Raw genomic sequence first — 72,089 nt, 5'->3', positions numbered from 1 at the left:
TTGACACGTCCCAGAAAACAGATATCCGTTCGAGTACAATATGACCCCCCAAAAAATAAAGCCTAAAAGGGACTTTTGCAACAAAAGACTCGAAAAATTCCATAACACAGGAAGAAAATTTGTGAGTATAGTTATAGCAAGAAACAAGATTCAGAAGACGACTTCCTAAAGAAAATGACACTTTAGACGCAGACAATACTTTAAGCACAATGAGTCTGCAATCAAAAAGCTTAGTTATGGACGATAAGAAGATAGCTCAACCTAACAGACGCAAATGCCAAAAGTATACCTAAATATTAACACATCTTACTCAACAAGGTTTTTATGAGTAATTTCTTCAACCTTTGTGATTAATTAGCACAAGTATGAGCCACAAGCTCATCAAGAGATTTGTGTTTATGGTCAAGTCTCTTTTTCCTCCTGAATCTAGAGAATGACTCTTTTTTATGTGAGAAATTATCATAAAAATTACTGTCATCAAAATACGAGACATAGTTTGAGTTCTTACCAGAATAATTTTGGTTAGAGGGGGAGGACAACCTGTTGACGAATTCTTTATTCCCTTCAATTATCTTTTTCAGATTATTTCTCATTTCATCAATTTTTCTTATTTCTTCGGAACTTCCTTTCTCAACAGGAGCAGCGTTATTTCCAGAGACCACGACCCGATCTTCCTTTAGACAATGTTTATTAAGACGTCTGTTTTATTCTTGAGTGTTCGAGGAACTCATTGAACTGACTTTCCTGGTAACATACATATGGTAGGTACAAAAACCAATTGTTTTAGTCATACGAATGTCAGTTATACCTTTAGGAATTAAATCTAAGGTGTGTTGAAGTTGAACCAAGGAGTTTTTCTTCAACCTAGAGGTTCCCTTTCGTTTAACAGAACTCTTTGTCTCACAGACAAGAATACTTTCTGATCATCAGAATGATTAGATAGTACAGTCTTAATATCATCATTAGAAGATTTCTTCCCTTCATTTGATGTGCAATATCCTTGAGTGTTGGTGACTTCAGGCACATCCGTTTTACTAGAAGGGACTTCAGATTTTCCTTCTGAGCATGAACCATCTTTAGTTGTGTCAGAAGTACTTTACATATTAGATTGCTTTGAGCATCCTTGAATAGAGAGCTTGCTCAAGCGATGGTCAATTTCCAAGGCATCTCTTCTGAGGCTAGCTTCAAGAGACGTACATGAAGAATGAACTTCAGAATTACCTATGGGTTTGTAATCTCTTATTAAACCAAGTAGAACATTGACATGATGCTTCAACCGATTGAATCTATCATCTTGGATTCTAACAAGATTTAGAATCAATTCACTCTCTTCAGCTGAATCTCGTTCATTAATGGAGAGGCTCTCATTTGAAGGGTAATCGGGAATACACATGTCAGTGTTAGTCTATCTCGTTAGTACAGAAGGTTCATCTATATTCGAGATTGTAGAACCCTTCTCTTTAATAGAATTAGACGAGATAGAACTTTTATTTCTGGTGACGCATTTATCAGAGATAATAATATTGTCCATAGAGTCAGATCGCTACAAACACAGACTTGTAAGATCTTAAACGTGTTTGCCTGCTCTGATACCAATTGAAAAAGCGGGGGTCTAACAACACCACCCAATATTTCTCTTAGAAATCTGTATGGACTAACTCCAATATGATTTGCGAGAGAATCAACCAGACAGTCAGACTCGATCTAGATTAAAGTATATCAAGGACTTAATATCTCTCTCTTGTTTTGATTTACTCGAGCTAATATAAATCAGCGAGTCTTTAATCAAACACAAGGAATAACTTGGATGGTACCAAAGACCAATATCCAAGGATCAATCAATGACAATCAACAACCAAAGGTTGGATTACTCTAATTAATGATCTAACGCATAACCTGTATTATTTCAATTATAAAGATAAAACAATATAATGCGAAAATTGAAATAACATAGACACCAAATTTTTTGTTAACGAGGAAACCGCAAATGCATAAAAACCCCGGGACCTAGTCCACATTGAACACACACTGTATTAAGCCGCTACAAACACTAGCCTACTCCAAGCTAACTTCGGACTGGACTGTAGTTGAACCCCAATCAATCTCCCACTGATCCAAGGTACAGTTATGAACCTATGCCTCTGATCCCAGCAGGATACTGCACACTTGATTCCCTTAGATGATCTCACCCACAACTAAGAGTTTCTACGATCAAAAATCGTAGGCTTTGACAATAAACAAATCTGTCTCACATAGACAAATCTATCAAAGGATCAATTTATCTCCCACAGATAAACCTTAAAGGTTTTGTTCCGTCTTTTTATAATAATCAAGGTGAACAGGAACCAATTGATAATCCGGTCTTATATTTCCGAAGAACAACCTAGAGTTATCAATCACCTTACAACAATCTTAATCGTATGGTAACGAAACAAGATGTTTCGGAATCACAAACAATGAGACGAAGATGTTTGTGATTACTTTTTATATCTTGCCTATCAGAGATATCAATCTCAAGCCAATCAATCTGATTGTACTCGTACAATAAAAGATGTTAGATCAGATCACACAACTACGATAAACGTAGTACATGTCTGGCTTCACAATCCTAATGAAGTCTTTAAGTCGTTAACCTGGTTTAGAAGAAGAAAACCAAAGGTTAAAGGAGAATCGACTCTAGCACGCAAACTAGTATCACACATAAGGTGTGGGGATTAGTTTTGCACAACACTAGATGTCTCCTTTATATAGTCTTTCAAATTAGGGTTTGCAATCAATGTTAGCTTAGTAACAAAGCATTTTCATGAAAGGTTAGCCGAAACTAGCCAGATGAACGATAAGCTTAACCATTTTCATATAACACTTTAAGACTTTAATATTGAGTTACAACCATAGGTTATAATGTGATTAAATATGTCTGGATAATGTTTTTAGAGATTCATATGCCGATTATCTCGTAGAAATAATTTTGATACATATGAAAATATTCGACAGGGTAAGTACGTGTACCCGGTATGTGTACTGTATTCCTGTTCATGAGCATTTTTGTCATAGTACGTGTATCGGGTTTGTATACACTTAAGACAAAAACGGGTCCAGGAGTCAACATATCTTTTCCGGTTGGCATACTGGGTATGCTTACCATCCTAGTTCAGGAATCAACAAATCTTTTCCGGTTTTCATACTAGGTATGCGTACCATCCTGGTTCACGAGTCAACAAACTTTTTAAGGTGTGCATACCGTGTATGCGTACCAAAAGTCGTTGTCGAACTATAGCTACACTGGTACGTGTACTGGGTACATGTACTGCGGCTCCAGACCTATAACATATTTTCCAGTATGTGAAATGGTATGCATACTATCCTGTATCCATATTTACAGTAGTTCTATATCTCTCTAAATACTTCATCATCTAAGATTTATATTTAATGATGCATTCCCCTTAATGCAACTTCAACCAATACCTCATCCCTGAATATGTCTCATTGACATTTGTCATATGTCAAGTCCACCTGCTTCCGCCATAACGATTTGCGGATGATTCATCATAATGGTGAAATTCAAGTTCTCAGCCAATGCACAATTTGTGAAATGCATCATACTGATGCGATTTATCTCTTGGTCAACATCTTACTGGTGTGATCCGTCATATTGGTGTAATTTCATTTCTTGGACAATATGCTCTGCACGCGCTATACAAGTTTGAGATGAATCTTCATCCATTCAAATGGTGCATCTTTGAGCATGAACCATGTGAAAAGTGTGGATGTTACGTTGTTATACCCTTTGTGGAATCTCATCCCCGAAGTTCAAAATAAAAAAATATTTTGGAAAAATTGTGTCAGTATGGGATTGTGAGCATATGTCTTATACCTCATAAATCAATCAAGGATTCTTTTGTTTGTCATGAACAACAATTAGGACCTTATGAGCATACGTCTCATACCGTATACGCAGGAATCACCAGAGTGCCCACAACACTATCGATAATATTTATTTGGATCCATAAGCATATGTCCCATACCACAAACTCTGAAAAGAGAAAAGCATATCTCAACACGGTATCTTATGTGCACGTTTCATACCATAACACTTAGGAACCCCCAAAGTTTGTGATTTAGAAAGAGTCATCGAATAATGACAAGTAATTCTTATCGTAGTACTATGAGGACAAACTCTAATATTTGATGCAAGCTACTAATCCAAACGGTCTTCCAGATTTCCACTGAGGTAGTGGGAGCTAGCCGGTACAAAAATACACATTGATCCAAACGGGGGGAGGGGTGATCAGTCTTAATGCCTGCCATCATTCCAAATGGTCTTCCAGGATAGGCCTGTAAAACTAAAAATACTCGGCAAAGTATAACCTTGTTTGCAAAGTACTTGACACAGTAGTTATTGTTAGATTATTCTCGGTCGAACTCGCAAGCGTTGCTATCTCAAGCTTGTTTGTCAAGTTTAGTTGTCAAAACTACAAGTCTTGATTTCTAGTCTACTTATAGCTAAGCCTCAGATTAGGATAGAAAGTGTAGTTGAGCATTAGACTTCACTATGTTCATCGATTGAAGACGAAAAACTACCAAGGGGATCTTGTGGAACTTCATCAACAAAAGGTGTGTGGAGACTTGAACTCATCTATCACTCAAAAGTCTATCTGAAAAAGCGGGGGTGTAACAACCACACACAATATTTCGATTAGAAATCTGTATGGACTAACTCCATGATATACTTTTAAGAGAATCAACTAGACAGTTAGACTCAATGTTAATGAAAGCATATCAAAGAGTTATATCTCTCTTTCTTGATTCAATACTTACTCAAACAAATAGAAATCTGCGAGTCTAATTGAATACAAGAGAAATCACTTGAATGGTACCAAATACCAATGTTCAAGTGTCAATCATTTTCAATCAATAACCAAAGGTTGGATTTCCCAATTGATTGATTCAAATGCACAACCTGTGATATTTCAAGTATATAACAAAATATAATACGGAAAAGAAATAACACAGACACCAGAAGTTTTGTTAACGAGGAAACCGCAAATGCTGAAAAACCTCGGGACCTAGTCCAGATTGAACACACATTGTATTAAGCTTCTAAAGACACTAGCCTACTACAAACTAACTTCGGTCTGGACTGTAGTTGAACCCCAATCAATCTCACACTGATCGAAGGTACAGTTATGCTCCTACGTCTCTGATCCTAGCAGGATACTACGTACTTGATTCCCTTAGCTGATCTCACCCACAACTAAGAGTTGCTACGACCCAAAGTCGAAGACTTTAATAAATAAATTTGTATCACATAGAAAAGTCTACGATAATAGATAAATATGTCTCCCACAGAAAACCTACGAGTTTTGTTTCGTCTTTTGATAAATCAAGGTGAACACGAACCAATTGATAAACCAGACTTATATTCCCGAATAACAGCTCAGTATTATCAATCACCTCACAATAATCTTAATCGACGCGACGAAAGAAGATATTGTGGAATCACAAACGATGAGACGAAAATGTTTGTGATTACTTTTATATCTTGTCTATCGGAGATATCAATCTCAAGATACGATTGTACTCAACACGATAGAATCAGCAAGATCAGATCACACAATTACAAGAAAGTAGTATCGGTCTGGCTTCACAATCCCAATGAAGTTTTCAAGTCGTTAACCTACAGGGTCTCGAGAAGAAACCTAAGGTTAAAGGGGAATTGACTCTAGCTAATACAATTAGTATCACACAAGAGGTGTGCGGATTAGGTTTCAAAGTTTCTAGAGTTCTCCCTTATATATTTTTTCAAATCAGGGTTTGCGATCAATATTAGCTTAGTAACAAAACATTCAATATTCACCGTTAGATAAAAAACTGATTAGATTCAAGCTAATATCTTTCAACCGTTAGATCTAAAACTTAGCTTGTTACACACAAATGAAATGCACGATTTTAGGTTTGTGTAACCGTACCCAAACATGTACATTTGTTGGTTCAACAATAGTTAACCAAATGGTTAGCCACATGAGCACTTTCATATCAACCATATTCTTCTTTACCATAACTAGTTCAAATGACTCAAATGAACTAGTTAGAGAGTTGTTCAATTGCTTAGATCTTATAGAAGTATACAAGACACAACGGAAGAAAAAATGATTTGATTCACTCGAATCGATTCATGAACTTTATAGCCATGGTTTTCAAACTTGCATTCCTTAGTTTATATAAGTATAAGTTCACGAATAATCGTTTTTAGAAATAACTAACTTAAGTATGCGGACTGAGTTTGCGGACTTAAGTACCCGAAATAAGTTTGTAAACAATTCACAAACTCCAGCAGATTTTCTCGGAACGAAAACCTCCAACAGTTCGCGGAGTCTGTTCCGGTTTTCCTGATCAGCAAAGTACGCATACTTTAGTTCAAGGAATAAGGACTTATACATATATGTGTTACCACACAATGCTTGTATCCAGCAATCGTTATATAATATAAACTCTCATTTCAATCATTGAAACATTCTTAGAGAACGTTATATAGTTGTTTTTCACAAACATTTTTCGTCAAAGCCATTTTCAAGTGATTGAAACTTAACGTGACTTTCGTCACTAGGTAAAGATGAACTTGGCCAAAGCAAAATCTTACCAACACATATTTCGAGAAATAGATAGGCGAGATAAACTCAGCTAAAAATAACAAATGTGTATAATCAAAGTCTGCATATCAAAACGACTTTTGTCTCAAGATAGGAGATAGAGTAGATAGACTTTTGAGTGATAGATAAGTTCAAGTCTCCATATACCTTTTAGTCGATGAAGTTACACCAGTTCCTTGAGTAGTTCTTCGTCATGTATGATGATCTCCATGGAGTTCTTGAGCTCAACTACACTTTCTATCCTAGTCCGAGACTTAGCTATAGTAGACTAGAAATCAAGACTTATAGTTTTGATCACTAACATTGACAAACATGCTTGAGATAGTAACACATGCGAGTTCGACCGAGCAGTGCTCTAATATTCTCCCCCCTTTTCAATTTTAATGACAAAACTATTAATACATATGGAATAGACAAATAAACTTTTGTAGCTCCTATTCCACATGCCTAATCTTCAACATTACTCGAAATCTTCGTCACTTCCAAGTACTCCAATGATTCCAAAGGTTGTAAGTTTAGTATCATCGTTGTTGAAAATCCGTAGCTATAACAATGAGAAAACAAGAATTCTCAATCATTGTTATACAGTGTCATAGTATTATTATACAACATCAAAGTTAAATTGTATCATAACTTCGACAACAATACTATAGTGACATGTATCACTCCACCTTAGTCAATACTACATCTCACATGGAAACCACTCCCCCTTACATAATGATCCGAAAACCATATGTATTTGTAGTGTGAACTACATATTAATTCTCCCCCTTTTTGTTAACAAAATTGGCAAAGGTACGAAAACAGGATCCTAATGAAATTTCCAAAGAGACATTTCATGACCAAAAGCAAGCACATATCAACTTATTTAGATGCAATCATATAGCCGAGGCTAAATGATTTCATCAAGGAGTTTATAAAGATACAAGATAACTTCTATAATATTCCACAGCCGCACTCCCCACAAAGATTTGGCAATTAAGCACAAGTTCAATTAAGAACTCTCCCCCATAATATGTTATTCCCGAAAGAACAACAAGAGCGACCTTAATTTCAAGAGAAAAGAAGGATATATTTGTACATAAAAAATCACATACGAATATGAATTTAAATCCAAATAATACTCAATTAAATTAACCACAAGAAAACCCATGATTAATCTAATAGGAAATGCTCGACATAAGAAAACTTACGCAGCCGCACAGTATATACATAAAATATGGATCAGTGAAGATCAATACTGCGGAATATACAAGGATTCATTCTATTTTCCATCACTATTTGCACAATGACATATAATAGACATAATCCTTCTAAACAAAATTTCATCCTATCTTCCATCAATATTTGCATAATGACATACAATAGGCTTAAAACTTTTGTAATGTCAAAAGTCCATTCATTCTTTTATCAATACATGCATATCGACATATGAAAGACGTAACTTTTGACAAAGTATGGGACAATCATAGTTCACGGACGCAAACACACATATCCATAACAAATTGAAATATATAAAACCATAAAGATTTTGCAAAAATTAAGGTAGAATCAATCTTATTCACACGGATTTACACCAAGAATATCTACCGAAGGAGTATAAAAATATTTTATTAACAAGGAAGAATATACAAAGTCATTAACGACCATGCACCATAGTTCACATAAGATGGTTGTGAACATTCAAGAATCCCATAGCAATGCATGCTACTGCCCATTATTTAACTTCCTTCTTTGTGATTCACCAACATACTTCTTGTAAAACTACAAAATATCTTAAAAGAGAGGTACTCCAAGAATCCAAGTGCCCAAGTCCAAGAGGAATGGAACAAGTGCAACGAAATGGAGCAAAACACTCAAAAACAAGAGACAGGACAAGGACCATTCTTAACTAATCCAAATTCAGGAATTATCATCTCTATTTAAAGATAATTCAAAGAGGAATAGAATACAAAAATAATGAGGTCATTCCGAGTTCGGACGAAGAAGTTACGGCCAAAACAAGTTTACCGAATATCGACGTTAAGTATGCATACCGGTTTGTAAACAAATTTTCATGACCTGGGAGAGTATGCAAACGGGTATGCGTACTTAAACCCCTGGATTTTGATTTTAAATGATGTAATGCATACTAGGTAAGTTTACCATGAAGTCCAAACATCTCGAACTACTATTTTCAAACCTAAACTTTTAAGAACTTTAAACACAAATCAAGTTAGGTAGAAATGAATAAATAGGAGGGTACATGGATCATTATAAGTACTCTAAGAAAATAAAAACATAAATCTTGCTCAGGTTTATAGACATACCTTTTTATAAGAAACCATCCGAATTCTACAGCCTTACCGAACATAATCTGTGTCCCCCAATTCTCGTGCTTCCCGCACTGTATACATAGCAGGGCATTCCTAGGTGAGGATGCACTTACAACACAATCAAGTTGCGTTAGGGTGAAAAATGTCTTGCTCACCACAAGTGACCTTTAGATTATCACGAAGTAGATCGCTTTTAGAACCTTTCACATCCAATTCCATTTTTCCAAAAAACTTTTTAAGTTCCAACATCATGGATACTTCCTTCTCCATAGACATGGAATTTTCTGGAAGATCATTCCTTTTCACACTCAAAGCATCATTGGATTTCTCTGGTACCCACTTCTGAGTGCGTTTAGGAACAATCGGAACCTTCTTACCTTTACTCTCTTCAAGATTTCACGGAAGAGAATTGGATTGACTATTATTTTGCAAGTTAGTCTTTCTCCAATTGGGAGCATCGGATCTTGTCCTAGTCTTTACGAAGTTATCCTTTTGATAACCATTGCGATTGTGAAAAAGATTCGTATGACGTTTATAGGCAAATCTAGATTTATCACAACACTGATTCCTTTGCCTAAAGGTTGGACAGTTACAACCTGTAGCGTTAAGGGGATTAGTCTTAACATATGATCTTGGTTTCACAACTTCTTGTGATGCCCAAACAAGAACATCATGAAGTTTATCATTCCTTATACGGAAACGACATCTCCTTTCCAGGTGACCTTTATTTCCGCAATAGTGACAAACATAAGGAATGTTCATACCTTGATCCGTGTGCGCTGACTTTTGAGGTTGATATACTTTGTGAAAAAGCGGGGGTCTAACAACCACACCCAATATTTCGCTTACCAATCTGTATGACTCCAATATACTTTCTAGAGAATCAACTAGACAGTTAGACTCAATCAATAGAAAAGTATATCAAAGAGTTTATATCTCTATCTCTCGATTTAAATCTTACTCAAGCAAACTGCGAGTCTCAATTTAAATACAAGAGACTTGGATGGTACCAAAGACCAATATCCAAGTGTCAATAAATTTAAATAAACAACCAAAAGGTCGGATATTCTAATTGATTGAACAACGCATAACCTGTATTGTTTCAATTATATAAACAAATATAATACGGAAAAGAAATAACACAGATACCATAATTTTGTTAACGAGGAAACCGCAAATGCAGAAAACCTCCGGGACCTAGTCCAGATTGAACACACATTGTATTAAGCCGCTACAGACACTAGCCTACTCCAAAATAACTTCAGTCTGGACTGTAGTTGAACCCCAACCAATATTACACTGATCCAAGGTACAGTTATGCTCCTACGTCTGTGATCCCAGCAGGATACTACGTACTTGATTCCCTTAGATGATCTCACCCACAACTAAGAGTTGCTACGACCCAAAGTATAAGACTTTAATAAACAAATCTGTATCACACAGAAAAGTCTATGATAATAGATAAATCCTTCTCCCACGAATATACCTATGAGTTTTCTTCCGTCCTTTGATAAATCAAGGTGAACATGAACCAATTGATAATCCAGACTTATATTCCCGAAGAACAACCTAGTATTATCAATCATCTCACAATAGTCTGAATCGACGTAGCTGTTTGAGAGTGAAAACAGTTTCTGCTGGTTTAGGTAATTTCGTGTGACGTGGGTGAGAAACAAATCTAAACCCTAAACAATATACTACAAGGGAGTACTTTAGATTCGAGAGATCAATCTGTACAAGTCCGGCCTAAACCAAGAAATGGCCGTTCCAGACTTGCTTCGGTCACAAAGTGGAGGAGAAGGGTTGGTTTTGGGGAGGGAAGCGAAGAGAGTGTTGAGACCAAAATAGTTGATTCTGGAAGAGTAGTTGTTTTGTGACTTGTATCAGAAAGTGGGAAGCTAACAGATGAGAAATCTAGCAAACATTTTCTGATTGTTGTATGCTCCTGACCAGAACCTGTTGTTCGGTGGAAATAGGTAATGCCTATTTATACAAGTCGAAGTGAAACGTACTCTGGACTCATTAAGAAATGAAAAACGGGTGAGTAAATGGGAGGAGGTGGTAAGCGGTAACGCTTGGAATTGATGTTCCATAAAAGAAAGCGTTTCACCATTACTCCCTGTATTTACTAACCGCATCATCCTTATGAAACTTTCTAATAACGAGCGTAGTGTACGCCGCACGATGTAAACCGCCAAACCAATACCCAATGAGCATCCCACAGTTTGTGACATGTGTTGATGTCTCGAGTGTTTTCGTGGAAAACATATAACATGTTGTTGTTGTCTGGCAAGTTGAGCTTGGGAGACTTGCCGGCTCGGTGGTGACCTTCAACGGTCGAGATTTTGCATCTTAAGAGGAAGGTAGCCGTTGATTATTGTAACCTTTCGTTTGGTAGCCAGTGGCATGAAAGTAAGATCAGTACGGATTAATATGTCCCAATTTAGGCGCGTCCAAAAGTTAGGGTTTTGGCTTTGTTTAGGCGCGACCAACCTAAGGCCAAAGGTTGCCATGCGTTAGCTGGTAACCTTGGACGGCTAAGATTTGTATCTTAGAGGAAAAAGTGGTCGTTGATTGTTGCAGGCCTTCGTTTTGGTAGCCGCATAGGGAAGGCCGGCATGGTATAGAGCGACAAGGTGGTTGGCATGCCATTGGCGCGGTTTGGCGTGGCCAAAACTAGGATTTTGGGCCAAAGGTTACCATGCGTTGTTTGGCGACCTTGGACGGATAGGATTTGCATCTAGGATGGAAGGGTGGTCGTTGATCGTCACACGCCTTCGTTTTGGTAGCCGCATGGGGAAGGCCGACACGGTATGTCGCGGCAAGGTGGTTGGCATGCCACTGGCACATGTGGCATGGCATGCCTTGGCGCGGTTTGGCGTGGCTAAAACTAGGGTTTTGGGCCAAAGGTTACCATGCGTTGTTTGGCGACTTTGGACGACTAGGATTTGCATCTAGGATGGAAGGGTGGTTGTTGATCGTTGCACGCCTTCGTTTTGGTAGCCGCATAGGGAAGGCCGGCATGGTGTGGCGCGCAAGGTGGTTGGCATGCCATTGGCACATGTGGCATGGCATGCCTTGGCGCGGTTTGGCGTGGCTAAAACTAGGGTTTTGGGCCAAAGGTTACCATGCGTTGTTTGGCGACCTTGGACGGCTAGGATTTGCATCTAGGATGGAAGGGTGGCCGTTGATCGTCGCACGCCTTCGTTTTGGTAGCCGCATAGGGAAGGACGGCATGGTGGGGCCAAGGCCAATGGCGCAGATGGCTTGGCATAGTGAGGCCAAGAGTTTGGTACGGACGGCTTGGCATGGTGCGACCAAGGAAAGGTGAGGTTGGCTTGGCATGGCATGGTGGGGCCAAGGGTTTGGCATTCCATTTGCGCATGGTGCGGCTAGCATGGTTGGGGCCAAGGCAAGGCGCGGTTGGATTGGAATGATGGGGCCAAGGGTTTGGCATGTCATTGGCGCATGGTGCGGCTAGCATGGTTGGGGACAAGACAAGGCGCGGTTGGCTTGGCATGGTGGGGCCAAGGGTTTGGCATGCCATTGGCGCATGGTGCGGCTAGCATGGTTGGTGCCAAGGCAAGGCGCGGTTGGCTTGGCATGATGGGGCCATGGGTTTGGCATGCCATTGGCGCATGGTGCGTCTATCATGGTTGGGTCCAAGGCAAGGCGCGGTTGGCTTGGCATGGTGGGGCCAAGGGTTTGGCATGCCATTGGCGCATGGTGCGGCTAGCATGGTTGGCGTGCCTTGGCGCGGTAGACGTGGCTGGCATGGTTTGCCATTGGCACAGTGGTGCGGCTGGCATGGTTGGCATGCCTTGGCGCGGATATGTGGCTGGCATGGTTTGCCATTGGCATAGTGGTGCGGCTGGCATGGTTGGCATGCCTTGGCACGGAGATGTGGCTGGCATGGTTGGCATGCCTTGGCGCGGAGATGTGGCTGGCATGGTTGGCATGCCTTGGCGCTGTAGCATGAGAATTAGGGTTTGGTATGTACGTAGATGATGTCGGTCAATACTAAGGGTTCTGTCGTGGAACATGACACATGTATATAAAAAAAGGTACCCTGGTACGCTAGTGGTTGTAGTGACGTCATGTCAGATGTAAGGTTTTACGATTTTAACCCTAAGCTAAAAACCACCATCAACATTAAGTCCCCTGCTTAGCTCGGAACAGGAGCATTGTTGCGAGGTAAGCATAAGATGGTGACAGGCCAGGACAAAATCGAAATTGAAGGTCATGAAAATATGGTAAGGAAGATCTGACTAACCTTTTTCGAGAGGTCGGGAGAATTCGTGATTCTTGTGTTGGTGTCCTTGCGTAAATTCTACTCGTGGTGTTGCTTGCTAGACCTTGAAATGGTAGAGGCGGTTGCTGGTTGAGATGAAGACTGTCGGCTTGGCTTGGTCACGCGTCATCTTGGCTGGGCTAGGGAACGCGGAGGTGCTGGATTAGCGAGTTGTCGGTGTTGGTGCGGCTTGAGCGGATCCGATGGTGCTGGTCGGCTTAGAATGGGAGCCGCAGGCATTGGTTGGCTTGGAATGGGAGCCGAAGGCGTTGGTTGGCTTGGAATGGGAGCCGCAGGCATTGGTCGGATTGGAATGGGAGCCACGGGCGTTGGTCATCTTGGAATGGGAGCCGCAGGCGTTGGTCGGCTTGGAATGGGAGCCGTCAGCATTGGTCGTCTTGAAATGGAGCTGCTTGCGTTGCTCGGCTTGAAGTGGAGCTAGCTTGAGTTCCTTGGAAGGATGACGTCTGGCTTCAATTCCTTGGAAGGATGATGACCGGTTTCAGTTTCATGGGATGATGGCAACTTTGTCTGAATTAGGGTTTGGCATGCCAAAACCCTAATTAGCGCCCTTTACTAGAATCGCTGTAGAATTCTCGTACGAACTCGGATTTTGACGGTCCGACCCTCCATTCTGAACGATTTTTTTTTCCTATCTCCCCTCGCGGGAATATTTAGGTTTTGATTTCGTTCGGGAGGTGAAAACAGCTTGATAGTAAAATTCAGGAAGAATTGCGGGCCCGTGGAATGATGGCAGCTTGCTTTAGTTCTGTGTGAAGATGATGACTTGCTTTGGGAAGATAACAACTTGCTTCAGTTCCCTGGGAAGGTGACGACTGGCTTCGGGAAGATAACAACTTGCTTCAGTTCCCTGAGAAGGTGACGACAGGCTTCGGGAAGGTAACAACTTGCTTCAGTTCCCTGGGAAGGTGACGACTGGCTTCAGGAAGATAACAACTTGCTTCAGTTCCCTGGGAAGGTGACGACTGGCTTCGGGAAGGTAACAACTTGCTTCAGTTTTTAGCATGCTGCAACCCTAATTAGCGCCCCTTACTAGAATCGTTGTAGAATTCTCGTACGGACTCGGATTTTGATGGTCCGCCCCTCCATTCTGAACGGAAATGAATTTCCTATCTTCCTACTCGGGAATATTTAGGTTTTGAGCTCGTTCGGGAGGTGAAAACAGCTCGACAGTAAAATTCGGGAAGAACTCAGGAGGGATGTTGCGGGCCCGAGGTGGCAGTCGCGCCCAGTCATCTGTTTCATGGAGCAAGAAGGAATATTTATTTTGTTCAAACTCTAGAAACTCCATCCACATGAAAAGACATATTAACCTTCTTCTGTTTTCTGTTTCTCGTCCAGATCTGTTCTTTTGTCTGCAGTGTCTCTCCAATGGATTCCAAAATTTATCAAAATCCATTGCATTCTTGGGACGGATGGATGTGGTTGCATTTTCGGTCCATCCTTGATTTTAGGTTGTTCAGTGCCTGGACCCTCTGATCGCGATGACAATATGTTGTGGATGCTTGTATTGGTCGAAATCTTCCGGAGACACTGGATGAAATAAATGAGTTGGGAGAAGTTTCGTTGGCGATGTGCTACTATCAAGTATTCAAGGACTTGGTTCCAAGTGGCATCCTTCGAACCATCTTCCGAATCTTGGACTATCGTGTGGAATGGGATGTGGTGAGCAATCCCCAGTTATGCTTCTGTTAGATCCGATGGCTTGGTCGAATATGTGAATTATCTTTGTGGCGTGCATTTGGAGTCTTTGGTGCACATGTACGTCTCCATGTTGAGAAATTCCCGCGACTCGTAAAACTTCGATAGTGATGATGTTGAAATCGGACATAACCTGGTTGAGGGGAGTGAAAGCGTCCATGTTGGTAGTCCCCATGTGTAGCCTACTTTCATTGCACCGCCTTGAATCCACTTCCACATGATTTGATATAAGCTTATCGTACTCTTCTGGATGTGACGCTGGGGTGATCAGAATATCACATGATGAAATATCCTGGATAATGAAGTGGTAGGAATGAGAGAGTTATGTTGTTTGTCATGGCTCCCTATGTTTCTTCAAGAAAATGTTTCATCCGCATCTCTGGGGTTATCTCATGAGTCTTTGATGGTCGTCGGGATGGACTGCGATGAGCAGTCCCCAGTCGCATTTTTCTTCAGTTTCTGAAGTTGTTTTCCTCTGAGCATGCTTGGGATCCTCCACGGCCTTGTAAAGTGTTGAAGGCGTCTTATGGACACATAGGTGATGATTTTATTGCGCTGCACCCTTGAATAGTAGATGACCTTGTGTGGCTATGACCTTTTGGTTGAACGTGTCTTCTAAGCTTTGACAGTGAAGGGATTCCGTGTATATCCTCAGTCCCCATGTATGGTTCACATGTTTCTATCTTGTATGGTCAGTGGGTTGACCATGATAAAGACATCACCATCGTGTGTTCGTACTGGTGATTTTGTTACTTCTTCCACGTGAAACTTAAAATATGGAGGAGTACATGTTACTTTTGTAGTGATTACTGCTGTGGTGAAGCTCTGGCTGGTATCAACAAATGAGCGGCAACAGTTCTTGGTAGCAGATGTAATCAGAAGAGACTACATTTTCGTGGTAACAAAGTAGGTTGGCTGGAATTGTATGCGCATCCATGGAAGTAAAAGGATTGGCTGGACGCGTAAGCGAGCAAACTGTCAATGATCACGAGTTTTGGCGAGATGGATCAAAAGGCGGTCAGTATTATGGAGGTTGGCTGGCTGTGATCATGATCCTTGACATGGGGAGCGTGGTGGTACGATCCTTTGTAGGAAGAAACAACGTTGAAGCAGCTTCGGCTCTTGGAAAGGATGTTAAAACTTAAGGAGCCAAACGTTGAAGCTTCTGCTTCGGATTCTGCAACATCTTATGGAGAGAACGCTGGCCCAGTTGCCTCTTTCCATACATAGCTCAAATAGGAAATCATTTCCTTATTCAAATTCCAAAAGTGTTATGCGTATGAAAGGGGTTGGATCTCCTTTTTATCTCGTATCTTTGTTCTCACGTCATGGTGTTAACGGTAGCAATAAAGTGGGAAAACGTATTCCAGCTATGTACTCCAGCGTTTCTCTTTCAATTTATTTTCTTGTTTTGGGGCAAATCCTAGCCATAGGTATGCCTTCCATGAATCTGTAGAAATATTGTTCTTCTCTTTGAATATCACTGTAGTAGCGTCGGCTGCCTCATGAATAGTGAATGGTAATCGTTATTATGCAAAGTATGTACGTACGGGTTGGTGACTGATTCCACGAGGAACTGGGCGTTAGGGTTTCTCTGGGATCCAAAAGTTTCAGGCCAAGGTGACCGAAGGTCCTTCTTCGGACTTGGTCAAACAACAAGAAGCGGAGGTCGAAAGGCTGTCCAAAGAGTTGGAGCTGAAACAGGCGGTCTTCCAAATGACGAAGGGCGCCTTCTTCGAGAAGATCAAAACACCATTGAATTCCTTTGAATGCACTTCTGTCTTTTGAAATTCTTTTGTTTCATTTTTTTTTTTGAAAGGCAAATGAAACACCTGGCTTTATGGTTTTAATTTTCTGTATTTTTGGGTTGATAGACAAGTGTTACCTATGAGGGTTTTGGATTATTATTCGGGATGAACTGTTTTAGGATGATACCGTTTTTGGTTATGATCGTAAGTGAAACACACATCCCAGGGAAGATATGGAACCGTGAACGTTGCGTGTCGGTAGATGACATGGTATGAAACATAACATGGCTATCGGTTTTATCATTCCAGTGAAAACTTGAAATACTAAACCATGTATTTTGTCTAGGCAAGACTTACTCGGTTTTTTGGATTTGCTAACGAAAAATGAGTCAGGTGCAAGTCCGAGTTTTGTGAGAAGCACCGCAATTGTGGAAAGTCCCCGTCTTCCCTGAGTCACTTGATAATATAGTCGTCAATCCCTAGGCGAATCGTTTGCTTTTAACCTATGGGAAGTCCCCAGTCGCCCCTTGCCGTGTCATGACTGGTAATCGGGTCGTCTGGTAACTGAGTTGTCGATCCCTGAGTGGATCGTATCGAGCCATCTGGTAGCTGAGTCGTCGATCCCTGAGCGGATGATTTGCCTCTACCGTCATGATGTCTGGGTTGACGTATGAGATCGAGGATTGAAAATTGATATTGTGACCGAAAGACCAATCTCCCACTGTGGTCTCCAATTGTTTGAGGGTGAAAACAGTTTTTGCTAGTTTCGGTAATTTCGTATGATGTGGGTGAGAAACAAATCTAAATCCTAAACAATGTACTGCAAGGGAGTACTTTAGATTCGAGAGATCAATCTGTACAAGTCCGGACTAAACCAAGAAATGGCCGTTCCAGACTTGCTTCGGTCACAAAGTGGAGGAGAAGGGTTGGTTCTGGGGAGGGAAGCGAAGAGAGTATTGAGACCAGAATAGTTGATTCTGGAAGAGTAGTTGTTTTGTGACTTGTATCATAAAGTTGGAAGCTAACAGATGGGAAAGCTATCAAACGTTTTCTGATTGTTGTATGCTCCTGAACAGAACCTGTTGTTCGGTGGAAATATGTAATGCCTATTTACACAAGTCGAAGTGAAACGTACTCTGGTCTCATTAAGAAATGGAAAACGGGTGAGTAAATGGGAGGAGGTGGTAACCGGTAACGTTTGGAATTGATGTTCCATAAAAGAAAGCGTTTCACCATTACTCCCTGTATTTACTAACCGCCTCATCCTTATGACACTTTTTAATAACGAGCGTAGTGTACGCCGCACGATGTAAACCGCCAAACTAATACCCAATGAGCATCCCCCAGTTTGTGAAATGTGTTGATGTCTCGAGTGTTTTCGTCGAAAACATGTAGCATGTTGTTGTTGTCTGGCAAGTTGAGCTTGGGAGACTTGCCAGCTTGGTGGTGACCTTCAACGGTCGAGATTTTGCATCTTAAGAGGAAGGTAACCGTTGATTATTGCAACAATTCGTTTAGTAGCTAGTGGCATGAAAGTATGATCAGTATGGATTTAATATGTCTCATCTTAGGCGCGGGCAAAAGTTAGGGTTTTGGCTTTGTTTAGGCGCGACCAAACTAGGGACAAAGGTTTCCATGCGTTAGCTGGTAACCTTGGACGGCTAAGATCTGCATCTTAGATGAAAAAGTGGTCGTTGATTGTTGCAGGCCTTCGTTTTGGTAGCCGCATAGGGAAGGCCGGCATGGTATGGTGTGGCAAGGTGGTTGGCATGCCATTGGCACATGTGGCATGACATGCCTTGGAGCGGTTTGGCGTGGCCAAAACTAGGGTTTTGGACCAAAGGTTACCAGGAGTTGTTTGGAGACCTTGGACGGCTAGGATTTGCATCTAGGATGAAAGGGTGGCCGTTGATCTTCGCACGCCTTCGTTTTGGTAGCCGCATGGGGAAGGCCGGCATGGTATGGCACGGCAAGATGGTTGGCATGCCATTGACACATGTGGCATGGCATGCCTTGGCGCGGTTTGGCGTGGCCAAAACTAGGGTTTTGGGCCAAAGGTTACCATGCGTTGTTTGGCGACCTTGGACGGCTAGGATTTGCATCTAGGATGGAAGCGTGGACGTTGATCGTTGCACGCCTTCGTTTTGGTAGCCGCATAGGGAAGGCCGGCATGGTGTGGCGCGACAAGGTGGTTGGCATGCCATTTGCACATGTGGCATGGCATGCCTTGGTGCGGTTTGGCGTGGCCAAAACTAGGGTTTTGGGCCAAAGGTTACCATGCGTTGTTTGGCGACATTGGACGGCTAGGATTTGCATCCAGGATGGAAGGGTGGCCGTTGATCATCACACGCCTTCGTTTTGGTAGCCACATGGGGAAGGCCGGCATGGTATGTCGCGGCAAGGTGGTTGGCATGCCATTGGCACATATGGCATGACATGCCTTGGAGTGGTTTGGCGTGGCCAAAACTAGGGTTTTGGGCCAAAGGTTACCAGGCGTTGTTTGAAGACCTTGGACGGCTAGGATTTGCATCTAGGATTGAAGGGTGGCCGTTGATCGTCGCATGCCTTCGTCTTGGTAGACGCATAGGGAAGGCCGGCATGGTGGGGCCAAGGCCAATGGCGCAGATGGCTTGGCATAGTGGGGCCAAGGGTTTGGTACGGACGGCTTGGCAAGGTGGGGCCAAGGCAAGGTGAGGTTGGCTTTGCATGGTGGAGCCAAGGGTTTGGCATGCCATTGACGCATGGTGCGGCTAGTATGGTTGGGGCCAAGGAAAGGCGTGGTTGGCTTGGCATGGTGGGGCCAAGGGTTTGGCATGCCATTGGCGCATGGTGCGGCTAGCATGGTTGGGGACAAGGCAAGGTGCGGTTGGCTTGGCATGGTGGGGCCAAGGGTTTGGCATGCCATTGGAGCATGGTGCGGCTAGCATGGTTGGCATGCCTTGGCGCGGTAGACGTGGCTGGAATGGTTTGCAATTGGCACAGTGGTGCGGCTGGCATGGTTGGCATGCTTTGGCGCGGAGATGTGGCTGGCATGGTTTGCCATTGGCACAGTGGTGCGGCTGGCATGGTTGGCATGCCTTAGCGCGGAGATGTGACTGGCATGGTTTGCCATTGGCACAGTGGTGCGGCTGGCATGGTTGGCATGCCTTGGCGCGGTAGCATGAGACTTAAGGTTTGGTATGTACGAAGATGATGTCGGTCACTACTAAGGGTTCTGCCGTGGAACATGACACATGTATATAAAAAAAGGTACCCTGGTAATTCTTACGTAGGTATGTTCAATGATTCAATAAATGCGCTAGTGGTTGTAGTGACGTCATGTCAGATGTAAGGTTTTACGATTTTAACCCTAAGCTAAAAACCACCATCAACAGTAGTGAAAAAAGATATTGTGGAATCACAAACGATGAGACGAAGATGTTTGTGATTACTTTTTATCTTTCCTATCGGAGATAGAAATCTCAAGCCAATTATTACAATTGTACTCGTACGATAGAAACAACAAGATCAGGTCACACAACTACAAGAAAAGTAGTATCGGTCTGGCTTCACAATACCAATGAAGTATTTAAGTCGTTAACCTGGTCTAGAAAAAGAAACCAAAGGTTAAAGGAGAATCGACTCTATCTTAGCACAACTAGTATCACACAGAATGTGTGGGGATTAGGTTTCCCAGTTGCTAGAGTTCTCCCTTATATAGTCTTTCAAATCACTCCCCTTTAGTCAATACTCCATCTCACATGGAAACCACTCCCCCTTACATAATGATCCGAAAACCATATGTATTTGTAGTGTGAACTACATATTAATTGTCCCCCTTTTTGTCAATAAAATTGGCAAAGGTACAAGAACGGGATCCTAATGAAATTTTCGAAAGAGACATTTCATGACCAAAGAAAAGCATATATCATCTTATTTAGATGCAATCATAACTCCGAAGATAAATGCATTCATCATGGAGTCTATTAAGATACAAGATAACCCCTAAAATATTCCACAGCCGCGCTTCCCACAAAGATTTGGCAATTAAGCACAAGTTCAAAAGATCTCTCCCCCATTTTATGTCATTCCTGAAAGAAAAATAAGAGCGACCTTAATTTCAAAAAGAAAAGAAGGATTTCTTTGGACATAAAAAATTATATACAAGTATGAATCCAAAAAACTCAATTAAATTAATCATTAGAGAACCCATGATTTACTTAATTGAAAATGCTCAACACAAGTAAATTTATGGAGACTTAAAAACACTCAATTAGATTAATCACAAGAAAACCCATAATTAATCTAATCTAAATACACAACCAAACTAATCACAAAAGTAATCAATTTAATTGGTCATGCTCGACACAAAGTATCTCATGGAACAACAACCATGCCCAAAACAATGACTCAGACGATAGAGCTCAACATAAGACACCTTATGGAACAACACAGTATGTACACAAATTATGGATCGGAGATCGACCTAATACCGTGGAATAATCAAGGACTCATTCTATTTTCCATCACCATTTTCATAATGACATCCAATAGATATAATCCTTGAACACAAAAGATTTTAACCTATCTTCCATCAAAAATTGACATAATAGGCTTAACTTTTGTATTTATCAAAATTCAATTCATTCTTTCATCAATACATACATATCAACTCACGAACAACTTTACTTTCGACAAAGTATGGACAATCAAGTTCACGGACGTAAACACACATATCCCATAACAATATTGCAATATATAAAACCATAAAGATTAATACTGCAAAAATCATCTTCCAAACAAACTTAGAATTTAAACCAATAAATCTAAAAACATGAAGATGAAAACGTTGGACATAGCTATGTGTAATCACAATAATGGCTATTCCAAACTCTAGTTATTCTTCTAAGTAAAACAAGAAAAATATAAGTTTACTAGGCGAATAAAATTCCCATATTCACTTACTTTTAAAACTCTTCTCATATTCCATATATTCCTAAAGCTCATCTTCGATCAAATCAATCCTTGATTCAAGAGTATCCATTTTTTCTTCAAGTTTCTTGGAAGAAGCTTCGAGATCACTTTTCAGAGAACAAATTTGTTCCAAGACGAGATTCATGGTTAAAGAGAGCTTGTCAAAAAGAGAGACAAAGGAGTTCCCATGTGGGGTGGAATCCCGTTTGTCAGAGCACATCTCATTGTCAGAAGAATCAAAGCGAATCTTCTTAGAGGGAAAAAGAACAATCCAAACATCACTCTCTTTGCTGGAAAGACTTGAAGAGGACATGATTAGAAGAGATAAATGAAATGTTTATACAGAGGAGTAATCTTCATCCTTTAAAGGGAATGGGGATAGGAATGAATTTCCAACAAAGACCCTTGACCAAAACCCTAACAGAATTTGGTTATTCCCAGAAGAAGTCTTATAGGAATAAGCCGTTCATGAGCAAAAACGGTTTTTTAAACAAAAAAACAGAAGTAACCCTAAAGGCACAAACCATTCATCACAAACCTCTTGAAAATATGATTCTTGTCTTAAGAGAGATAGACAGGAATCATTGTAACAATGGTTACATAAAGTGATCGTCCCAATCCAATGCAGAACTGGGAGATTTTTTTACAAGAGGATGAAGTATTTTTTTGTTCCTTGTTTCTGTTTTGTTTTTAGGAAAGAAAAGTTACGCACGTCATTCTTTCCACTTTTTAGCATAGTTTTAAACACCTTGATTGTTGATTTTTGCAAACTACGCAGTGCTTTGGAAATCCTTTTTGAAAACAATGAGGGTTTCCTAGAAACTTTATTTTTCCTCCTTTGCAAGCATTTAGTAGAGGAGAACTACTTTCGATCTCTAGTTCTAATATCTTTAAGATGATCCTGATCATCACACAAGGTGACCAACAAGCTTGGCAAGTTCTTGTGATTGTCCATATCATCCTTTTTGTCAGAGTGACTTGAGAATGATACATGGTCAGGAGACGTTTGCTGATTATGTTTGACATACTCAATCAAGGAGGTCTGACATATTTCATAAGAATCACAATTTCGTTTGACGACCTCCAGTCTTGAAGAAATTCGTTGACGTTCCAGATCTTCAATCCTTTTAAACAGAGTTTCCTTTTCCAATTGAAACACTTCATGAGAGGTATGATTATTCACCACGGAATAGTCAGGACTATTAGGAGGGAAAATGTGATTGTCAGCAAAGAGGTTAAGAGAACACTCATAGATTTCATCCTCGGGACAATAGTCTAGAGTAGCCATCCATGCTTTAGTTAACTCACAAACCTCTGTGTCAGGATCTTTAGGAGTATCATTGACACTTTTATAGCACTTGAAACTATTTTTGTTAGTATAGTTTCTTTTAACTTTCTTATCCCTTTTATTGATTGATTGAGCTCTCTTTTGAGACTTTCTTTTACTTTTTCTAAGAAATTTCTTAAGTTGTTGTACAAACAGTGACAGAGTAGAAATAAAGCAATTCTCATCCCTTTCATCAATCAATTTGGGATGGCGAGACATTTTATCAGATGTAGCAACATGGTTGCTAAACAATTGACTTTTATCTCTTTGTTTAAGTTCGAGATCGAAAAATTTAAGCTTTCCAACAAGAGTATTTCTAGAAACAGTATCAAGGTTATTTCCTTCAACAATGACATGCTTCTTAGAATCGTATCTAGATGGCAGCGATCTGAGAATTTTCATCACAATGTCCTTTTCAGGAATAATTACCCAATGCAAAAGATGCATTAAAAATTTCAGACACTTTGCGATTAAACTTATCAAATGTTTCTTCATCTGCCATACAAAGGTTTTCCCAATCAGAATTAAGGTTTTGAAGCCTAGCTTCCTTTTCACTGGTATTTCCTTCAAATACGGTTTCTAAGATATCCCAAGATTCTTTAGACTTAATGAAATTTGACACATGGTGCTGAAGATTTGGGGTAATGGCATGTATAATGGCAATCAAACCGTCGGAGTTTTGCTTTGCAACATTTATCTCGGAAGGGGTGTATTCACCAATGTTCTTGGGAACGTTTACATCTCCAACTGCCACAACAGGAGCATTATAGCCATTAACTACATATACCCGTTATTGAAAATCACGTGCTTGATGAAAAGCTCGCATAGTAATTTTCCACCATAAGTAAATAGAGCCATCGAAGACTGGTGGTATGTTTATTGAGATAGAACCTCTGTCCATAGAGTCAGATCGCTACAAGCACATACTTGTAAGGTATTAAACGTGTTTTCCTGCTCTGATACCAATTGAAAAATCGGGGGTATAACAACCACACCTAATATTTCTCATAGAAATCTGTATGGACAAACTCCAATATACTTTCTAGAGAATCAACTAGACAGTTAGACTCAATCAATAGAAAAGTATATCAAAGAGTTTATATCTCTATCTCTCGATTTAAATCTTACTCAAGCAAACTGCGAGTCTCAATTTAAATACAAGAGAGATAAACTTGCATGGTACCAAAGACCAATATCCAAGTGTCAATCAATTTAAATCAACAACCAAAAGGTCGGATATTCTAATTGATTGAACAATACACAACCTGTATTATTTCAATTATATAAACAAATATAACGCGGAAAAGAAATAACACAAACACCAGAATTTGGTTAACGAGGAAACCTCAAATGCAGAAAAACCCCGGGACCTAGTCCAGATTAAAGACGCACTGTATGAAGCCGCTACACACTCTAGCCTACTCGAAACTAACTTCGGTCTGGACTGTAGTTGAACCCCAACCAATCTCACACTGATCCAAGGTATAGTTATTCTCCTACGTCTATGATCCCAGCAGGATACTACGTACTTGATTCCCTTAGCTGATCTCACCCACAACTAAGAGTTGCTACGACCCAAAGTCGAAGATTTTAATAAAAAAATCTGTATCACAAAAAAAAGTCTATGATAATAGATAAATCCGTCTCCCTTGAATATACCTATGAGTTTTGTTCCGTATTTTGATAAATCAAGGTGAAGAAGAACCAATTGATAATCCAGACTTATATTCTCGAATAACAACCTAGTAATATCAATCACCTCACAATAGTCTTAATCGACGCATCGAAAAAAGATATTGTGGAATCACAAACGATGAGATGAAGATGTTTGTGATTACTTTTTATCTTGCCTACCGGAGATAGAAATCTCAAGCCAATTATTACAATTGTACTCGTACGATAGAAACAGCAAGATCAGATCACACAACTACAAGAAAAGTAGTATCGGTCTGGCTTCACAATCCCAATGAAGTCTTTAAGTCGTTAACCTGGTTTAGAAGAAGAAACCAAAGGTTAAAGGAGAATCAACTCTAGCTTAGCACAACTAGTATCACAAAGAGTGTGTGGGGATTAGGTTTCCCAGTTGCTAGAGTTCTCCCTTATATAGTCTTTCAAATAAGGGTTTGCAATCAATGTTAGCTTAGTAACAAAGCATTCAATATTCATCGTTAGATGAAAACCTGATTAGATTCAAGCTAATATTTATCAACCGTTAGATCGAAAACATAGCTTGTTATACACAAATGAAATACACGTTCCTGGGATTGTGTAACCGTATCCAAACTTGTACATTAGTTGGTTCAACAATAGTTAACCAAATGGTTAGCCATATGATCACTTTCATATCAACCATATTCTTCTTTACCATAACTAGTTCAACTGACTCAAATGAACTAGTTAGACAGTTGTTCAATTGCAAGGAAATCTTATGTACTACACAAGACACAATTGAAGCAAAAACGATTTGATTCACATGAATCGGTTCATGAACTGTATAGTCACAGTTTGCAATTGCATTCCATAGTTTATAAAGATAAGTTCACTAAACATCGTTTTTAGACATAACCTACTCAAGTTCGCGGACTGGGTTCGCGGACTTAAGTTCCCGGATGGATTTCACAAACTCCAGAAGAAATTCTCGGGTTTGAGAACTTCGCCAGTTCGCGAACTGAGTTCGCGGATTTAGCTCGCGCACTACTCCGGTTCACTTGATCAACAAAGTTCGCAAACTTCGGTTCAAGCAATAAGGACTTATACATGTATGTGTTTCCACAACAATGCTTATATCCTTTAAATGGTTATATAGTCTAAACTCTCATTTCAATCATTGAAACATTCTCAGAGGACGTTATATAGTTGATATTCACAAACCATTTCTCGTCAGAGCAATTTTCAAAGTGATTGAAACATAACATGACTTTCGTCACTAGGTAAATATGAATTTGGCTAAAGCGAAAGCTTTACCAACACATATTTCGAGAAATAGATAGGCGAGGTAAACTCGGCTCGAAATACCAAATGTGTATAATCTAAGTCTATATACCAAAACGACTTTTGTCTCAAGATAGGAGATAAATATACTTTTGAGTGATAGATAAGTTCAAGTCTCCACATACCTTTTAGTCGATGAAGATCCACCAGTTCCTTGAGTAATCCTTCGTCTTGTATGATGATTGCCATGGAGTTCTTGAGCTCAACTACACTTTCTATCCTAGTCCGAGACCTTAACTATAGTAGACTAGAAATCAAGACTTATAGTTTTGATCACTAACATTGACAAACATGCTTGAGATAGCAACGCTTGCGAGTTCGACCGATCAATACACTAACACTTTTCTCTTTCGAACCTTAACTGCTGGTGAAGGTATTTCAATTTTTCCATCAGTGGAAACCTTTTCTTGATAAGTATCACTAGCCTTGAAATTTTTTACCTCTATGCTAGTACTTGGAGCATCTATTCCCTTATAGCCCAATCCTCGTGTATCACGATGATTTTTACTTGCTCCTAGCATAGTGGTTAATTTTCTTGAACTAGTATTGAACCTTTTCAAGTCATCTTCCAATATCTTGATTTTATCAAGATCAGCAGTTAAGTCAGCCTCAAGGCGTATTTCTCGAGCGAGATAAGCGTTTTCTCTGTTGTCAAGACTTGTTTGCTGGGAGTTAATCCTTGCTTCAGATTCTGCAAGTTTCTCTTCCAACAAATAATACTTTTGATAAAGATTATCACATTCAACTGACTTCATACGCAGGTTTTCCTCAGAATCCTTGAGGATCGATTCGTTGGAACGATTCGAAACATAAAAACATGCGTAACATCTTCTCAATTTCTTGTTTTCTCGACAGAGAGGAGTCAGAAAAGGAGTGACATGAGAAGTTTTCATCTTCTTCTTTTCTAAAGAATTCAAAACCTTCACATACTCAGAGACTTCCTCATCAACATATCTATCAATATTTGAATCACTTTCATCAGAAAGTTCATCCAACTATTCTTCTAGGCGTGTTTCCCAGACTTCAATAGGTTTTACATTAAGAGAATGTTTAAATACTGACCTAGATGTGATAGTCCTTTCCGATGAATCCAAGCTTTGAAAATCATCTAGTAATTTACGAACAGGTACATTATTAGAGATAGACTCTTCCATAATCAGATAGCTACAAACACATACTTATGAGGTCTTAAACATGTTTGCCTGCTCTGATACCAATTGAAAAAGCGGGGGTCTAACAACCATACCTAATATTTCGATTAGAAATCTGTATGGACTAACTCCAATATACTTTTAAGAGAATCAACTAGACAGTTAGACTCAATCTTAATGAAAGTATATCAAAGAGTTATATCTCTCTTTCTTGATTCAATACTTACTCAAGCAAATAGAATTCTGCTAGTCTAATTGAATACAAGAGAAATCACTTGAACGGTACCAAAGACCAATGTTCAAGTATCAATCAATTTCAACCAACAACGAAAGGTTGGATTTCCCAATTGATTGATTCAAACGCACAACCTGTGATATTTCAATTTTATAACAAAATATAACGCGGAAAAGAAAAAACACAGACACCAGAAGTTTTGTTAACGAGCAAACCGCAAATGCAGAAAAACCCCGGGACCTAGTCCAAATTGAACACATTGTATTAAGACGCTACAGACACTAGCCTACTACAAAATAACTTCGGTCTGGACTTTAGTTGAACCCCAATCAATATCACACCGATCCAAGATACAATTATGCCCCTACGTCTTTGATTCCAGCAGGATACTACGCACTTGATTCCCTTAGCTGATATCACCCACAACTAAGAGTTGCTACGACCCAAAGTTGAAGACTTTAATAAAAAAATCTGTATCACACAGAAAATTCTATGGTAATGGATAAATCTGTCTCCCACAGAAATATCTACGAGTTTTGTTCCGTCTTTTGATAATTCAAGCTGAACATGAACCAATTGATAAACCATACTTATATTCCAGAAGAACGGCTCAGTATTATCAATCACCTCACAATAATCTTAATCGACGCGGCGAAAGAAGATATTTTGGAATCACAAACGATGAGAAGAAGATGTTTGTGATTACTTTTATATCTTGCCTATCGGAGATATCAATCTATATCCAATCATTACGATTGTACTCAACAAGATCATATCACACAACTACAAGAAAGTAGTATCGGTCTGGCTTCACAATCCCAATGAAGTCTTCAAGTCGTTAACCTACAGGGTCTCGAGAACAAACCTAAGGTTAAAGGAGAATTTACTCTAGATAATACAACTAGTATCAAATTGGATCTGTGGGGATTAGGTTTCCCAGTTTCTAGAGTTCTCCCTTATATAGTCTTTCAAATCAGGGTTTGCAATCAATGTTAGCTTAGTAACAAAGAATTCAATATTCACCATTAGATGAAAACCTGATTAGATTCAAGCTAATATCTTCCAACCGTTAGATCGAAAACTTAGGTTGTTACATACAAATTAAATGCACGATTTTAGGTTTGTGTAACCATACCCAAATATGTACATTTGTTGGTTCAACAATAGTTAACCAAATGGTTATCCATATGAGCACTTTCATATCAACCATATTCTTTTTTACCATAACTAGTTCAAATGACTCAAATGAACTAGTTAGAGAGTTATTCAATTGCTTAGATTTTATAGAAGTATACAAGACACTATCCAAGCAAAAACGATTTGATTCACTCGAATCGATTCATGAACTTTATAGCCATGGTTTGCGAACTTGCATTCCTTAGTTTATATAAGTATAAGTTCACGAATAATCGTTTTTAGAAATAACCAACTTAAGTACGCGGACGGAGTTCGCGGACTTAAGTACCCGGAATAAGTTTGTAAACAATTCACAAACTCCAGCAGATTTTCTCGGGACGAGAACCTCCGACAGTTCGCGGAATGGGTTCGTGGAATCTGTTCCGGTTTTCCTGATCAGCAAAGTACGCATACTTTGGTTCAAGGAATAAGGACTTATACACATATGTGTTACCATATAATGCTTATATCCAACAATGGTTATATAATCTAAACTCTCGTTTCAATCATTGAAACATTCTTAGAGGACGTTATATAGTTGTTATTCACAAACCATTTTTCGTCAAAGCCATTTTCAAGTGATCAAAACATAACATGAATTTCATCACTAGGTAAAGATGAACTTGGCCAAAGCGAAAGCTTACCAACACATATTTCGAGAAATAGATAGGCGAGATAAACTCGGCTCGAAATAGCAAATGTGTATAATCAAAGTCTATATGGCAAAACGACTTTTGTCTCAAGATAGGAGATAGAGTAAATAGACTTTTGAGTGATAGATAAGTTCAAGTCTCCACATACCTTTTAGTCGATGAAGTTCCAACAGTTCCTTGAGTAGTTCTTCGTCTTGTATGATGATCGCCATGGAGTTCTTAAGCTCAACTAAACTTTCTATCCTAGTCCGAGAATTAGCTATAGTAGACTAGAAATCAAGACTTATAGTTTTGATCAATAACATTGACAAACATGCTTGAGATAGCAACGCATGCGAGTTCAACCGAGAAGTGCTCTAACACTATCTACTCTATCTCTTATTTGAGACAAAAGTCGTATAGCTATATAGACTTCGATTATACACATTTGATATTTCGAGTTGAGTTTAACTCTCTTACATATTTCTCGAAATATGTGTTTGTAAGCTTTCAGTTTAACCAAGTTCATCTTATATTCTTAACGAAAGTTAAAAGATGATCATGTGAAAATCACCGAGTAATATCTTACATGATTTGTGTGAGACAGTCATTTGATGTAGACTCGGAATGTTTCGTATTGATCATTCGATCACTTGAAAATTGCTTTGAAGCTAATAGTTTGTGTGACACAGCTATTCTCGTCTTCTAAGAATGTTTCAATTATTGAAATGAGAGTTTAGAACGATTAACCACGATTGTATATAAACACAGTATGCGTACTTGCATATGTGTAGTCCAAGACCAGCAATTTAGTATGCATCCCGTACACATACTGGTTGATCAGGTGAAGTCTGAGAGCTATAACATGCATACCCCTATGCGTACTGGTGAAGTCAGTTGAAGTCCAGGAACTTTAGTATGTGTACCTGTACGCGCACTATATTCAACTGAGTTCGAATGTGAACGACAGTATGTGTACTCGTTGGCATACTGGCGAACACAGTCCAAGTCCGGTTACTTTGGTATGCGTACCCGTTTGCATACTTGAGTAGGTTATGTTCTAAAATCGGTTTGTTCATGAACTAATAAATTTATATATTAAGGAATGCAATCTTTTGCAAACCCTGGCTATAATGTTGATGAATTGATTCGAGTGACTCAAAATCGATTTCGCTTCAATTGTGTCTGTATAATTCTATGAGAATATAAACAATTGAACAACTCTAGAACTAGTTTCATTTGAGTCATTTGAACTAGTTATGGTTAAGATGAATATGGTTGATATGAAAGTGTTCATATGGCTAACTTTGGTTAATTATTGTTGAGCCAACAAAGGTGTACACGTTTAGGTGTAACAATTGTGTGTAACTATTGTTGAGCCAACTATTGACTTCATATCTAAATGAAGTCATTTTTCAATTGTGTGTAACAAGCTAAGTTCGATCTAACGGTTGAAAGATATTAGCTTGAGTCTAATCAGGTTTTCATCTAACAGTGAATATTGAATGCTTTGTTACCAAGATATCATTGATTGCAAACCCTGATTTGAAGACTATATAAGTGAGAACTCTAGCATCTGGGACACGTAATCCCACACCTCCTTTGTGATACTAGTTGCGACTAGAGTCGATTCTCCTTTAACCTTAGATTTTTCCAAAATCCTGTAGGTTAACAACTTGAAGACTTCATTGGGATTGTGAAGCCAGACCCACTATTTGCTCTGTAGTTGCGTGTTCTGATCTTGCTTTTTTCTATCATGATTGAGTACTGCGTTATCTAAGATTGGCTCGAGATCCAATCTACGATGGAGAAGATGAAAATTAGTCACAAACATCTTCGTCTCATCGTTTGTGATTTCAAAATATCTTGTTTCGCTACCATACGATTAAGATTATTGTGAGGTGATTGATATTTCTAAGCTTTTCATCGGGAATATAAGTCCGGTATATCAATTGGTTCCTGTTCACCTTGATTTATCAAAAGACGGAACAAAACTCATTGGTATATTTGCGGGACACAGATTTATCTATTAAATAGACTTTCTGTGTGAGACAGATTGATTTACCAAGTCTTAGAATTTGGGTCGTAGCAACCCTTAGTTGTGGGTGAGATCAGCTAAGGGAATCAAGTGCGTAGAGTCCTGCTGGGATTCAGAGACGTAAGGAGCGCAATTGTACCTTGATCAGTGTGAGATTGGTTAGGGCTCAAATACATTCCAGTCCGAAGTTAACTTGGAGTAGGCTAGTGTCTGTAACGGCTTTATACAGTGTTGTCTTCAAATCTGGACTAGGTCCCGAGGGTTTTCTGCATTTGCGGTTTCCTCGTTAACAAAACTTCTGGTGTCTGTGTTATTTCTTTTCCGCATATTATATTTGTTTATTTAATTGAAATATACAAGTTGTGCGTAAGTTCACTCAATTGTGAATCCAACCTTTGGTTGTTGATTAAATTGATTGACACTTGGATATTGGTTTTTGATACCGTCCAAGTTATTTCTATATTCAACAGGGATCGCAAATTCCTATTTGTTTGATTGCAGATTGAATTGTGAAATTGAGATATAACTCTTTGATATACTTTTCTTAAGATTGAGTCTGATTGTCTAGTTGATTCTCTTGAAAATATATTGGAGTTAGTCCATACAGATTGCTAAGAAAAATATCGGGTGTGGTTGTCAGACCCCCGCCTTTTCAGTTATGAATCTTTTGCCGCGCAACAATTGGCCTACTATTCAGACTTATACTTTCGATTTTCCTTATTAAGGAAAGCTTTATATAGTCATATTAAAAAATACCCATTTATGAATTCAGCACGCATAATAGTTAGTGTTATATCGGAACTTTCTATTATACCAGCTCTAACGGACCCGAAATTACGTCTTCAGCGTTAAGACGCAGGCCAAAACTCCCCGATGCGTCATTCAGAATGCAGTGACCATGTCGTAAAGCTTCACTTATTACTAGGAAAATGCACATATATTTTCCTTACCAAACATGCTTTGCAAGCATGACGCTTTAAACGTGGTTTACATACCTACCTCAGCATTTTTCCAATTTACCTTTGTTTTGCAAAGGGTGTAAGGTCATCAAGGTTAATATTGTACATCACTGATTTCTGAGTCCTAATATGGCATAGCTCATACTTGCACATATGCCATTGCAATCCTTTTTCCCAACTTCCTCGATACGTTTTGGCAAGGAGCTGATTTCTTGCACTTATCTTTCTTATGTCAAGGATACATCATCTGAGGTCTTTTTTTCGTTCCTTACGTCATTCTTATGATGTGAGTGGATTATAAAATCTCCCCTTCCAAGCTTCCCTAACTTGTATACATGTTAGCTTCCTTTCCTGGCCATGCATAATCGCAATTGGTGCATGTGTATCTCGTGTATCTTGGCAGTGTAAATGCGAGGGTACCAAGTACACCATTAACTTTTCTATTCAACAACATGTATGGAAAAAACCTAATATGATTGCAAGTAGACCAACTTAATGATCCTTGACAATATGTGTATATAGTTGTATCTCAATCTTTTCACAATCATAAAGTTTAGACAATGGAGTCCATGAACCTGATGTTAAGAAGAGTACTTGGAAAGTCTCAAAAATCAATATCCAAGATTAATTTATTCGTATCCAAATAATCCAAACAGAATTCTGCGAAATTTAAAACTTGTTATTAATCATTCAAGATACGAATTCTACAAGAACAAGTTTCGTAATCGATCATAACTAATATGGATGTATCTACTAAAATTGATTACGTACTACTTAAGTAAATCCTACAATAAAGATAAACAATATAATGCGGAAAAAGGAAAAAACATAAGACACCAGAGATTTTGTTAACGAGGTAACCGCAATAGTAGAAAACCCCCGGGACCTTGTCCAGATTTGAACACCAAAATGTATTAAGCCGCTACAGACACTAGCATACCATCAGATTTCGTAGTTATGTAGTTGAGACTGAATTCACCCTCCAAGAGATTCAGTTATAGTCGCTCTCCTTGCATCTCTTGAAAGTTTCAAGGCTCTACGCAATCGATTCCCTTAGATAACGTCCTTTACATCATAAGAGTTGCTTCAGCCTAAGTGAAGACTTTTGATACCAATTTGCCTCTAACAGGTAATACTATTTGATTTCCCTTTAGATCGAAGATCAAGGCTTGGAAATATATTTGCAATACACAAAGCTAGCAAAACTAAAAAATCCAGAACACTTACACTCACTTAGCTGTGAAGTCTGGATTCTTAACCACTCTCAAGAAAAATCGTGAACTAATCAATTAAAAATAGTTTCCCGATACTTATCTTGAGGAATCACAAAGTCTGAGACCAAAATAACTTTGTAATTTCTATTTATCTTTCCTAAAAGAGATTACGAAAACCTCGATAACAGAAATACAAGATTGGGATACGCGAACTTTCAAAATAAAAATTGTCAGACTTGGCTTCACAAATCCCCAAGTAAATACTTTCAGTAATAGACTTAATTATGTTTCTCAGAGAAAACTTAGGTCAATAGAGGACGACTCTAGATATTAAATAGGACACAAAGTGTCGGGCATTGAATCCCTCGGTTGAATGGGTGTCTCTATCTATAGATGTTCAAGACTGAGGGTTGCTCAGAATTCAAGCGAAGATAACTTGACAATCAAGCAAACACTTTCTCTGTTTAGATGAAACTCTAATTAGGGTTTCAAGTAAGCATGTGAGAAGTTTGTATTGAAATGTCATAAAAGAATATACACAATGTTTCGGGTACGTGAACCGTGTATAAGGATAGTTCTTGTCAAATATGCCTCTCGAACTAGTAAGCAATATCGTGTTCATTTAAACACTTAAAATTTTAATCATGATCCACAAACAGGCGTTTTAGTGATCATAGATGTCTTAAAAAGTAAGTCCTTGAGCATCGTCTAATATTTTCTGGGACCGTTGGTGAAACGGTTCATGAATTATCAGGATCCTCACGAATTCAGGGTGCTATGGTTCGTGAACCGTTCAGGAACTCGTGAACTCCGATGTCAACAGTTCGTGAACTAGATTGCAAACTGTTGGCCTTTCACCAATTTCATATCACCACAGTTCGTGAACCGGGTTGGTGAACTGTCCATTCAGAACCTTGCGGTTGCGAACTGATTCACCAACCTTCATATGCTTTAAACATCGGATATCAATGGTTTGTGAAGTGGTTCTCCAACCTTCCCTAAGTCCAAATTATGTAAGTTCTAAAACAATCTCTTTGATGCTTGAAACCTTCCCATTTCCTATAGATATTGAAAACGTGGGGGTATAACCACCACAACCAATATTTCGTTTGGAAATATGTATGGAGTAAACTCCAATATAATTCTGAGAGCACCAACTTAAAAGTGAGACTCAATCAAGAAATATATCAAATAGCTTTATTTCTTTCTCAATACAATCAGTAAATCAACTAGATAGAAATCCGTGAGACTGATTGATATGAGAATAACTTGGATGGTACCAAAGGTTAAGGTTGCACAAGGGCCGGTATGGTCCGATTTTCTTATGAAACCGGTCCCTGTACCTGGTGTTTGCCAGTACCTAATTTTGAGGACCGGTACCTGTACATGTACCTGGACTTGTATCTGTACCTGTAAGACCGGTCCGGTACAAGTTCGGTACCGTTTTTTTGGGGAAATCCAAGATTCAGGGAGCACTTTGTTCTTGGGGATCAACATCAAAAGGTCATTGGTACTAACAATATACAAATTGATTCCTTAACTGAATTTTACAAATTCAACATTGAGATTATCATTGAGACCATCAGTTTCCCTGTTAACCAATACCACAATCCACAAACGAATAAAACTAAATAAATCCCAAATTGATTTATTATGAAAACAAAAAATAACTAGAAAATTGCACATAAATATGGATAAAAGGAGAGAAGATGCCAAAACTGAATCCACTAAGTAAACCTCGCTTTATTCCCCGTCTTCTTAGGCCATTACACTTGTTTTGGTACAAGTTAATTACCTTCCCTTGCGCGGAAAATGAATTAACTGTTTTAATATTCCCGACGGCATCTGAAACAACTTGACTTGCTTCTTCTTACATCACCTGCATGTTGCAATCATGAAACTATAGTTCGTTAAACGATTGAAGAAAAGATGTATGTTGAAGATGGATCTGCGGATGATGTTTCGACAATGAAAAAAGAAAAGTAGAAAAAAGACCTAAAAGTCAAACCAAAATCTGATCTTTTTTCATCAAATTAGTAAATCGGATAGATACAGATAAAGGGTTTGAATCATAAACTTGAAAATCAGATCATATTGAATGGATTCATAGCGGAAACCAGAAGAGGTATGAAGATTGGGGATTTCTCTGATAGAGAAAAATTAAAAAGAATGAGAAAAGAAGAAGAAAATCTATAAAATGAAAAACAAATCGAGTTTTTCTTATAAAATGTTATTACCAAACCTAGAATGGCGAGTAAGATCAATCTATAAAATTTTCATCAATGTCTCCTATTAATCGGGAATTTCAGGACGGTCCAAGCCGATACTCCCCAAGAACCGAGTATTTGTACCAGTTTACACCGGTTCCAGTATTTCAATCCCGATCCCTGTACCGGTTGCACCGGTTCCGTCCCGAGTTTTCCGGTTCTGGTCTTGTACACCGGTTCCAGACCGGTTCTTATGCAGCCCTACCAAATTAAACACTAGTTCCTAAGTGTCAATCAAGTTTTATCCAACAAACAAGGTCGGATTTATCAACTGTGATTGAACTACGCACAACTTGTGATATTTCAATTATATAAACAAATATAATACATAAAATAGATAACACAGGCACCAGAAATTTTGTTAACGAGGAAACCGCAAATGCAGAAAAACCCCGGGACCTAGTCCAGATTTGAACACCACATTGTATTAAGCCGCTATAAACTCTATCCCACTACAAGTTAACTTCGTACTGGAATGTAGTTGATCCCTAACCAAGTCTCACATTGATTAAGGTACAATCGCGTTCCTTACGCCTCTTGAATCCCAACACGTGATTCCCTTAGCTGATCTCACCCACAACTAAGAGTTGATACGACCCAAAGTTGAAGACTTATAAACAAATCTGTCTCCCACAGATATGTCTATTTTGGTTTTGTTTTCGTCTTTAGATAAATCAAGGTGGACATGAAACTCAACTAATAATCCGGTTTTATACTCCCAAAAAGCAGCCTAGAAATATTAGTCACCTCAAAATAACCTAACTGATTAAGAGAAGAAGTTATTGTGGAATCACAAGAGCCTGAGATGAAGAACTGTTGTGATTACTTTTTATATCTTACCTATCGGAGATGATTCTCGAGTAAATATTATAGAAGATAAAAATCAATATGATAGAACAAGTAAGATCAGAATACGCAACTATAGAGAAAGTAGTTGGATCTGGCTTCACGAATCCCAAATGAAGTCTTCAAGTTATTAAACTAATAATGGTTTTGGAAAACCTAGGTTAATGGAGAATCGACTATAGTTGGCAACTAGGACACACGAGTGTGTTGGGATTAGGTTTCCCAGATGCTAGAGTTCTCCTTTATATATTCTTTCAAATAAGGCTTACAATCAAAGCTAAGAAATGTTAGTTACAAAGCGATTGATATTCACCATTAGATAAACTCCTGATTTAAGATTCAAGCTAAGTCTGCTTAGAAATTAAGCAATCAATTTCCACCATTAGATGGTATTAACTTGATACACACAAATGAAATATTCATATATTTATATATAGATGAACCGTACCCAAACGTGTATATCTTGTTGGCCCAATAATAGTTAACCGAAGTTAGCCACATGAACACTTATAGTTTCAAATATGATGGTCAATCAATCATGATAGATAATCAAATGAATCTAAATGTGTTTCAAGAGAGTTTTTCAAATGTTTACTATCTCATAGAAATATATATGAACCATTTGAAACAAAATTGGTTTGGTTTGTAATTGTGCAAAGTACTTATAAAAGAACCAATTCATGAAGATAATGCCACGGTTTGGAAAACAATTTCGCATACCTTATTTCATTAAAGTTCAAGGGACTTTAGTTCACAAACAGAGTTCGCAAACGAACCTGAGTTCATGAGTATGTATTTCATACTTACCGATTTTAGAACCTAACCATTGTGTTCGCAAAAAGAATACACAAACAACAGTTCCGGACTTTGGCCTTGTCATGCCGTTCACAAACAGAGTACGCGAATAACAGCTCCGGACTCAGCCTTGTCTAGACGTTTGCAAACAGAGTACGCGAACAACAGCTCCGGACCTTTTCACAGATAAACCCGTTCGCAAACATAGTTCACAAACAAGAGTTCCGGGCCTGAACTAGAACTTCACAGTGCACAGTGCACATACAAAGTATACATACTGTGTTATATCCAGGCATTGGTAGTCGTTCTAATCTCTCATTTAATTATTGAAACATCCTTAGAAGACGACAATGGTAATCTTACACATACGACTAGCTTAAAGTAATTTTCAAGTGATTAATCAATCAATACGAAACTTCCCAAGTTGACATCAAATGATTGTCTCACACAAATCATATAAGATGTTCAAGGTAATTGTCACATGATCATCTTGACTTAATATTTAATTTCCAACAAATGAATTGTCTACAATTAAACTCGTCAAGTAGATGATGAACTTTAGCTAAAGCTAAAAGCTTCCAACATGTATTTCGAGAAATTGATAAAGGATATAAACTCGGCTCGAAATTTTAATTGTGTAATGTAAAAGTCTATATAGTTATACGACTTAGTCTCTTTAGAAGATAGAATATGATAGACTTCAGAGTGATACATAAGTTTTAGTCTCCACATACCTTTTGTTGATGAAGTTCCTCCAAGCTCTTCAGTAGATCTTCTTCTTCAATTGGTGAATGCTGTGAAGTCTAAATCTCAACTACACACTTCTATCCTGATCCGAGAGATAGCTATAAGTAGACTAAAAATCAAGTATATAGTTTTGATCAACTAAACTTGACAAACAAGCTTGTAATAGAAACGCTTGCGAGTTCGACCTATCAGTTGTCTAACGGATATAAATACCATTGCTTGGGAAAACTCAGATGATCCACAAACATTAGTTCTTGAACAATAAATTGTTTTGAGCTAAGATTGCTAAGGACCAATGAACATCCATTTCTTGAATCATATTTCGAGATGTTTAACAAGACGAGCTTGACTCAAAATTTCTTCTGTGTAATAAATCTACTATAAGTCATATGACATAGTCTCATAAAGATAAAAAGGTAAAGCTTGTGAGTAAGTAGAATAGTTTAGTCGTCACCTATGTTGTAAAATGCGCCATACCCGCTCTCCTAGGTGCTCTAGGCGCAAGAGTCACCCAAGGGGCCCCTAGACAATAAAACGCCCAAGACGCCAAGTATGAGCAAATTTTGTATTTTCTAATTTTTCCTCTGGGTGCCTAGGCGCTAGGCGAAGGTCCTGGCGCCTCGCCTCGCCTAATGCCTAATACAACATAGGTCTTCATGTACCTTGTTAATGAAGTTGTCCAAATGTATTTTTCGATATTACTCTTCGAGGGTGATGTTTGATACTCAACTACCAACTTATATACCTAATCCGCGACTTGACTTAGTAGACTATAAATCAAGATGTAGTTTTGTTCATCTAACATTGACAACAAGCTTGAGATAACAAAATTTGTGAGTTCGATCGAGAAGTGCTCTAACAAATAAGATGTATGCGCATCCAAGAAATAGATTGAAACTACCTAATCAAGTATGACAACAATTATCTTTCGCATCATATATGCTTCACCGGTTAAGATTTATAGCTTAAGGATGCATCTCCGCTTATTGCACCGTCGACCAACACCTCCTCCATATATACGTCGTATTAGTGGATGTTTGCTATAGGTCAAGCCCACCTGCTTTTGCGACAACGAATTACGGATGATGGACCATTATGATGCAATTTATCTCTTGCCCGACATCCTACTGTCGTGATGCACCTTAACGCCGCAGTTTCTATTTTGGGCCAACATGCCCTGCACCCGCAACACAATCTTGAAATGAAACTCATCCATTCAAATGACACATCATGCATCATGCGAAAAGTGCGCGTATTAGACAAGTGCCTTTGAAGCTTATGCCTTAGCATGGTGTGGAGCTTGCATCGTATCAAGTTTTATGATGAGCTAGTAGAGCTTAGGTTACATGAAGCCATCCAGAGCGCGCTCATGGAGTTCAAGTTTGATATAGTCTGTTGGGACGTGTTCGGGAGACTTGGCGTGAGGTATTCATGCCTGATAGTGTCTCTTGCATGAAACTATTAAATACTTTTGGTTTAGCTAGAGTATCTTGTAGGGATGTGCCATACCTAGTCATGAATAATATTCGTTACTCGGTATATCGTGTGTGGGTGTTAATAGGAGTCGAGTACGAGATTGGGGATGCACAAAAGATAAATGTATCGCGTACGGATGCTACTAGGAAAGGATTGAGGCGGACATGACTAGTGTGTCGTGTGCGTATGTTACTAGGATTCTTTCATAAGGCCCATGCGAGACTAGTCTCGCTCATGCTCATGGAACCAACCGTGGGATGTGTCATTAAGGCTCGAGTAGGCATGACTTATGTGTCTCGCACAGATGTTATGCTAGGAGCCGTGCTAAGGACTTGGTCTTGAGAGACCACGAATTGATTCTTGTTTATGTTTAAGAGAAGGCGAACAGAGCCTTCATCGGATGCTTGTTCGTGAGAGGCTAATTTCAGTCAACAAGGGCACGGACAGTTTAAGCTTCTGACATTGGGCCTTTCGTGAGAGGCTAATTACCTCATGTTGAATGATTTGGGCCTTTGGTCTCTCGCTTGTTCGAATCCCCAAATCATTCAACATGAGGTAATCTCTCGCTTAAATTATTTTTAATTTCGTTTTAGATTCGTTTCAGTTGATTTGACAGTCGAATTTAGGTTAAATATCCGGCTACAAATAGGGTTGTTAAAACAGCAAACTCATGCTCTGCAAAAGAGGATGTTGGGAGGGTTTTCTTTGTTACCTTTTTTAATTTTGTTTTTGGGATTTTCATTCTGCATTTACTTATTCAAGGATGACATTTGAAGATGAGGAGCAGTTGTATCCAGATAATCCAGACAATAGACCCGGACTGATGGTAAAAGACATGAAGATGAAAAACAATAGACATGGACTGAGGGTAGAAGATATGAAGATGATGGAGGATTGGACTTCTTTTTTTTGTTCTATCCCAGTTCCTTTGCTGCGTATAGAGATATCGGCAAGATGTTGACGGCATGTGAGAAGATCGGCTTGAACATAATAGGTGCACCATTCATAAATGCATTTCTTACTTCCATGCTCTTTGATTTTCCGTGCATCGTCAATGATTCGATCTTTTATCTGTCGAGCATTCTGAATTCTTATTTATTTGATTTTGTTTGTGTTTCTAGGGATGAGACTAATGTGTGCAACAAGAAAATTTCTTACTGCACATTTCGGCAGGGATGGTAGAAACCCTTGTCCCGGTGAATCTCTTCCGTTACATCTTACTCCCTATCCATTCATTGCTATGGTATTGGAAGGTGACGACGCTATTTATAAGCTCTTCAGCTTACATCAGAAACGTCAGTAACGAAACCACTTCCCTTCTGGGTGCCTGGCAACTAATGTTCTTGACCACATTATTATCTCCTGTTTCGATCAGAATGTATCAAATCTACTGGAACCTGCAGATAGTACTATTAAGTATAGAGCGCTACAATTTTGTGTAAAAATTTGGTGAAGTTGAATTTTACTCTGACCCAAGGATGACTTGAACATTTTGTGTAACAGGTTCAAACTCCAAGCTTATAGCAGTTGTTCATGCATAAGTGCACTAGATTATGAATTGTGGTTTGGTATTGATTCTCACAACTGGAAAAAAGAAGTAAAGGCAAGTATTTGGCATGTGCATTCCCTGATGACATTGTTTCTGGCCCAACAGTCCATTTTCTGAAAAACTGGATGGAAACGGAGCCCGGTTTTACCCCTGAACCGTAAGTTGCCGGTTCTAGTTATGAAATACAGTTTCTATTTTTCGGAGAGTTGGTTTTTGTCTTTACTGTTCTGTTTTCTAATCTCCGTTTATTCTTTCAGGAATTTTCTAGACAATTTCTACGAGGAAGATCTAACATTCGTCCTAATCAGGCCTTTGGCTTTCCAAAAGCGATGCGTAGGTGAACTGGTATCCATTATTGAGCGTAATTCCTCGTACTCAAAAGGTTTGCAAATGTCTGATTTTATCTAGTTTATCGTGTGTCTATGTTGATGATGTCATATTTAAAAATTTAGTCGACCATTTCATTTATACAGTACTTTTTATGTTAGGGTTAAAGCTGGTAAGAAAGTCCGAAGTTCTTCACAGTGAAGCATGGCTTGCTAATTGTTGTTCCTCAAGTGAAATCAATGAAGATGAATATGGTATAGCCATGCTTGTACGTTATATTACCCCTGAGAGGATACAAATAGTGAACAATGGAGATGGTCGCATATGCACTGACAACGATACTAAGAAGATAGAAATTTGCAGGTAAATACATTTTACCTTCTTGGAGGTCCAGCTCTTGTTTGTAAACAGAAAAGTCTTTCTGTGAATCAAATAAATTTTGTATCAGCAGATACTGTTGGTTCACTACCTGCCTGTATTGCTGATTTTCCTGTGGATGCTAATAAAATTGTTTGCTTTTGGCAGCAACTTGATTTACCTAGGCAAGCCAGGTGACAAGGGTATAATTGGTGATTTTTTCAAATTTGGCGCTGTTTCCTGGGTGGATCTCACTAGTGGTAGTAACTGTGGCGGTTATTTTGCGGCAACCTTGTCGAGCCTCCAGTTTTAAGAGTACTAAGCAAGACGTGCCATATATATTCCACAGGATCAGGAGATCCGTCTGTTGTTACTAATGCAAGGAAAAATGCAAATTTTCAGCCTTATAAACTCGACATAAATCAATCAAATTATCAGAGTTTGAAAATTGGAACCGGAGTTTGTTAGTATGTTATAATTGCTATTATTCCATGGTGGAGAACAAGTAAAGATGCCAAACCCCAAATAGTCACAGGACAAATGCAAGGAATGCTACTGGCTAATTTTAGGTGTCATATTCTTTTTCTCCTATTGCATCTGCAACCTTTGCACGTGCTATATATAAACACGTATACATACGGTTACGGAGGAGTGTTGCTATTTCTTTTTCTCTCTATGCATAGTTCTGACGCTGAAGTTTTAAATTTAACGACAGATTTCTTTCTGCTCTTCCAGCTGTGTAAACCAAATTTCCACCCCTGGAGGGGTTTTTTCATGGGGAACCCACTACCCAGTAAGCTTAGGAAGTACAACACTAAAATATGAAATCTATCATTTTGCCTTGCCTAGCCCATTATAACTCCCAAAGTTCAATCAAGAAATGTGGAAACAGATCCAGAGATAGACACCACGCGATCGATTTGAGTCGGGATAGTTTATATAGATCAGTGTGCCCACTTCCAAAACAAATAAACAATGATGACAGTTAGTATCATTCCTGAGTATGCGATCCATTTGTCCACGCGATGCCGCCTCTCTACAAGCTTCAATACCGAGTTTGAGAGTCCCACCGTGTTAAGGATATCTAATGCTTTCCGCTGTGCCCTCTGCACATCAAATAACAATATGTTTTTAAATATTTCTTTAAGACCAAGTTCTTTAATCGTAGTGCAAAATGGATGGGCAGACAACAGGATAGATAACAATCAAAATAGATATGCCAAAAATGCAGGTTCTAAAACACTTAAATTCAGCAGCCGTACATTTCCAAACCTCTGCAATCAAGTGTATGCTCAACGGAAAGTGAGACCTATATATTGAACTTAGTTTTTTTGATAAAAATTACATCTGGGATCCCTAAATGACCTGAGAGAAGAAAGCAATGTTTACAATGGACACAAAAATCAGTGAAACAGGGCCTCAGTTGTTAGGCCGGAAAGCAGGATCCAAATTTCCACTGGACAAAGCCCATGTAAAACCGGAGAGGGTTAGGTTCTGCAGTCTACGAGCTACATCTTGAACTTTAAGCAAGGAAAACAATTCCAAAGTATGCCATTGTGTTAAATTTTTTTGTTTGGTTAACTCTTAACCTTGGTGGGTATCTATGTACGCATACATGTAGCTTTCATCTGCAACCTCCAACTTTATGGTGGATGTTAAAAACATAAATCTCACTAGATTAACTTCCAATCCTTCAACTCAAGATTAAAATATAATTGACCAAGTCAACTAAAGAGATCATTAAGCTGTGAAGTCAACCCTAAGACCTCTAACTAGAGCTTTGGTTTTGATCATAACAAAATTAATGCCTAGAAATACCATATCATGCTGAATATATCAGATATGAGCAAAGAGATAACATGGTTACCTTCAAGCGATCCCTCTGTTCTGCATATTTAGAAAGAATTGCCACACCAGCGGAATAAGCTTCCTCAAGCATCAAGGATGAGTTACGAGCTGATTGCAGCGCCTGTGTATCGTCGTCAAAGATTCTCATGACATGAGAAGAGTCCCCATTCTATAAGACCGAGAAAACCATCAGTGGCGTCCAAAGGATCATATATAACTTCAGCGAAAAGAATCAAAAGATATATAGCCCGGCTAATGACAGAGTTTGCACTCAGGCCAAGATCTTATGATCAAACTAGACCCCAACAAGAAAAAACAACCAAACAATGAAAGTAAGAAAACTAAAGATGGCTCAATAAGAACACAAGTTTTATTCCAAAAGACCCTTACAATGTTACATTCAAGTTTACACTACCCTAGGTGTTATAACTCTATTCTTTGTATTCTGCACTAAACATTTCTGCAAACAGAAACTCTCTTCCTCTACATGCACCAACTAACGAATTTGTATAGACTAGAAGATCCTTCCTACATCTGCAATTTTTACAGCAGTAGCTAAACTAAGAACTTTTTGTATAAGTAATTCCAAGTAAAGTTAGCCTCTAGTTTCCCACTAGTAATAGAAACCTAAAACCGACTATATGATTGCCTTAAGAAGATAATCCTACATATAAAAGAGTACCTGATAATGGGTCTTTTGATGGCAGTTATATCTTGGATCATACAAAAAAAAAAAAAAAAAAAACTGAACCAGATTATATAGAAACCTACTGTAACTAGCTACAAAAATTAAATAGAATCATTTACATACAGCTCTTTCTAGCAGTTCTGCCCTTTCCTTAGCTTCTGTCGTACGTTTCTGATTGCGAAGGAAGTGTTTATCCAAGCTGTCCTTCAGTGAATCAGCCTCTTCAGCTATCTGCTCGACTTTTCTGTATGATAGAATACGAAGTATATTAGTACCAAATCACAATTAGAGTTAATATTATCAGCAGCAATTTCATAACTATGACTCTATGTATAATATATACTACACCAGCATAAAAGACACTCCAATTATGGAGGTTTCTCATACAAATAGCCTCGAGCTATGTCAACACCTCTAGTTTTATCGATAATCTTGTCAGACTATTCCACAAAGAACAGAACCTGCACTAAACTACCAAAATATCTTAATTTCTCACCTAATCTTGTTTGCTTGCTTCCACGGTTACATCTGGAAGCAACTACGAGTACAAAAGATAACTTAATTCACATGATTTAACTTCTGCACATTTGCATAGTTCCTTTTTAGGTGAGGGCATCAAGTAACGAATGACAATGCCTCAACAAGTTGCTTGTATTCAATCGTAATGTCGAGCTCCAAGAGCCAACACTCGAGATAATTTAACCGAAAGATTATAAAGGGTTGCTTGTACGATGGATAGCAAAATCCTAGAACAGTTACACTCATTTATATCAAAGGTAAAATTAGTAAATACTTGCATGGTGAGAAACAGCAAATTGTAATTTCCCGAACAATCTTTGGCAAACCCCAAGACAGCAACATACATAGACCCACCAACAAAAGAAAGAGGCTATTTTATTGAGAGGAAAAAAAAGAGTCCAGAAAATGCACAAAACAGCGGACTAAATGATAGTGAATCACTCAGAAATTCTGTAGGTCATCAACATATGAAGCATCAAAAGTGGGTAAACATTCCTAAAGTCAAAAGCGGAAAAACTACTGTGAAGCATGGATTAAGAATTTAACCAATAAATGATTGTTCCAGATTTAAAAGAAGGACTTAGACATAGGATCACCTCTTCCAAAGATCTCGTTGTTGCTTTGAAGCAAATGATCTCCAAAGACGATCCATATCAACACAAAGAGAATGGATCTGGGATATATCCCTTTTGATAGAGAAGGAGAGCTCGGGAGAATCAATGCCGCTTGGTGATGAAAACTCCAACTGTTCAAGCCTCTCTAATTCACCTCTTATTCTCATCGACAACTTCTTAGAATTGTGATACTTTTCTGACAGTGTACCTCCTCCTTCCATAGCCATGTCTGTAACTTGGTCCTATTGCACTTGTACTATATAAATCCTACAAAACATCAAATGTAAGATATCTATAATTGAATAGATCTAAATACGTAATAATAACGGAACAGATTATTAACAACATCTATGTGAACTGCTAATGAAAATCCCTGAGGCCCTGCTTGGTAAGCAGCCTTCAATCTTCATTCCTAAATTCCAAAGACATCCCCTACAAGGATCATCCAATTACAAAAAGTGCCATTGCATGTTCATGCCACCGTCTCCATGTATATTATCCAAAACCATTTCTAAGCAAATGTCCCATTAAAGTCCACAGACTTCTTCATCGATCAATTTTGCCATTTCATACAAAGACAAGAGAACATGGTTTATCCTCAAGAGCTGTTTTTTAATGAAACTATATGAATCCTAAATCCATGTGCAGGTGCTCTACGCTAGTAGTCTATTAACTTAGCCATCCCATCTTATTGGGTCTCAGAATATGAAAAAGAACCTCTACCTACAAGAAAAACCATCTAAACTGAAAAAAAGGAAGTTATTGATATTGAAATTGAGAAGAAAGTGCCAAACAGCTGAACATTTCAAGACATTACATAATTCCAAGTCAATATAAATAAGAAATACAACAATCAGAGAGTCAAAACCCTCTATTTTTAATTATATTAGGTTTCAGATTACAATTCAATAACATTTTCTCAAAGTTTTTTTAGGGCTCAATAATCCACACTTTTTGTAAAATTCAATACATGTAAGAAACAGAAATCGAAGAGAAAAGAAACTTTGAGATTACCTTTCAGAGTGATTCAAATAGGAGGAGGCTCAGGAGAAATTGGTGAAATGAGGCTCAGGAGAAATTGGTGAAATTCTATAAGTGAAAAAAATCTCAGCGATCTCTTCTAGATTAAGTTAGCTTTTCCTCTCTCGCATCCGATCTCATAAAATTTGATTTTCTCCTCTCGCTGCTGGTACTTTTTATTCGTCTTTTAATTTAATTTTCGTCATTTTTATGTTTTTTGTATATACTTTTTGTTCAGCTTATTGGAAGAAGGCTATTATTGGGGCGTCACATTTCATTAGAGGGCGTCATCTAACAGGACAAAAACGGGTCATTCATAAGTAATTTCAAAAATCCCTTATCTCAACTGATTTTATAATGACCAAACAACCCTTATTTAGTTAATTTTAATTTTTAGATAATAATTAAATTAATGAGTTTTGTTATATACTTGATGAATTCTGGGACAAAGTTTTTGTGGGAAGAAAAACTAGAGAGAAGAAAAAAAATCTAGATTTTTCCACTTACTGCTCATGTTACGGTTGGGTTGAAGCTTCGTTCCCAACCGTAATCTGTACTTACAGTTAGGTTTGGATAAACCTGGACGTAACTCGATACGGTTGGAAAAATTAGTCAATAAACAGGCCGTAAAGTCAACTTCTACGGTTGAAATTAATTCAAATCTGGACGTAAAACTACACGAAATCAAAATTTACGGTTGGAATTAATCCAAACCTGTCCGTAAGTTCTTCATAAACTAAAGTTACGGCTAGAAAAGCAGTACCGAACCTAGACGTAACACTAGCGGAAACGTACCGGAAACCCTAATTTTACGTCAATTTCATTCAATTAACCTATTTTAAGCACAAAAACGAGTAAACAAAGATGGGTTTGTTCGATTATTACCTAACATACACCATGGATTATTGTTGAGGAGTTTGAAATACTGATTCCTCAGTTGTTTGAATTAGAATAGAACAGATTAGGTTTTTAATTTTTTATTTTAGTTAAAGGGTAATATAGACATTTTGTATTTGTGTTAGGATATCCCATAACCATTTTTTTGGACACTAAGAATCCAAGTGAAACCCCTCTATTGGAGTGACGCCCAAATAATAGCCTTCTATTGGAAGTTGGAACCGACAAATGTTTCTGTCCTTGAGCAATTCCATTTATACCGAAAAGCTTAATTTGAGGGCCAGCCTGGATACTCGGTAAATTATGGGATTGGGAGCCGGATGAGATGGTTAAGATTTAGCTTGGAATCAAGGACACTTCAAAATATTTATCGGCTATGAAGCATGGATACTGATACGGCGATTCGTCAATTTTCAAGTGAGGATACGGGATACGTAGCGATACGTGTATTTATTAAAAAAAATTAATTCAATAATAATCTATTTTAGCAAAAAAATCACCAATAGTAAAAAAATATAAAAAAAATACTATCCGGAATATTAAGAAAATTAGATAAAACCTATCTAACATCCCGCACACTCATCACTCACCAATATTGTCTTCATCAAAGAACACCGCTTCTAGTTCTGGCTCGTCAAGTGAAAGATTTGCAACTTCAAAGTCTCCCACACCGTGTAGTGGATCAAAAGCATCCCCACTAATATCCCACATTTTACTTTCATCGTTCGATTTTTCGTGAAAGTATAGGAAGATTATTATGAACAAATTTTAAAGGAATCTCCAAGTATCCGACACTGATAAGGCGTCTGATACGGATACGTCAACAATTTAGAAAATATCCATGCTTCATAGCTTATCGGCATCTTTGTCGGCGTCGTATCAGTATCAGATATTTAGCGATACGTATCATGTACTCTATTTATTTAAGGTATTCTCTCTTTTTAATTAACAAAAGTGGGAAATATTTTGGGATACCTATTAAATACTCTAGAAAGATACTTCTTATATATTTTCATGTACAATATCGATATATCCAAGTCTATATACCCATTTTTCTATATACAAAATCTAAAGTAGAAACTCTATAAATTAATATTGTCGGAACCATCAAAATTTATCAATTAAGCGAAATATTAATTAACCGATAAATTATTAATTTATATATTTTTTATTAATGGATAAAGAGCATTACATTAACTAGTTGGAAGGCTAACAAGCTAAGCTCCAACGACATACTACTACATTAATTGAACAGGTTGTTGTGCTAGCCTACCAGCGAGTAGGGGTGTAAATTGGACGGGGCCGGGCAGCCCGGCCTGTTTATTAAATGGGACGGTATAGAGCGGGCCGGAACATCTTTTATCCATGAAATTAAAAGGACCGGGCGGGCAGGGTTATTTATCTACAATTAGTACCCATGCCCTACCCAAGCTTGTTTTGTAATTTGGGCTCGGGCGGGTAGGGTCGGGAGGGCCTTGAATATTACAAACAAATATATTATTAAAAATAAAAAGTAAGTAGTAATGATACACAAGTTTTACTTCAATTAATAATCAAAAATAAAAAGCAATGCTTTACACATCTGCAAGACAAGGTCAAAAATGGACTATCTACTTGGGGAAGCAATACTTTGTCTCAATGTGGGAAATCTTAAATGATCAAAACTGTCACTAATATCATTCCTGCTTATACAATGAGTTGCCTGCAGATTCCTATTGAGATTATCAACAACATAAATGCTCTGCAAAGGGATTTCTGGTGGGGTTCTGATGAAAAGAAGAGTACTTACATTATCTCATGGAAATATTTGAAAATACATAAGGATATTGGTGGCCAAGGCGTTAGAGACTTGAAAATTTTGAATCAAGCTCTACTTGTTAGAGCAGCATGGAGAATATGTACAAACTCTGACGCTCTATGGGTTAAATAATGTCTGCAAAATACTTTCCTTGTACAAGCTTGCTACATGCTAGCAAAAAAAAGTGTTTGTTCTTGGGCTTGGAAGGGTATACAAAGAAACATAGAATTCATAGAGCAACACAACTTTTGGAGAATAGGTAATGGAACTCAAATAAATATATGGCTTGATGTTTGGAGCACAGGTATGGATTTCCCACTTACACCAAAACAAGAAGCCATAGACAATGGAGATTTTTTTTGGGTTAATGATTTATTTCTGCCAAATAGAAGACAGTGGAATGTGGATTTAGTTCATCATCTGTTTCAGCCAGACACTACTGCTCTTATTTTAAAAATGAGAATTCCCCTTGCATCTGAAGATAAACTTATCTGGAAGCTGACAAAGAATGACAACTTTACCCTTAAGTCTGCCTGTAACAAACTCTTTGAAAATAGTTTGGGAAATTTGCAGGTCTCAAATATAATTCAAAACACAAGTCTTAGCTGAAAAGTTTTCTGTAAAATAAACATTTGGACAAGAGTTAGACACTTTTTCTGGAAGTGTCTCAATGATATGTTACCTACTAGAGTGAGATTAACAAGATACAATGGACACTTCTCCAAGTTATGTCCATTCTGCAATCAACAGGATGAGAACATAATGCATGTCCTTTTTAGTTGTTCTTTCTCTAGAGCAGTATGGATGATGGTTCCAGGTGGTAATGGAGTTTTTTCAGCAGCAACAAACATTGGGTTTGAAAATATATTTGAAACCTGGTATAATCAAAGCATGATGCAGAATGGTCAAAGTGATTGGCTGAATATGGCTATGGTGGTTACTTGGAGTATTTGGAATGAGAGATGTGAAGTGGTTTTTCAAAACAAAAAGGCCAATCCTCAATCTACTGCTACCAAGGCTATAAGTATTGAGAAACTCAATAACAGGGAGGCTTCAATGCCTGATGTGGCGTATACACCTTCTATCCCGCCTACACTTCGGAAACCATCATATGCACCCTATCTGACACTTAACTGTGATGCTTCTTTTGATTCAAACACTGGACTAACTGGGGTTGGTTTGATTTTACGTGGTTGTACAGGAAACTGGAGGGGAAGCCTTGCTAAATGCTATGCAGGAGTAGATAACTTAGAGCAAACAGAATGTCTTTCTCTCTAGGAAGAAGCTACATGGAGTAAGGAGTGGCGGATATCCCACATTTTGCTACAGACGGATCTGAAAAACATTCCTGTCATTGCCTGGGAGCATGAAACACTTTTGCTTGATGCTATGATCATTTTAAACACCAACTTGTCCAGTTGGAAATGTCTTTTCATTCCTAGAGTTTGTAATAAAGTTGCTGATGAGTTAGCAAAATTCAGCAGGAAGTTTAGAATAGAGAGAGTGTGGTCAGACAGTCCACCTACTGTCAATGAAACTCAGTTGTTTTCAGATTTTACAAACCTTATTTCTTAATAAAATCTCAGTTAGCAAAAAAAAAACATTATAACGGCACCGCCTTGAAAGTGAGGTTTCTTTACCTGGGTAGTTTTTTTTTTTACTTGTCTTGCACGGTCTTATTTTGTCAAATTCTGAGTTTCCCATTTAACTATATTTGACTTAAAATAATCCTGCGTATTTGACTTTGCCCTCTATAAACTCGTGTAAGCGGCCAATATTACACAATTAATGATAAATGTCTTTCAAAAAGAAAAAGATGATAAATGTGTCATGTATGACGTATGTATGACGCATAATCGCCATTGCGTTTGAGGGCTTGCCTAGTTGCCTTGGTGAGTGTGAACTGGTGAATTGATTTGGATCGTCTGTTTGTGTGAGCTTAATTTCAGAGTCCGATGAATTTAACCTTTTCGTCCCTATAAAGATTGTGTTCATTAATTCTGCACGAGGAAAGAGTAATATCTTGATATTTGAATGGCCTATTTGAACTAGTTGTTCAAGAGTAGGTTTATCACAAGTAAGCAAAGTATGTTCATCAAAAAATTTCTATCCAAGTAGGTTAAACACGAAGGTTTTATGACACAGATAGACACTCCACTTCTACTCCAAACAAGTGGAATATGAAATTAATGAAGGTATTATTGAAGTACTAGCAGTCTGATTATGATTTTCCATATGAAAAGGATATCAAGTAGTTCGATTTTTTCTTTCAATTAATTTATCCTCTTCTTATAACTCTAAATCTTCTGTTTACTGTATTATATAGGTGAATGCATTGGAAACGAATTTGAAGGGGTCGGCATGCCTCATGTTACTAAGCAGCTTTGGATTTGCTTTGAGATGTTGGCGGAAACTAAAATATGTAAGTGACGGTTAATTTTACAAAATAGAAGTGTTTTCTGTATACTAATTTAAGTGTATTGGTATGCAGTGGATGGAGAGTTGGCCTCATATATATTCTGCTCCAATTGCCGCCTCTTTTTTCTGGGCGCATGAGTGGAAGAAACACGGTGCTTTCTGTTCACCCACAACTGCTATTTCAGGCGACTTTGCATCAGTCTATAACCAATTACGTAGTAAAAATTGTATCACTATGTTCGCTAGTTTCAGAAGACAAAATGCATAAGTATTTCGTCAATGTTGTTAGCCCTAGCATTTTGTTAGAAGCAGTCTCACAGAGATTTCTACCAGCGGATTTAACATCATATTTCGGCTTAAAAGACAAGCCCATTCGGTAAATTTCAGGCCCAGAATGATACTGCATACACTACTCTAAGAACTCTCAAAAATTGTAGTCTCACTGAAAGCTGAAACCAGAACATCAAAAATCTCAAAGATTTTCATCAAATTTTCATGCTATTCTCTTTGGCAGCATCAGGCATTCCTTCTTCTCTATACACTCAGCCTTATCAGAAACTTTCAACTGAGAATTCTGATAATGTAATGCCCTGAAACTTGTGAAGTATAGAAAAGTGAACCCATAAATTATGTGAATAACACACAGAAACTCCAAGTATAACAGGCAGTCATCTTGCCTTCCTGCAAGAGAGAGGCCAGGAAATCAAGACTAGAAACATAAAGTCAGAAATCCTGCCAGTAAAGGTCACTGAAAATCAAAATATAGAAAACACTGGGACATAACCATACAAGCAAATTGATAGAACTGTTGGTTTATCCAGCAGCTATCCCACAATGGAAAAATTACAGCAATACACACACTTATATGAAAACCATATCTCATAAGAAATATTCAAACGCGTTGGGGTGACATATACTAAACAAAATTACTCATGAGACAAAACTTAGTACTACAGATTCTAGCCAAGGAAATTACATATAACATGTAAACATCAAAACCTTTCTGCCAATCTAGCACTCACAGCTCTAAGTTTTGAATAGACCTTTCCAGCAGGAGACCCCATTATGAGGCTGCAAAGAGCATCCCTAGCTACTTTGATGTTAGCGAAAGATCCCAGAATGTGAATACGAGTATCAGCTACTACAATCCGGGTTCTTGTAGAGTTTTCAATAGCAAATCTAGTTTTACCCCCTTTACCCGACAATCTACCAATTGCACGAGAGAGGTGCTCACCTCTTAGTGTCTTGACATCCTTGATCTCAAAGGAATCTACATACAGTTCATCCATACGTAAGAGAGCAATAGCATCTATTACCTCAAAACCAAGCATGAAAGCATGGACAAAATCAGCACATTTCTGCAGGTTGCTAACGTCAGGTGTATCTGTTCTGGTTTTTAGTTCAACTTTACGGGCTTTGAGGTTCATACGAACATCAATCTTCATTTGCTCATAGATTGGGGTGTAAAGATCCATCCAAGCTTTCTTCAGGGGAGAAAAACGATGTGCAGGAACAGCAACCTTGCGGAACTGGATTTTTCCTTCAGACATTTCATGAGGCTTCAAAGGCTCAAACTGGGGCTTTGATGGGAAAAATCCAATTGCAGATTTCTGTTCTGAAGGAACCTTCTCAAGTTCCATTGAAGTCATGGCTCTGTCAATTTGAATGTCAAAAACTCAGATAAATCAATTAAGGATATTAAAATCAAAATCAGGATTGCAATAGACAGAATTTAGGGTATCTTACAATAAATTTGACACTAAAACCTAAAAAGGAAGTATTTGAGCATCTGAATGCCTTAGCCACGGAGTAAGCAAGCTAATGCCAGAATCTCAGCTCAATACATTATCGGCAACGTACAGCGCTATAAACACTATGGAGTAAGCGTTTCAGAGACTCTAATTTGTTGCCTAATTCTCAAATTCAACCAATAATATAAGTGAAATAGGAAAATCTAACTAGATCATGCAATACATTTCTAGAAAGACATGGATTTGCAATATAAACATCAAATTTAACCATGAGAATCCCTCAGAATCGACATATCATCAATAGATATCAGTCCACTACTTTAATTTTTAAACATGATCATCATTGGGATACAAGATTAGCATACAGAAAGAGATCATAGGAGGAAAAACAAACCCTAAAGAAGAAACTCCGGAGGTAAGTGCAGCGATGAAGAAGCTCGAACAGCCGCAAAAGAGAGCCGACAGACAGTTGATTTAGGGTTTATGGAGGCTCTGGGATTTAACTTTTTTTGATCAACCTATAATATACGCTATCACAAGGATTTAGATATTTCCACCGTTATTCATCACACCCCAAACACAACTACAAAAGCAATCTCCCTGGGCATTTTTTTTTTTTTTTATCCGGAGGATTTTATTCATTGGTGGAGGCCGTTTGGTAACCATTATTTTAATTTAATGGATTATCAGCCCATAATTTAATGGATTATCAGCCCATAATCTATTATGCAGATTATAATGAATTATATATGCGTTTGGTAACCGTTATAATAGTTGCTTATTTTAATCATAATTGAAAGAATCCATTATTTCCATAAACAGAAAAAAGTTGTTTTAAAATTTTATTATAATCGATTATTTTTTCTAAGAAACTTAAAATAAAATTTTCCTTCTTATTTTCTCTAAACTATGAAGTAAGAGAGAAAAAACAACACAGGAGTAAAAAAGGATCTTAAATCATTGTTCTATCCTCTTTTCTTTGAGATCATCATTCTAAGATAATCAATTATTTGAAAAAAATATTTGAAAAAATTTATTTTCAAAATGTTTATATCAAAATTATTTGTCAATTTATGATTATCTATAATCATAAATAGATAACCATAAATTTTACCAAACAAGGTCTAAAATTTATCAGGTTCGATATACCTGGATAACAAAGATTCAATGTGCAGGAGATCATGATTGAATTCCTCAATGAGTAACCTATCTCTCCTAACTATTTTTGAAATAGAATCAGCTATATGATTATCATTCCTTCTAAAAGGACTAACCTTAGAAAAAGCAAAAGCGTCTAACAAGAGATTTATATCTCTTATGATTTTCTTGGGCATGTGTGCAAGATGTGAACCTGCTATATTGAAAAAGATACATCGTTTGAAATTGGCGATGTACATTTAGTATAAGTGATCCACCATCTTAATATTATCATGCAATTGCATCGTTATACCTGTCGTGAGAAGAAAGTGAGACTTGATATACGACCAACAATTCCCAAATTACTAATTATAAAAATAACGATACGACACATATGAGGAGGAGATATTGGTTGAAGATGCATCATCGTCCCTATGTTCCTTACTTAAGGATACATCCCATATATTGCTTACCAAGGAATGCATCATCTTAGCATGTATCATGTGGCAAAAAGGGTGAGAGTCGGTGCATGGCACCTAACTCCCAAATATTTATTTATAAAAATGTCAAGGAAAAATGTAGTTTAAGCTACACAATTTAGCCGGTAAAGCATATTTGATGTGAAAACATCATTATGCATGTTGACTACTGTTGACGGTGGTTTTTAGCTTAGGGTTAAAATCGTAAAACCATAGTCAAACAGTGACGTCACATTTGAGTAATAATGTCGCCAATAACACACTTATTGAGCCGTCCAACATGTCTGCGTAAAATTACCGGGATACCTTTTTTTACGTATATACCATGCTCCACGACAGAGTCCTCGGTACTGAATGGCATCATCTCTACACATGCCAGCCACGCATGCTAGCCAAACGTGCCAATGGCATGCTATGCCATCCACATCTCCGCGCCAAAGGCATGCCGACCATGCCAGCCACATCTCCGCGCCAAGGCATGCTAACCATGCCAGCCGCACCGCAGTGCCAATGGCATACCATGCCAGCCATGTCTCCACGCCAAGGCATGCCAACAATGCCATCCGCACCACAGTCCCAATGGCACACCATGCCAGCCACATCTCCGCGCCAAGGCATGCCAACCATGCCAGCCGCACCACAGTGCCAATGGCATACCATGCCAGCCACATCTCCGCGCTAAGGCATGCCAACCATGCCAGCCGCACCACAGTGTGGCATACAATGCCAGCCACATCTCCTCACCAAGGCATGCCAACCATGCCAGCCGCACCACAGTGCCTATGGCATACCATGCCAGCCACATCTCCGCGCCAAGGCATGCCAACCATGCCACCCGCACCACAGTGCCAATGGCATACCATGCCAGCCACATCTCCGCGCCAAGGCATGCCAACCATGCCAGCCGCACCATAGTGCCAATGGCATACAATGCCAGCCACATCTCCGCGCCAAGGCATGCCAACCATGCCAGCCGCACCACAGTGCCAATGGAATACCATGCCAGCCACATCTCCGCGCCAAGTCATGCCGTCCCTACCACATGCCGCTGGATGCCAAACTAAGGGTTGCAACAATCAACGGCTACCCTTCCATCTGAGATGCAGATTTCAGCCGTCCAAGTTCGCCACCTAACGCATGGAAACTTCCGAACCAAGGCCAAACATCACGGTTTTTCCAAAACCCTAATTTAGGTCGCGCCTAAAATATGCAAAAGCCATGCCAGCCCTACCACTGTCGTTGGCTGCCAAACGAAGGGTTGCAACAATCAACGACTACCCGTCCGCCTGAGATGCATATCTCAGCCGTCTAAGTTCGCCACCTAACGCATGGAAACTTCCGTCCCAAGGCCAAACATCACGGTTATTTTCAAAACCCTAATTTTGGGCGCGCCTAAAACATGCAATAGCCATGCTGGCCCTATCACAGGCCGCTGACTGCCAAACGAAGGGTTGCAACAATCAACGGCTACCTTTCCATCTGAGATGCAGATCTCAGCCATCCAAGTTCGCCACCTAACGCATGGCAACTTCCGGCCCAAGGCCAAACATCACGGTTTTGCCAAAACCCTAATTTTGGTCGCGCCTAAAACATGCCAAATCCATGTCGGCCCTACCACATGTCGTTTGCTTCCAAACGAAGGGTTGCAACAATCAGCGCTACCCTTCCGCCTGAGGTGCAGATCTCAGCCGTCTAAGTTCGCCACCTAACGCATGGAAACTTCCTGCCCAAGGCCAAACATCACGGTTTTGCCAAAACCCTAATTTTGGGCGCGCCTAAAACATGCCATAGCCATGCCGGCCCTACCATAGGCCGCTGACTACCAAACAAAGGGTTGCAACAATCAACGACTACCTTTCCATCTGAGATGCAGATCTCAGCCATCCAAGTTCTCCACCTAACGCATGGCAACTTCCGTCCCAAGGCCAAACATCACGGTTTTGCCAAAACCCTAATTTTGGTCGCGCCTAAAACATGCCAAAGCCATGTCGGCCCCACCACATGCCGCTGGCTGCCAAACGAAGGATTGCAACAATCAACAGCTACCCTTCCACCTGAGATGCAGATCTCAGCCGTCCAAGTTCGCCACCTAACGCATGGCAACTTCCGGCCCACGACCAAACATCACGGTTTTGCAAAAACCTTAATTTTGGCCGCGCCTAAAACGTTCCAAAGCCATGTCGTCCCTACCACATGCCGCTGGATGTCAAACGAAGGGTTGCAACAATCAACGTCTACCCTTCCACCTGAGATCCAGATCTCAGCCGTCCAAGTTCACCACCTAACGCATGACAACTTCCGGCCCAAGGCCAAACATGATGGTTTTGCCAAAACCCTAGTTTTGGTCATTCCTAAACTATGCCAAAATCCTAGCTCGGCCGCGCCTAAACCATGTTACTGGCTGCAAACAAAGGGTTGCAACAATCAATGGCCACCCTTCCTCCTCAGATATGAATCTCAGCCATACAAACTTGCCATCAAACTATTTGTGGCAATCTTTTGGCCACGACACCAATTCTTGGCCACGACGCCAAAAACCTAATTTGGCCGTGCCAAGAGCATGCAAGCGCTGTAACCATGCCGCTGGTTGCCAAACGAAGGGTTGCAACAATCTACGGCTACCCTTCCTCCTAAGATGCAGATCTCATCCGTACAAACCTTCCACCAAATGACTCGTGGCAATGTCTTGGCTGCAATGCTAACTCTTGGTCATGACACCAACTTGGCTGTGATGCTAACTCTCTGGTCACGACACCAACCTGGCTTCGATGCCTATTCTTTGGTCACGACACCAACTTGGCTACAAACTCCAAATCCTTTTGCCACACCACACGTAGCGACATGCTACACGTTTTCCACGAAAACACTCGAGACATCAAAACATGTCACAAACTAGGAGATGCTCATCAGGGTATTGGTCTGGCTGTTTACAGTTTGCGGCGTATACTACGCCCGTTACAGGAAAGTTTCATAAGGGTGAGGTGGTTAGTAAACAGAAGAAATAATGGTGAAACGTTTCCTTCATTATGGAAACATCAATTCCAGGCGTTACCCGTTAACATTTTCTTCCATTTACTCAACCATTTCCACTTCTTACGAGACCTGGGTACGTTTCTTTGCGACTTGTATAAATAGGTCTCAACTATTTCCACCAAAGACAAGTTTTGGTTAGGAGAATACAACACTCAGAAATCATCTGTTAGCTTTCCCATCTGTTAGCTTTCCACTTTCTGATACAAGTCATCAAACAACTACTCTTCCCGAATCAACCATTCTGATCTCAAAATTCTCTTCGCTTCCGTCCCTAGACCAACCCTTCTCATTCACTTTGTGACCGAAGCAAGTCTGGAACGGCCATTTCTTGGTTTAGGCCGGATTTGTACAGATTGATCTCTCGAATCAAAGTACTCCCTTGCAGTACATTGTTTAGGGTTTAGACTCGTTTCTCACCCCCACATTCGAAATTACCAAAATCATCAGAAACTGTTTTCACCTTCAAACAATTGGCGAAAATAATGGGAGATCAGTCTCTCGGTTGCAATGTCAATTTATACATGTCAATTCCAAACTCAATATGGTAGAACTTAGATCCGGGTCAGCAACGAACCCTGAGAACACCAGCGCGGAAATCGTCCATGTTTCTAACGCTCCTCCCAGCGGCACTATCACGCCGCCTACTAATCCCAGCAGCACGGAAAACGCTCCTTCAGGTATTACACTGCCAATCACCAGGGACAGAGATGCTGCCACCCCTAACGCTTATATGCCACCTACGAATCCCAGTAACACAGAAAGTGCTCCTTCAGGTGTTACCCCGCCAGTCACAAGGGCCAGAGCTGCTACTACCGCCCCTAATGTTTCGTCGAGTATGGCACCTCCGACCATCAATAGGACTACAATTACTCCACCATCAGGACGAGAAACCGGAGGAGCCAGAGGAAGCCGCCCCTACACCACCATAACTGATTTGATGGAAAGACAAGAGGTTCTTGCTAGAGCCCAGACGGACATGGCTTCGACTCAAAAAGAAGTACTTGTTTTTCTCAAGACCCTAACGGAGCGGCTACCACAAGAGCCGCGCCATCCAGAGTCGATGAGGAACACCTTCAATACCCCTGGCGCCGGCACCTCAACAGGGCATACATTTGTATACGAAGAAACTCACGCCAGAACCCCTTTGGAGAGAAATCAACCGTCCAATTTCGTCACGTGAGAAGATTTAGAACAACTTCTTCGGAATCGAATATAAAGTGATGATGTAGACATGCATCAGCATCAACCCCCTTATCCTCCTGAAATACGAAGAATTCCTCTTCCAAGAGGATACGCTTCTCCTCAATTCGCCTTATACGACGGCACCGGGAATGCACGTGAACATATCTCTCGATTCATGGAGTCCATAAGAGAACACGAATACAACCACGTCCTCCATCTGAGGGAGTTTTCGAAGTCGCTTATCAGAAGAGCGTACACGTGGTACAACAGCATCACACCAAACATCATCTCCAACTGGGGTTACATGGTTACGGCTTTCTACAAAAAGTATTTCTTCGTGTATGAGCAGGTTACCTTCTCGGATCTAGGAAGGATGTTCCAACGAGATAACGAACACCCAAATGATTTTTTCAAGAGATTCAGGGTGCAAGCGCTAGACTGCCACGAACCAAATGTGACCGAAAAACAATTGGTAAATTCCTGCATCAACGGTATGGCTCCCATCTATCGCGCATTACTAGAGAACCTGCGGTTCCATATGTTCTCCAAACTCCATGAGGCTGCCAAACGATCGGCCACGACGGCACCAGTATTATTAGAAAGAACCAGGCCAATTAGAGGCGAAGACGTACGCGAAACTCGAGGAAGTAGACGTCTCGTCAAAAAGAAATACAATATTGGTTCCTCCTTTGTGAGCGTAGTGGACGAATGAGGGAAAAGGAAGGCCCCATTAGCAGATTAACATCCTAAGCGCGCGGAACCAGCAGAACGGGCGGCTCCGCCATGTAGGGCCGCCGCTAAGACTCCCGTGCGTCGTCATGAAGCTGGAGGAAACGTCCTGGATTTCCCGTTCACGGTCGAGGAAGTGATCGAACTCTTAGAGGCATGGATCCAGGACGATGTCATTAGATTACCACCCCCCAGACGCCCACCAACCGAGACAGAGATGAAGCACCCAAAATACTGCCGCTATCACCGGTTTGTTCACCACCCGACCAACGACTGCAACAAACTAAAACATATCTTCAAGGAAAAGGTAGAGGCAGGGGAACTTCAGCTGGGAAATGAGGGAGTACATAGAGATCCACTTCCAATCAGAAATTGCAGGACCTCTGGGGACTCCGTGCACGAAAATGTATAATCCATGATGCAGCATGTGTGCGAAATTCTCTACCTTTCCAAGACGCAGCGTCAAGACATCTTCACGGCCCTCAATCGTGTTGTATCAGGCAAACGAATTTTTCCGGTTACGAAAGCTACACCAGAAGCCCCAGCTATTTTAGGGGACAATGCTGAAAAACACAACTAGGGACTGCTAACCACGGCCTACCTAAGGGGCACTGAGCTCGACAACACATTGATCGATGCAGCCTATGACTTCAATATCATTACCATCAAGACTCTGAGAGATGCAGGAATTTTGAAGCAAGAGTCTACCCAGTCCCCAACCACGGTCAAGAATTCGGAAGGAGAAGCAATGAACGCATACGGTTACATTAACCTCGAAATCAAGGTGGGAGACGTTATAACGTATATCAAATTCCACATTATCAAAGAACTAGGTTATGACATGATCCTGGGGCGCTCATGGGTATTTGACAACGAAGCGAAATTGGGAGCATCCCCTCCGCCAGTGTCGACACCCGAAAGAGTTTCCAACAAGCCGTCCAACCTGCTGCCGAATCAACAATTTACCAATGGAACTCGATCACCCGGAGAAAGCCCGCTGGCACTCGCTCATAGGTTCCAAACACAAGTAAGCCTGGTCAAACAACCTTCTCTACAACCAGTCACTTCTTCTCTTAGTCTGTCATGGGGACTTGGTCCGATTGTCAGTACAGACATTGTTAAGAGATGTGAGTGGGACGCTGGGCCTTTCAAGCGATTCACCAAGGACTTGGAAGCCGCAATCGAAGATGACGAGACCAAGAGTCAAGTGGTTACACGACGCCCAAAGTTTCAAATTAGAGACATGGTAGTCAAGGCAACCTCATTTCAAGTCGGAAACATAACGGTGAAGATAGCTGTTCGGACCGATTCACTCGAAGAAAAGGAAGACGAGCCATATCTGGTGGCAGATGTTCTTTTGGGCAGTTACTGCAAACTTATAAACACTGACAACTTGGAATGCATAACAGTTCACTCGCGATGGATCAAGCCTTTCAATACCTAAAGCATGGTGCTACTTCCTCCTCCAACGTTCTCCATTTAGTATATTCTTCAGCGATTTCCCTTTCCACTCAATATTTGTATTACCTCCAAGATGAATGTGCCACTTGCATTCTTAATTAGGTTTCCGATTTCTATTTGAAGCATACTTTTCCTTCCAAATGAGTTTTCTGGATAAAAAAAAAACAAACAAATAAATCCCGAAACACCGGGAAACCATTACCCATCAAATCACGACCAGAAAAGTCGAAACCCTGCAAAAGATGCTTTACTCGAAACTTTAAAGGGAAGAATATACAAGGAATCGTCAGACGACAGGAAAGGTATGGAATATCAAACAACCTATTTTGATAAATGTTTTGGATCCTTTCGAAAAAGAGGTTGTATTCAAAGGAGCTAAATAAGCGGGATGTTATTTGGCGAAACCCTAACTTCGCCATGAATACAAATAAGATAAAAATGAGTCTTTGAAACATCAAAGCGGCTACACGCCTAAGAGAAACGGAAAAAAGGGAAACTAGTCATCGAAAGCAGACGCCCGGATCGCCAACGCCTCTGTCAGAGCCCTTTCAAGCACATTCCCCAACAATCTTTCGGAAAACAAACATGCTATTCATAAGCCGCCTCCGTAACATCAACTCCAACATCCCACCCGGAAACCGCCTCAGCAGCAACAGTTTCCGCCTCCTGTCCAGCGCCCACTTCGACAAACGTCTCAGCATATGCCACCAAAACTTCCCCAATGTCCCTAACAGCAACTTCAGCGTCCACTACGAAAGCTGCTTCAGTTTCGTCAACCACAACGGTGTCTTCCTCAGAAGATTTCTCAGCAGACTTTCGAGGATGTCCCGGTTCATCCGCACTTGAATCAAGGATTATGACACCATCTCGAGTAGGGAAATTAAGCTGTCTCTCCTCTATAAGTTTCACAGACTCAGTCTTCCGCCGTTTCAACCGAGAGGCGAGTCGTTCAGCCCTAGCACTGGGCTATAAAGAAGTTTCGTTGCCCTGAGGTATCTCAACGCGCTGGGATGCTTCACCATCTCCCCGCTTTTCCTCCATGTCCACCAGAGTCATGACATCCTGAGCATGCATCCGCACTCCACATAAATAGGTGGAAGGCATGTCCTGAATAATTTCGCCAGCTTCACGAAACAGAGAATTAATTCTGTCCAATGCCTCCTCATAAGAAGAAAACCAGTTTTCTTCGATCCCAAAGCTTCTCTCCGAAGAGTCATAGGTACCGTTGTCACTTGAAGATCCCATTATGTACTATAAAATCAAAAGATAGGATAAGTTTTCTCCCTATCTGCACCAGTAATCTACACGAACAAGAAAACAGAGTGAGGAACCAGGAGAAAGCACGAGACGATACCTGTAAAGAGGATATACGTGATTTCAAGACAATCTTTATGAACGAAGGATTCAAGGTCGCCTCTTATATTCAGTAGAGCAATGAATTCCGTAAAAGGAAAGCTTTCTACTAGTCGTGAATTAAGGCGTGATATCGGCTGGAAAAGATATTTGTCAATGCGTGTCAATTAGGGCTTGATTAAAAAAAAACACGTAGAAATATGTGCTTGGAATACGCTGGCCTGCATTATCGCTTCTGCTCTACTGCCAGCCTCGGAACTTGGAAGCGAAACCGGCAGTATAATATGAGGAGGAGAGCTAACACCTTTCATATGGATGTGATACTTTGGGATATGAATAAGGAAATGATTTCCTATCTGAGCCACGCATGGAAAGAGGCAACCAGACCAGCAAGCGACGCCAACAGTCCGCGCCACGTTAAGCCAACATCCCGCGTCATGCCAAGCCAGCGTCGTGCCAAGCCAGCGCTCATCCTAAGCCGATCCAACGCTAAGGGCTCCATTCCAAGCCAACCAACGCAAGCGGCTCCGTTTTAAGCCAAACCATTCCAACGGCTTGCCAAGCCAAGACGGCAACGCCAACAACTCCGCTTTCCCCAGCCTAGCCAAGATGACGCCAACTGTTTGCATCCCGGACAACAACCACCACTACCACTCCGCTGCCTAGCTAGCAGCACCACGAGCAGAATCTACGCAAAGCCACCAGCGCAAGAATCACAAATTCTTCTTACCTCCCGAAAAAGGTTAGACGGATCTTCCTGACCATCTCTTCATGAGTTTCCGTTTCGATTTTGTCCTTGCCTACCTTGCAACAAATTCCCTGTTCCGAGCTAAGCAGGGGACTTAATGTTGATTGTGGTTTTTATCTTGGGGTTAAAATCGTAAAAACTTAGTCAAACAGTGACGTTACACTTCAGTAATAATGTCGCCACTAGCACATTTATTGAACCGTCCAACATGTCTGCGTAAAATTACCGGGGTACCTTTTTTTACGTATATGCCATGCTCCACGGCAGAGCCCTCGGTACTGACTGGCATCATATATACACATGCCATCCACACATGCTAGCCAAACGTGCCAATGACATCCTATGCCAGCCACATCTGTGCGCCAAAGGCATACCGACCATGCCAGCCGCACCACAGTGCCAATGGCATACCATGCCAGCCACATCTTCGCGCTAAGGTATGCCTACCATGCCAGTCGCACCACAGTGCCAATGGTATACCATTCCAGGCACATCTCCGCGCCAAGGCATGCCAACCATGTCAGGCGCACCACAGTGCCAATGACATACCATGCCAGCCGCACCACAATGCCAATGGCATACAATGCCAGCCACATCTCCGCGCCAAGGCTTGCCAACCATGTCATCCGCACCAAAGTGCCAATAGCATATCATGCCAGCCACATCTCGCGCCAAGGCATGCCAGCCATGACAGCCACATATCCACGCCAAGGCATGCCAACCATGCCAGCCGCAACACAGTGCCAATGGCGTACCATGCCATCCTCATCTCCGCGCCAAGGCATGCCAACCATGCCAGCCGCACCATAGTGCCAATGGCATACAATGCCAGCCACATCTCCGCGCCAAGGCATGCCAACCATGCCAGCCGCACCACAGTGCCAATGGTATATCATGCCAGCCACATGCCCTACCACATGCCGATGGATGCCAAACGAAGGGTTGCAACAATCATGGAAACTTCTAACCCAAAGCCAAACATCACGGAAACTTCTGACCCAAAGCCAAACATCACGGTTTTTCCAAAACCCTAATTTTGGCCATGCCGGCCCTACCACATGCCTCTGGCTGCCAAACGAAGGGTTGCAACAATCAACGACTACCCTTCCACCTGAGATGCAGATCTCAGCCGTTCAAGTTCACCACCTAACGCATGGCAACTTCCGACTCAAGGTCAAACATCACGGTTTTTCCAAAACCCTAATTTTTGCCGCGCCTAAAACATGCCAAAGCCATGCCGTCCCTACCACATGCCCCTGGATGCCAAACAAAGGGTTGCAAAAATCAACGACTACCCTTCCACCTGAGATGCAGATAACAGTCGTCCAAGTTCGCCACCTAACGCATGGAAACTTCCGTCCCAAAGCCAAACATCACGGTTTTTCCAAAACCCTAATTTTGGTCACGCCTAAAACGTGCCAAAGCCATGCCGGCCCTACCACATGCCGCTTGCTGCCATACGAAGGGTTGCAACAATCAACGTCTACCCTTCCACCTGAGATGCAGATCTCAGCCGTCCAAGTTTGCCACCTAACCCACGACAACTTCCGGCTCAAGGCCAAACATCACGGTTTTGCCAAAACCCTAGTTTTGGCCGCGCCTAAACTACGCCAAAATCCTAGCTCGGCCGCACCTAAACCATGCCACTGGCTGCAAACGAAGGTTGCAACAATCAACGACCACCCTTCCTCCTGAGATACGAATCTCAGTCATACAAACTTTCCACCAAACGATTTGTGGAAATCTCTTGACCATGGCGCCAATTCTTGGCCACGACGCCAAAACCCTAATTTGGTCGTGCCAAAAGCATGCAAGCGCTGCAACCATGTCGTTGGTTGCCAAACGAAGGGTTGCAACAATCTACGGCTGCCCTTCCTCCTGAAATGCAGATCTCATCCGTACAAACCTGCCACCAAACGACTCGTGGCAATGTCTTGTCTTCAATGCTAACTCTTGGTCACGGCACCAACTTGGCTGCGATGCTAACTCTCTGGTCACGACACCAACCTGGATATGATGCCTATTCTTTGGTCATGACACCAACTTGGATACAAATGCCAAATCCTTTGGCCACGCCACACGTGCAACATGCTACACGTTTTCCACGAAAACACTTGAGACATCAAAACATGTCACAAACTGGGGGATGCTCATCAGGGTATTGGTCTGGCGGTTTACAGCGTGCGGCGTATACTACGCCCGTTACAGGAAAGTGTCATAAGGTTGATCCTGTTAATAAATACAAGAAATAATGGTGAAACGTTTCTTTCATTATGGAAACTTCAATTCCAGGCGTTACCCGTTACCATTTTCTTCCATTTACTCAACCGTTTCCACTTCTTACGAGACTAAGGTATGTTTTGTTGCGACTTGTGTAAATAGGTCTCACCTATTTCCACCAAAGACAAGTTTTGGTCAGGATAATACAACACTCAGAAATCACTTGTTAGCTTTCCCATCTGTTAGCTTTCCACTTTCTGATACAAGTCGTTAAACAATTACTCTTTCCGAATCAACCATTCTGGTCTCAACACTCTCTTCGCTTCCCTCCCTAGACTAACCCTTCTCATTCACTTTATGACCGAAGCAAGTCTGGAACGGACATTTCTTGGTTTAGGACAGATTTATACAGATTGATCTCTCGAATCAAAATACTCCCTTGCAGTATATTGTTTAGGGTTTAGACTCGTTTCTCACCCGCACACTCGAAATTACCAAAATCAACAGAAATTGTTTTCACCTTCAAACAACTACTGATGAGTGTTTCATGATGTGTAGGCATCATTGTTACTGCATTGATAAACATAGAATGCATTACTTTGATGCATTATGAAGTAAAGGTGAACTTTGCACCAATTTTCATATCCCGGACAAGAGAATGCATGTTTGTGAACGAAGTGGCATTAATGATGCACAAGTTTATGGATCTCTTAAAAATGTCCATTTGCCTATATATATTAGGGTTTGCTTGGCCTTTTTCCTTCCAATACGAGTTGGATTTTAGTTGAGAGTTCTGAATTCGATTAACGAGGAAAAGTGCCTGACGGAAAACTCACAAAACATAGTTCAATTTTGAATAATCTCACAATTAAGATGTTATATAAATCGACTATCATACCTTGAGACCAATGAATACTTATTCGTTACTCAGTTCCTTCGGTATCCCTGCTGAAAACGCGGGGGTACCAAAATACACCACCACTTTCTTCTTAGGAAATCTGTATGGACAAACTCAATACGACTCCAAGAGTTAAACTCAATCAAGGAATACTATATAGAGTTGTATCTCTCTCTTGCAATTAGAACGTTTACATAATCAAATCTGTGAACCTAATCAGAAATATAATACTTGGACGATACCAAAGACCAATGTCCAAGAATCAATCGAGTCGTATCCAATAAACTATGTCGGATGTATCTACTATGATTGACCTGGATATTTCAATTATAAGGATAAACAATATAATGCAAAAAAATAAATAACACAAATACTAGAAGTGTTATTAACGAGGAAACCTCAAATGCAGAAATCCCCCGGGACCTAGTCCAGAATGAACACCAAACTGTATTAAGCTACTACAGAAACTAGCCCACTACCAATTAACTTCGGACTAGAATGTATTTGAGCCCTAAAAGGTATCCCACTGATTAAGGTACAGTCGCGCTTCTTACGCCTCTTGAATCCCAGCAGGAATCCGCGAAATTGATTCCCTTAGCTGACGTTACACCAACAATGAGTTGCTTCAACTCAATTGAAGACTTTGAACCAATATTACTTCCACAGAATCCTATATATGGTTTCCTTTCACAATCAAAAAGTTTGGTCAAAGGTGATAGAAATCGATAGCAATAGACAAAGTCTAGCTAACCTAAAAATCCGTACTTATGCAAGCCAAAGTGCATCTTAGATTATTATTCACCTCACAAGTATAAAACCTGTGGAATCAAAAAAGTTTGAGACAAAGAGAAGTTTGATGATTTCTATCTATCTTGATCGAGTGAGAAGCTCAACGATCGATCAAGATCAGGATACTCGAGTTATCAAGAAAAAATAACTAGACCTGGTTTCACGAATATCCATATGAAGTCTTTATAGTCGCTAAACCTGAAAATGGTTAGGAAGAAAACAAATCTGGATACAACTAGGACACACCAAAAAGTAGTGTCGGGATTCAAAGATCTGAGTTGCTTGAAGTTCCCCTTTTATAGACATTCAAAGCATATGTTGCTTTAGGTATAAGCTAAGATAAATTCGGGACCAAGCAATCAATATCCACCGCTAGATGAATCTGTAAATCTGATTAACATAAACAAGATATACACCCGGGTTAGGTGAAACCATAACTGAACCTATGTTCAACAAGGTTAGCTGAAACTAGCCGATTTGAACTTAAAAGCTTAATATTCATTTTCATGAACGCATAAGACATTAACTCTGAGTCTCAATCATGTGATCAAATAAGTATAATATTATTAGAGAATTAATCAAATGCCAATTATCTCATAGAAATAATTTAATCACACTTGAGGATAACCGACATGGTTAGTAGGTGTACAAGGTACAAATACCATTGACGTCGTGATTCAGTTTCGTTACAATACGTGTACCACTTTGTAATCTAACGAGCCAAACCAAGTTCCGGAGTAAAAAAAAACTATTTAGGTATGCGTACCGGTTTGGATACCTTAAGACTATCACCGGTTCCGGAGTTCACATAACTATTTTTGTTGCGTACTGGTTTGGATATACAACTGCATTCAGGAACACATAACTATTTAGGTTTGTGTACCAGTTTGGATACTAATCTCGGTTCCGTAACCACAGTTCCAAAATGGTTCACGTACGAGTACCGATCCGGTTCACGAGTCAAATAGATTTTCACATGATGTGCATAAGAATAGGTGTACTACAAATCTGTAAGTTGATATATAGATACTCCGCTACGTGTACGAGTACATGTAATACGAGTTCAAACTTATAATAGTTTTCCCAGTTTGTAAGACTGATAACACTGTCTTGTATCCGAATCTATTAGTTATATATTTCTCTCTAAATCGATTCGAAACATTCCCGAATAACAACATCAATGACACATATCACTGTTTGGCTATTTTTCGAATAATAAAACTTGAATCATGATTTTGATTCCGAACAATATTTTGTCCTTAACTGAAATTCATCAAGTATGAGCAAATTTTCTTTAAGATTAGTCATTATATTTCGAGAACTAATTACCAAGATAAACTTGACTCGAAATTCTTGTATATGCATAATAGTCTAATTAGTTATGCGACATCATTTCAATGATAGAAAAGTGAATATAACTTGAGAAATAGGTGGTTCAGTCTTCACTTACCTTTTGTTGATGAAGTTCTTCAAAAGCTTCGGTTGATCTTCGCCTTCAATCGGTAGAACGCAATGATGACTGCCATGATCAACTGTTTTTCAACTACATTTCTATAATAGTCCGAGATTTAACTAATTGTGGACTAGAAATCAAGGTATATTTTTAACAACTAAATTTGAAAACAAGCTTGAGATAACAACACTTGTGATTTTGACCGAGTATGATCTAACAATCTCCCCCTTTGTCAATTTTAGTGAAAAACTACTAAAACATATGAATAAAAAATAAAGTTTTGACAACTCCTCGAATCCATCATATCTTGATTTCCTTGGCTTCTTCAACTCCTTGAAGTCTTCGTAATTTCAAGCTGCAATGATTTTGAACATGTTCAACTTTGCATCTTTGTTGCTGAAGAACCGTATCCATAGCGATAACAACTTTGCAAAAAAATATTCTCAATCGTCGTTATACAGAAACATAATATTATCACTTATCCAAAGTTCAATTGTATCCCAACTCTGAAGTAATACTACGGTGATATGTTTCTCCCCCTTCATTAATACTTACATCTTTTGCATAATAGGTGAAACCCTATAGATCATTGATTCACTTCCCCTTACATAATGATCCGTAAACCATATGTATGTAGTATGAACTACTAAATAATTCTCCTCCTTTTGTCAACAAAATTGGCAAAGGTACGAAAATCGTGGGATCTTAATGAGTACAACCAAAAGATATGTCAAGTTTTAAGAAAGTTGGATATTTTACATTATAACATAGTTAAAATGCATCTTCCATATAAACTTATTTAGATGACATCACATAGTAAGAAACTACTTAGCGCTCATCTATGGGATTAAAGATACAAGCATCCCCTTTAAATTCCACATCCACACACCCCATAAAGATATAACAGTTAAGCACAAGCTCGTTTAATAACTCTCCCCATTTGATGTCATTCCCAAGAGAACAACATGGGTGAACTTGCTTTATGAAAAAGGAGGATTTTGTTGGACATTAAAAAATCACACGGATTTGTATCCAAAAATCGACTTACAATAATCTCTACGCCAATTATGGAAGAAAGATAATTTTAATAATAGGTATGACTCAATATAAGAATATCTTACGGAGTGTATCAAGCAGTAAATACACAGAAGTCTAATCACGAGTATATCAATACTGCGAGAAAATTCTCAAAGAGTATTTTTTATTTTCCGTTTAGAATAAAAACATAAGAAATTTAACTTTTGAGTATATATGTGAAATATCAGCTCGATTCACGAAAACGTAAAGGCACATATATTTCATAAGACTTTTGCAATAACCAATAATGATTATATGTTGCATGTTCATCTTCCAACAACTCTAGAGTTTAAGTAAATAAATCTAAAAACATACAAGATGAAAATCATTGGAAATAGCTTGTGTAATCACAATTTTTTCTATACTGAACCGTAGTTATCATTCTCAAAGGTAAGAGTAAATTCTCACAAGAAGTTTCTTAGAAAAGTAAGAAAACGAAATTAACTAGATTTTCCCACACTCTTCATTATTATTGAGACCCTTGAATTTGTCATCAACTGTATCCACGAGCTCTTCAGAGAAAATATCCTCATTGAATAGTTCACGAACATGAGATTTCACGAGAACAAGGTCAGCAGAAACCTTTTTCAAAGTCTTCAAAATGTCTAGACCTTTTAGCTTCACAAAAAATTCTAGTTTCGCTTCCTCAAATTGTTTAACCAAATCATAAACCACATCGGCAGAGATCATCTCTTCCCGTTCAATATCTTGATGATCATATGCAGAATATCAATTTACATCAGAAGGTTTTTCGGAAGAATCGACAACTTCGTCATCAACCAAAGTTCTCTTCTTTCCTCTTGTTTCAATACCATCGCGATTAAGAGATTTCTCCATACTTTCAAGGATTCATGACATAGGAGATACGCTTGGGTGCGGAAACTTGGATGAGAAATTCTCAATCACAAGTTAAGGTATATAAAAGAATTTTTAAAGTGGTATTATCTGGGATGCAGGTCGGTTCGTGACCTGTCTTAGATATTTGGGTTTTTGTACGGTCACGAAGGAAAGGTACTGTACCTTATGATGGAACGGGACCTGTCGTTCCTAATATCTTTAGAAAACATTTTTTGAGGGTGGAAAAAACAGTCATTTAGAGAGCACACAACAATTTTAAATACTGCAAGTTTCTTCCTTATCTATGATAAATATTCCTCCTTGAATATTAATGCATTCTTAGGTCAATAAATGTGAGTTTAGAACACACCAGAATTATTATTCGTGAAAAGACTTTAATCATAGAATTCTTTACCTATTTGGAGATTATCTCAACAAGAATTCTTATATTCGAGTCTGATTGAAATTATCTTGGAAAAGTTGCATTATGAAAAGATTATAGCTCATCATATTCAAGTACTACTTGAGATAAGTAGTACACCTATAACGTAGTATTCCTTATCCAGGAGGATTTTCATGGATAAGGTCTCAAAACTTGTGTCTGGTTTGCACAAGGGTGAGCCATATGCTCACATAAGGAGTTATGCTATAGTTTGTTGTTTTTACCCTTTTTGGAACGTAAAAAATGATCATAGACATTTTTTTCATCAAAATAAGAAACACGATTAGAATCCTTACCTGAGATCGCTTGTCTTGATAAGAATGATTGTTTGTCAATAAGATCCTTATACCTTGTAATGATCAAATTCATGTTAGCTTGTTGAGATATATTAAAAGCATCAACCTTTCTAGGAGGCGTATATGAATTCTTTTGATCCCATAATTGATACGGTTTATCTGAGTTTTTCTTAAATCGATTTTGCATATTACCCTTTTGACTTGTTCGAATATTCGTGGACCATGAAGTACTGATATTCCTAGAAGCAGGTTTGATTGAATATCATTTCACCTCGAGAGGTTTAGACATTCGAACATCATTTACACCCTTCAGAATTAAATTCAAGGTGTCTTGAAGACGATTAAACAAATAGTTATTCAACCTCGGTTTACACTTTATTTGAACATGTCCTTTAGTGTTGCAATAATAGCATACTTTCTGAGTTTCAATGAAATCCGAATAGGTAGTTTTATCATACTTGTCTTGTGAAGAACGTTTCCTCCTCGGAGAAACAATTTTTTCTTGGTCAGAGAAATTTAACTGATCATCTCTTATCAAAGTAATAGTACTTGGTTTATCAGTTTCTGACTGCGATTTTGTTAGCTCATTGTTAGAGCACTGCTCGGTCAAACATGCAAGCGTTGCTATCTCAATCT

General features: G+C 39.4%; 1 protein-coding gene, 1 non-coding gene and 1 pseudogene across 2 annotated transcripts; all 3 read right to left on the bottom strand.

Moving 5' to 3' along the window:
* Positions 1–42,206: 42,206 nt before the first annotated feature.
* LOC113334413 (membrin-11-like) lies at positions 42,207–46,657 on the bottom strand. Its single transcript, XM_026580673.1, has 5 exons — positions 46,450–46,657; positions 45,418–45,702; positions 44,426–44,546; positions 43,634–43,783; positions 42,207–42,872 (listed from the first exon to the last, which is right to left on the bottom strand). Exons 2-5 carry the CDS (start codon positions 45,660–45,662, stop codon positions 42,711–42,713), a joined length of 678 nt encoding a protein of 225 aa, XP_026436458.1. The 5' UTR covers positions 45,663–45,702; positions 46,450–46,657; the 3' UTR covers positions 42,207–42,710.
* Positions 46,658–52,298: 5,641 nt separating this feature from the next.
* Positions 52,299–53,825, bottom strand: LOC113334373 (annotated as a pseudogene).
* On the bottom strand, positions 53,594–53,670 carry LOC113335090. Its single transcript, XR_003353154.1, has one exon. It is a non-coding gene; the product is annotated as a small nucleolar RNA R21 (small nucleolar RNA).
* Positions 53,826–72,089: the final 18,264 nt, after the last annotated feature.

This window comes from Papaver somniferum, unplaced genomic scaffold (assembly GCF_003573695.1).
Source record: "Papaver somniferum cultivar HN1 unplaced genomic scaffold, ASM357369v1 unplaced-scaffold_137, whole genome shotgun sequence".
Classification (NCBI taxonomy): Eukaryota; Viridiplantae; Streptophyta; class Magnoliopsida; order Ranunculales; family Papaveraceae; genus Papaver; species Papaver somniferum.
This window is presented reverse-complemented; position numbering and strand designations above follow the sequence as displayed.

Excerpts from the sequence above, each read along its gene's own strand:
- LOC113334413 (XM_026580673.1), bottom strand. The coding sequence starts at position 45,662 with ATGGCTATGGAAGGAGGAGGTACACTGTCAGAAAAGTATCACAATTCT. Across the intron at positions 44,547-45,417 it reads CAACGAGATCTTTGGAAGAG|AAAAGTCGAGCAGATAGCTG; the intron begins GTGATCCTATGT and ends TCTATCATACAG. Across the intron at positions 42,873-43,633 it reads AACAGAGGGATCGCTTGAAG|AGGGCACAGCGGAAAGCATT; the intron begins GTAACCATGTTA and ends TTTGATGTGCAG.